The sequence below is a fragment of the Amblyraja radiata genome, chromosome 27, assembly GCF_010909765.2.
Source record: "Amblyraja radiata isolate CabotCenter1 chromosome 27, sAmbRad1.1.pri, whole genome shotgun sequence".
NCBI lineage: Eukaryota > Metazoa > Chordata > Chondrichthyes > Rajiformes > Rajidae > Amblyraja > Amblyraja radiata.
Window position 1 is genome coordinate 3,566,874 of NC_045982.1, and position 71,515 is coordinate 3,638,388.

General features: G+C 42.0%; 2 protein-coding genes, 1 long non-coding RNA gene and 3 other non-coding genes across 10 annotated transcripts; 5 read left to right on the top strand and 1 right to left on the bottom strand.

Moving 5' to 3' along the window:
- Positions 1 to 10,625: 10,625 nt before the first annotated feature.
- trnaw-cca lies at positions 10,626 to 10,697 on the bottom strand. Its single transcript has one exon. It is a non-coding gene; the product is annotated as a tRNA-Trp (tRNA).
- Positions 10,698 to 10,878: 181 nt separating this feature from the next.
- rpl13a (ribosomal protein L13a) lies at positions 10,879 to 16,828 on the top strand. Its single transcript, XM_033044903.1, has 8 exons — positions 10,879 to 10,984; positions 12,994 to 13,066; positions 13,239 to 13,304; positions 13,627 to 13,728; positions 14,392 to 14,477; positions 14,660 to 14,719; positions 16,138 to 16,260; positions 16,698 to 16,828. The coding sequence occupies exons 1-8, from the start codon at positions 10,964 to 10,966 to the stop codon at positions 16,782 to 16,784; spliced, it is 618 nt and encodes a 205-aa protein (XP_032900794.1). The 5' UTR covers positions 10,879 to 10,963; the 3' UTR covers positions 16,785 to 16,828.
- Positions 13,392 to 13,466, top strand: LOC116988674. The gene has a single exon (XR_004416026.1). It is a non-coding gene; the product is annotated as a small nucleolar RNA Z195/SNORD33/SNORD32 family (small nucleolar RNA).
- LOC116988676 lies at positions 14,519 to 14,593 on the top strand. Its single transcript, XR_004416027.1, has one exon. It is a non-coding gene; the product is annotated as a small nucleolar RNA SNORD34 (small nucleolar RNA).
- Positions 16,829 to 21,861: 5,033 nt separating the features above from the next.
- hnrnpr (heterogeneous nuclear ribonucleoprotein R) lies at positions 21,862 to 44,044 on the top strand. Of its 2 annotated transcripts, none has more exons than XM_033044905.1 (11): positions 21,862 to 22,014; positions 25,816 to 25,987; positions 32,287 to 32,405; positions 33,466 to 33,573; positions 36,471 to 36,584; positions 36,944 to 37,120; positions 37,305 to 37,440; positions 39,423 to 39,628; positions 40,640 to 40,789; positions 42,563 to 42,684; positions 42,766 to 44,033. In XM_033044905.1, exons 2-11 carry the CDS (start codon positions 25,828 to 25,830, stop codon positions 43,373 to 43,375), a joined length of 1,902 nt encoding a protein of 633 aa, XP_032900796.1. In that variant the 5' UTR covers positions 21,862 to 22,014; positions 25,816 to 25,827; the 3' UTR covers positions 43,376 to 44,033. The 2 variants fall into 2 exon arrangements, with proteins under 2 accessions (XP_032900796.1, XP_032900795.1); XM_033044904.1 differs by having other exon boundaries at positions 21,870 to 22,014; positions 25,816 to 25,999; positions 42,766 to 44,044.
- Positions 44,045 to 50,162: 6,118 nt separating this feature from the next.
- Positions 50,163 to 59,773, top strand: LOC116988311. Of its 4 annotated transcripts, none has more exons than XR_004415911.1 (3): positions 50,163 to 55,527; positions 56,303 to 57,310; positions 59,302 to 59,773. It is a non-coding gene; the product is annotated as an uncharacterized LOC116988311 (long non-coding RNA). The 4 variants fall into 4 exon arrangements; XR_004415910.1 differs by having other exon boundaries at positions 50,167 to 52,808; positions 55,454 to 57,310; XR_004415912.1 differs by having other exon boundaries at positions 50,183 to 55,527; positions 57,240 to 57,310.
- The last annotated feature ends 11,742 nt before the right edge of the window (positions 59,774 to 71,515 follow it).

Consider the following 71,515-nt stretch of genomic DNA (forward strand, 5'->3'; position numbering starts at 1 on the left):
GAGGAGGTCACAGTGGGTGAAGCCCCTCTTGCAAAGAAGATTCAGGCTTGGACAGTTTGAGAACCTGATAAATGTGCTGCATGTCTGCTTTTAAAAACTTCACAAGAATACCCCCTGACCTGTTTAATGAGCTGAAGGCAAACGTGGGCCCTCTGATGAAAATAAAGGGCACCTATATGAGAAAGCCACTGGAACCAGGCTTGCGACTAGCCATCACCCTCCGCTACTTGGCATCAGCAGACTTGTACAAGAGCCTCTTCTACAACTTTCTTGTTGCCCACAACACCATCAGCAAGATAGTATGAGAGACCTGTGAGGCCATTATTAAGGTATATAAAGATAAGGTGATGGACTGTCCCAGTACACCAGATGACTGGACAAGAGAGTGACACGTGGCTTTGACAAAAGATGGAACTTTAAGCATGCATGTGGGGCAGTTGATGGCAAGCATGTCGCCATCCGGTGTCCACCCAAGGGAGGGTCAAAATACTTCAATTACAAGAAGTGTCATTCCATCGTACTGTTAGCTGTGGTGGATTCAAACTACAACTTCCTGCATGTGGAAGTGGGCACACCTGGCAGTGTCGCTGATGGTAGGATCTGGAGAGAGACCTCCCTTGGGCAGGCACTGGAAGATGGAACAGCAGGCATGCCTGATCCCGAGAAGACAACCCGGACATATTTTACACAATGGTTGGTGATGATGCCTTTGCACTCAGGCCCTGGATGATGAAGCCATACCCACACAGGCATTTGACAAGGGAGCAGAGGATCTTTAATCTCAGGCTGTCCAGGGCTAGGACGGTTGTTGAAAATGCATTTGGCATCCTCGCCAGCAGATTTCGATGCTTGCTGACTACTATGGAGCAGGAGCCCAAGAATGTGGAGACTATCGCAGCAGAGGTTTTCCCCAGTATAGGGCAGTCGGTTCTTGCCATTATCAACAGCAGCTTGTGTTCTGGGGTTGTCCCCGTAAGTTTTAAACATGCAGTAGTGCAACCACTACTTAAGAAACCTGGCCTGGATCAAACTGTTCTGGCCAATTTTAGACCGATCTCCAAGTTGCCTTTTATTTCCAAAATTCTGGAGAAAGTTGTTTATGCTCAGCTAAAACTCTTCTTGGACGAGCATAATATTCGGGAGGTTTTCCAGTCTGGGTTTAAAACTATGCATAGCACAGAGTCAGCATTGCTAAGGGTTTTTAATGACATCCTCCTAGCTAATGATTCTGGTGATTATGTGGTTCTTGTCCTGCTGGACCTATCTGCCGCCTTTGATACAGTGGACCATGGTATCTTAGTATCTCGGTTACAGCACCTAGTGGGCATTGGTGGCAGTGCCCTGGGATGGTTCAGGTCTTATCTGGCAGACAGAACTATGTGTGTAAGCCTTGCTGGTTTTGAATCCTCCTCTGCTCCTCTGTCATATGGGGTTCCACAGGGCTCAATTTTAGGGCCCCTGCTTTTCTCACTGTACTTACTTCCTCTGGGTTCCATTCTTAGAAAGCATGGCATCTCTTTTCATTGTTATGCTGATGATAGCCAACTATATATGCCGCTGAGGAAGGAAGATGCCTTTTCTGTCAAATCACTTCTGTCTTGTCTTGAGGACATTAAGTCCTGGATGGCCCTAAACTTTCTAGGATTTAATGAAAAGAAGACAGAGGTGATAGTGTTTGGTCCCAATGGCTGCCGTGAACCTCCCCCTGTTGACTTGGGTCCCCTGGCACGGTATGTGAAGCCAACAGTTTTGGACCTGGGTTTTAGGATGGACAGTGATTTTAAATTAGATCATCAAATAGGCGCGGTAGTTAAGTCCAGCTTCTTTCATTTAAGGCAGCTGGCAAAGGCGAAGCCCATTCTTGAGCGGCAGCATTTTGAAACAGTAATCCATGCCTTTATCACGTCTACGCTAGATTACTGTAACACACTCTATTTTGGAGTTGCTCGATCTTCCCTGGCTCGTCTCCAGTTGGTTCAAAATGCTGCTGCTCGCCTTTTGACTGGAACTCGAAAGAGGGAGCACATAACGCCAATTCTGGCCTCCCTCCACTGGCTCCCGGTGCACTTTCGAGTTCAGTTTAAAATTCTTTTATTTGTTTTTAAATCTTTAAATGGGCTCGCCCCGCCTTACCTCTCTGAGCTGCTTCATCCATACGCTCCTGCCCGGTGCCTCAGGTCAGCTGATCAGCTGCTCCTGGAGGTACCGAGGTCTAAGCGGAAGCTCAGAGGGGATAGAGCCTTCTCTGTTGCTGCTCCGGCACTCTGGAACACTCTGCCGTTGCACATCAGACAGGCCCCCTCACTGTCCATCTTCAAAACCAGTATTAAAACACATTTATATTTCTTGGCTTTTGACCCTGCTTGAGACTTTGCTCCTGTTTTAGTGCTTTTAATGTTTTTAATTTTATTGTTTTTTACTCTCTCTTTTAATGTTTTTATTGTCGTGTAATAATTTTTTGTCCATGATTACTCATGTACAGCACTTTGTTGCAACAGTGGTTGTTTTTAAAGTGCTCTATAAATAAAGTTATTATTATTATTATATGTCGTCCACAACCTTATCCGTATCAGAGGTGCAGCATCAGCATCAGCATCAGCAACAGCCAAGGAGGACCTGGTGGACAACCATACAGGAAACATAACACCAGGTGCAATGAGGACTGGAGTACAAGCTGCACCTATGCTGTCACTACAGCGATTGCCAGATAACACTGGGAGAAAGAGTGCCAAAGAGCAGAGAGACCATCTCTTACTAAAGGTTCAAAGGTTCAAAGGTTCATTTATTGTCACATACCCTAATTGGTGTAGTGAAGTTCGAGTTGCCATTGCACAAAATTAATAAGAATACACAACATTATAAAGGAATTTAGCATCAAACATAAAAACATCCCCCCACAATGGTTCCCACTGTGAGGGAAGGTACAAAGTCTAGTCCCCATCCCTTTGTTCACCCATAGTCGGGCCTATTGAGGCCTCCGCAGTCGCTGCTATGGTGGGCCCGATGTTTCAGGTCCTTCTCGCCGGGAGAACCCTCTCAGCGGCTTGGGATACCTGGAACGGCCACTTCCTTACCGGAGACCGCGGCTTCCGAAGCCAACAGGCCGCACTGGACGGAGCTCCACCACAGGCGATCTCGGCGAGAGATCCCAGGCTCCACGATGTCAAAGTCAGCGCCGCCGCCCGCAGCTGGCCGCTCCACAGACCCGCAGCTCCGCGATGTTCCATCGGCGGACTCAGCATTCTTGAGCTCCAACGCGGCGACCCGGGCAAGGCATCGCCCGCTCCAGCGCTGTGCCGCCGTCAAAGCCGTGGTTCTGGACAGTCCCCTCAGGAAAAGACGCTTCAGACCCGATGGTAGGCCGCGAGGACGGGTCGAAGATGTTGCTCGGAGGAAAGCCGCCTCTCTGACCAGGTAGGGACTAGGAAAAGCTGTCCCCCCCCCCCCCACATAAAAAGACTCAACCTCCAAAACAAAACACTATTTTAACACACTAAAAATTATAAAAAGATGTGAAAAGACGGACAGCTGCAGGCAGGGCAGCCATACACAACTGGACGGCTCCCCCTACAACTCAATACTGGGCAGTGTGCCATGGCAGAACTAAATTATTTGAGGAACAGCAGCGAATGTCACACAGCACAAAGTGAGGTCCACCACTCCAGGAGGAGAGCCCACTGCAGACAAGAACATGTATTTTTCAGGACAGTTGAAATCCTGCAGATTTTGTTTAATTCCAGGTGAAGTGAACTTATTGAATTTCTCTTTGCCTTTAAGTTAAAATGTCATTTTTGCAGATGTCTGTTCTAAAAGCAGTGCTTATCCTGCCTCTGTTTGGTTGATTAATGTAGATAAATCTAAAAAATATATCCTTTTGAAAGCATTGCATGGTTTGTTTTATTGTTTTAATCTTTGCTAGCGTTTTATTGCTCAGGTTAATCTGAAGCTTTACAGAAAAAAGTTCCTTGTGTTTTCTTTGTATTTTTAGATTAATTGAAATGTATGGGAAATCCCATTACAATTCATTGTTTTGCTTGCTGTGTGTGATGTTCCATTTATCAAGATGTGTAAAAATGTTCTTTTAAATTCAGAGTATTTCTTGTTTCAGTGACATTTATCGAGATGTATAAACACTGTTTTACATTCAGTGCGCTATTTATTTTCAGATTTATCGAGAGGTACAATAAATATTCCTTTAAAATGCAGAGCATTTGAAGCGCTTGTGTCTGTTTTCACTCATAAAAATAATTGTGAGAAGTTAAAATGGGAATACATTGCATTCCTTCCTTTATTTGGTGTGTGTTTCAATTATCTAAATATATGATAAATGAAATATGAGCTTTAAGTGATGTCATGTTGGACTAATATAAAAATAATGGTTTTCAGACATCAATTTGAGTTTGAAAAAATAAGAACTTCTTTTATTTAGGTTAGTTAGCAGTCTTGTTGTACGTGCCCCCTTGGGCAAGAGTGACCATAAACATAGAAACATAGAAATTAGGTGCAGGAGTAGGCCATTCGGCCCTTAGAGCCTGCACCGCCATTCAATATGATCATGGCTGATCATCCAACTCAGTATCCCGTACCTGCCTTCTCTCCATACCCTCTGATCCCCTTAGCCACAAGGGCCACATCTAACTCCCTCTTAAATATAGCCAATGAACTGGCCTTGACTACCCTCTGTGGATGAGAGTTCCAGAGATTCATCACTCTCTGTGCGAAAAAAGTTCTTCTCATCTCGGTTTTAAAGGATTTCCCCCATATCCTTAAGCTGTGACCCCTTGTCCTGGACTTCCCCAACATCGGGAGCAATCTTCCTGCATCTAACCTGTCCAACCCCTTAAGAATTTTATAAGTTTCTATAAGATCCCCTCTCAATCTCCTAAATTCTAGAGAGTATAAACCAAGTCTATCCAGTCTTTCTTCATAAGACAGTCCTGACATCCCAGGAATCAGTCTGGTGAACCTTCTCTGCACTCCCTCTATGGCAATAATGTCCTTCCTCAGATTTGGAGACCAAAACTGTACGCAATACTCCAGGTGTGGTCTCACCAAGACCCTGTATAACTACAGCAGAACCTCCCTGCTCCTATACTCAAATCCTTTTGCTATGAAAGCTAACATACCATTTGCTTTCTTCACTGCCTGCTGCACCTGCATGCCTACTTTCAATGACTGGTGTACCATGACACCCAGGTCTCGCTGCATCTCCCCTTTTCCTAGTCGGCCACCATTTAGATAATAGTCTGCTTTCCTGTTTTTGCCACCAAAATGGATAACCTCACATTTATCCACATTATACTGCATCTGCCAAACATTTGCCCACTCACCCAGCCTATCCAAGTCACCTTGCAGTCTCCTAGCATCCTCCTCACAGCTAACACTGCCCCCCAGCTTAGTGTCATCCGCAAACTTGGAGATATTGCCTTCAATTCCCTCATCCAGATCATTAATATATATTGTAAATAGCTGGGGTCCCAGCACTGAGCCTTGCGGTACCCCACTAGTCACTGCCTGCCATTGTGAAAAGTACCCGTTTACTCCTACTCTTTGCTTCCTGTCTGCCAGCCAGTTCTCTATCCACATCAATACTGAACCCCCAATGCCATGTGCTTTAAGTTTGTATACTAATCTCTTATGTGGGACCTTGTCGAAAGCCTTCTGGAAGTCCAGATACACCACATCCACTGGTTCTCCCCTATCCACGCTACTAGTTACATCCTCGAAAAATTCTATAAGATTCGTCAGATATGATTTACCTTTTGTAAATCCATGCTGACTTTGTCCAATGATTTCACCACTTTCCAAATGTGCTGCTATCCCATCTTTAATAACTGACTCTAGCAGTTTCCCCACTACCGATGTTAGACTAACTGGTCTGTAATTCCCCGTTTTCTCTCTCCCTCCCTTCTTAAAAAGTGGGGTTACTTTTGCTACCCGCCAATCCTCAGGAACTACTCCAGAATCTAAAGAGTTTTGAAAGATTATTACTAATGCATCCACTATTTCTGGAGCTACTTCCTTAAGTACTCTGGGATGCAGCCTATCTGGCCCTGGGGATTTATCGGCCTTTAATCCATTCAATTTACCCAACACCACTTCCCGGCTAACCTGGATTTCACTCAATTCCTCCAACTCCTTTGACCCGCGGTCCCCTGCTATTTCCGGCAGATTATTTATGTCTTCCTTAGTGAAGACGGAACCAAAGTAGTTGTTCAATTGGTCCACCATATCCTCGTTCCCCATGATCAACTCACCTGTTTCTGACTGCAAGGGACCTACATTTGTTTTAACTAATCTCTTTCTTTTCACATATCTATAAAAACTTTTGCAGTCAGTTTTTATGTTCCCTGCCAGCTTTCTTTCATAATCTATTTTTCCTTTCCTAATTAAGCCCTTTGTCCTCCTCTGCTGGTCTCTGAATTTCTCCCAGTCCTCCGGTATGCTGCTTTTTCTGGCTAATTTGTACGCATCATCCTTCGCTTTGATACTATCCCTCATTTCCCTTGTTATCCACAGATGCACTACCTTCCCTGATTTATTCTTTTGCCAAACTGGGATGAACAATTTTTGTATTTCATCCATGCAGTCTTTAAATGTCTTCCATTGCATATCCACCGTCAACCCTTTTAGAATTAATTGCCAGTCAATCTTGGCCAATTCACGTCTCATACCCTCAAAGTTACCTTTCTTTAAGTTCAGAACCATTGTTTCTGAATTAACAATGTCACTCTCCATCCTAATGAAGAACTCAACCATATTATGGCGGACCAATTGAATAACTACTTTGGTTCCGTCTTCACTAAGGAAGACATAAATAATCTGCCGGAAATAGCAGGGGACCGCGGGTCAAAGGAGTTGGAGGAATTGAGTGAAATCCAGGTTAGCCGGGAAGTGGTGTTGGGTAAATTGAATGGATTAAAGGCCGATAAATCCCCAGGGCCAGATAGGCTGCATCCCAGAGTACTTAAGGAAGTAGCTCCAGAAATAGTGGATGCATTAGTAATAATCTTTCAAAACTCTTTAGATTCTGGAGTAGTTCCTGAGGATTGGCGGGTAGCAAACGTAACCCCACTTTTTAAGAAGGGAGGGAGAGAGGGGGAAACGGGGAATTACAGACCAGTTAGTCTAACATCGGTAGTGGGGAAACTACTAGAGTCAGTTATTAAAGATGGGATAGCAGCACATTTGGAAAGTGGTGAAATCATTGGACAAAGTCAGCATGGATTTACAAAAGGTAAATCATGTCTGACGAATCTTATAGAATTTTTCGAGGATGTAACTAGTAGCGTGGATAGGGGAGAACCAGTGGTTGTGGTGTATCTGGACTTCCAGAAGGCTTTCGACAAGGTCCCACATAAGAGATTAGTTTACAAACTTAAAGCACACGGCATTGGGGGTTCAGTATTGATGTGGATAGAGAACTGGCTGGCAGACAGGAAGCAAAGAGTAGGAGTAAACGGGTCCTTTTCACAATGGCAGGCAGTGACTAGTGGGGTACCGCAAGGCTCAGTGCTGGGACCCCAGCTATTTACAATATATATTAATGATCTGGATGAGGGAATTGAAGGCAATATCTCCAAGTTTGCGGATGACTCTAAGCTGGGGGGCAGTGTTAGCTGTGAGGAGGATGCTAGGAGACTGCAAGGTGACTTGGATAGGCTGGGTGAGTGGGCAAATGTTTGGCAGATGCAGTATAATGTGGATAAATGTGAGGTTATCCATTTTGGTGGCAAAAACAGGAAAGCAGACTATTATCTAAATGGTGGCCGACTAGGAAAGGGGGAGATGCAGTGAGACCTGGGTGTCATGGTACACCAGTCATTGCAAGTGGGCATGCAGGTGCAGCAGGCAGTGAAGAAAGCGAATGGTATGTTGGCTTTCATAGCAAAAGGATTTGAGTATAGGAGCAGGGAGGTTCTGCTGTAGTTGTACAGGGTCTTGGTGAGACCACACCTGGAGTATTGCGTACAGTTTTGGTCTCCAAATCTGAGGAAGGACATTATTGCCATAGAGGGTGCAGAGAAGGTTCACCAGACTGATTCCTGGGATGTCAGGACTGTCTTATGAAGAAAGACTGGATAGACTTGGTTTACACTCTCTAGAATTTAGGAGATTGAGAGGGGATCTTATAGAAACTTATAAAATTCTTAAGGGGTTGGACAGGCTAGATGCAGGAAGATTGCTCCCGATGTTGGGGAAGTCCAGGACAAGGGGTCACAGCTTAAGGATAAGGGGGAAATCCTTTAAAACTGAGATGAGAAGAACTTTTTTCACACAGAGAGTGGTGAATCTCTGGAACTCTCTGCCACAGAGGGTAGTCGAGGCCAGTTCATTGGATATATTTAAGAGGGAGTTAGATGTGGCCCTTGTGGCTAAGGGGATCAGAGGGTATGGAGAGAAGGCAGGTACGGGATACTGAGTTGGATGATCAGCCATGATCATATTGAATGGCGGTGCAGGCTCGAAGGGCCGAATGGCCTACTCCTGCACCTAATTTCTATGTTTCTATGTTTCTATGTTTATGGTCACTGCAGTTGCAGTTGTACAGGGTCTTGGTGAGACCACACCTGGAGTATTGCGTACAGTTTTGGTCTCCAAATCTGAGGAAGGACATTATTGCCCTAGAGGGAGTGCAGAGAAGGTTCAACAGGCTGATTCCTGGGATGTCAGGACTGTCTTATGAAGAAAGACTGGATAGACTTGGTTTATACTCTCTAGAATTTAGGGGATTGAGAGGGGATCTTATAGAAACTTATAAAATTCTTAAGGGGTTGGACAGGCTAGATGCAGGAAGATTGCTCCCGATGTTGGGGAAGTCCAGGACAAGGGGTCACAGCTTAAGGATAAGGGGGAAATCCTTTAAAACCGAGATGAGAAGAATTTTTTTCACACAGAGAGTGGTGAATCTCTGGAACTCTCTGCCACAGAGGGTAGTCGAGGCCAGTTCATTGGCTATATTTAAGAGGGAGTTAGATGTGGCCCTTGTGGCTAAGGGGATCAGAGGGTATGGAGAGAAGGCAGGTACAGGATACTGAGTTGGATGATCAGCCACGATCATATTGAATGGCGGTGCAGGCTCGAAGGGCCGAATGGCCTACTCCTGCACCTAATTTCTATGTTTCTATGTTTCTTGTGCATTAAAGGTAACGAATTGCGATAAGCAAATACATTTTGAAAAGGTCTTTAACAAGAAATTTTAATTAACCTTAAAAAAATGTGAGAACTTCAAACAAAACCCAAAGTGCAAACTATTAACTTTTACAAATACTACACATGAACAGAAGCATCGACATCAGAGAGAACATCAGTTATGCCCCAGGTCCCTGCTGTAACCCCCTTTTGCTGCAGGTGCCGGTGTGACTCTTGGAGGAAGACTGTAAACAGCATAATCTGAAGCTAATAAACATAACACTGAACCAGCAGGATTGAGGCCTGTGTAAGTGATTGTTGATGTCATTGACTGTCTCTGAAAAAACCCCAAGATGGATTTAAATGCAAAAGCAATGCAGACCCTCAAAAGCTGCAATTGACTGACATATTTTCTGATTTAAAACTAAACTGGCTAAATGTTTTATGTCTTTGAGGTCAGATCATGGACTATTTTTGAAACACATAAATATTTCGAATGGAAGGAGGATGAATTTCATAATCTTATAAGGGTGTGAATGACAAATAATTAAAGTCAAATCTAAGCTCACAATTTTCTTTTTTAAATTGTACACCCGTCCAGCCTACAGATGTGGCTGTGCCCCCATTCGCATCTGCGGTGGATGTGGCCTCAATGACTGCTTTTGTCTGCAAGAGAATGGAAAAGGTGCTGCAGAATATCATTAACAACTTGATTGACTGCAACCCTGCTAGAAAGTTATACATCTGAAGGGTTATTGCAGGAAATACTTTGATTACCTATGATAGCATTACGACTTACGACGACCTACCTCGACTAAACCTACGAGTAAAAAACTATTGATTTTTTCCATGGCGACCTATTTTTACTCGCGGCGTATTTTTCAACATGTTCTAGCCGAGGCCTCAAGTACGCGCGGACCACTCTCGAGCATGAAGGAGAGTTACAAAGACCTCCTAGGACCTCGTGTCGAGTATGCCGCGACTACGAGTGGAGGGCAAACTCGCCAGAACTCGCGGATTAGGTCGCCCAAGTGGGACAGGCCCTTTAAGCAAAAAAGGATTCTTGAAGAAGAAGGGCTTCCTTAAATTTAGTTGGGTCTGGTTGAGTAACTATGGTAGGGCGAAGACTATTCCATGCTTTAATTGTGCGGGGAAGAATGAATTGCTGTACAAATAGAAAATAGATGCAGGAGGCCATTTGGCCCTTCGAGCCAGCACCGCCATTCATTGTGATCATGGCTGATCGTCCCCAATCAATAACCCGTGCCTGCCTTCTCCCCATATCCCTTGACTCCACTAGCCCCTATCTAACTCTCTCTTAAATCCATCCAGTGACTTGGCCTCCACAGTCCTCTGTGGCAGGGAATTCCATAAATTCACAACTGTCTTGGTCGCTGGTATCTCAAATGCAAAATACTCTCTGCTGCTAACAATGCAATTATTATATTTCTAATGTAGGAATGTATTTTAAAAACGTGTTTCAAAAAAAAGTTTGACCCCGACGTGATTTGAACACGCAGCCTTCTGATCTGGAGTCAGACGCGCTACCGTTGCGCCACGAGGTCCTGGCGGTGAGCGGCCCGGCCGCGCTAATCAGCCGTGTGGCGCAGTGTTGCAATGGTGGATGCGACTGCGGCTGCGCGGGGAATGGATGGGGAGCAGAGATGGTCTGCAAACGCGATGACGACTGACGCAGGGCCGTACGTCATCCGTCAGTCAGGGGCGGGTGGCCAATGGCGGGGTGGTGACGTCAACGAAGGGGGCGGGGGCACGATGTCCCTGTGTTTTAGGCGGGGAGACCCCGCGGCCTCTTCCTTTCGGCGCCGCGGCGATGGCGGACGGCTTCAATAAGGTGATGGCGCCGCGCCCCGTCCTCCCGGCCTCCCGGCCTCCCGGCCCCCCGTCCCCCCGTCCCCTCGTCCCCTCACACCCCGGCCCCGTCCCCTCACACCCCGGCCCAGCGCCTCTCCCCTTTCGGCGGCCATGGCTTCGTCAAGGTGTTGGCACGCCGGGCCGCTTCTCCATCGGCCTCCTCGCCCAGCCGCAGCCTCAGCGCCTCGCCTCAACCCCGGCCCACCCCGCGCCTCTTCCTTCTCGCGGCTTCACCGAGGTGCTGGCGCCGACAGCGGGTCCCCTCCCCCCCGGCCCCTTAAACCCGAACAGTCGGCCTGGCCGCGGCCTTGGTTTCTTGGCCCGCCAAAATATTCCAAGCCTGAGGCCTACTGATGGGCCTACCTCCCCGCTCGGGGCCCCACGGCCCGTCGAGCCACGTCATCGTGCAGGGGACCCATCGGCCGTGGGGCAGCAGCAGTGCAAGGGGCTGTGTGTGTGTGTGTGTAGGTAGACCAGGCCCCTCTCTCGGGCCCTGCTCCCTGGTGGGCCGGCCGGCCGGCAACCACGCGGGGTGCGGGCGGGCACACACACACGTGGCCCATAGGTGATACAGACTAGGGAGGAACTGCAGGTGCTGGATTACACCGAGGATAGGCACCAAATGCTGGAGTATCTCAGCGGGTCAGGCAGCATCTTTGTAGAAAATGGAATAGTCGATGCTTTGGATCTGAGCCCTTCTTCTGACTGAAAGGAGGGAGGGGGGTGGAGGCAAGAACAAATCGTGGCCCTCCATAAGGGTGGACCTTTTAATGTTCAAGAAGGAACTGCAGATGCTGGAAAATCGAAGGTAGACCAAAGTCTTCTTCCTGCCCCCACCCTGCATCAGCCTTAAGAAGGGTTTTGGCCCGAAACGTTGCCTCTTTCCTTCGCTCCACAGATGCTGCCGCAACAACCAGGTTCAGGAATAGCTACTTCCCCTCAACCATCAGGTTATTAAACCTGGCTCGGACAAAACGCTGATTATTAATAACCACTTTCTGTTATTTGCACTACCAGTTTATTTATTCATGTGTGTATATATTTATATCATGGTATATGGACACATTTATCTGTTTTGTAATAAATGCCTACTATTTTCTGTGTGCTTAAGCAAAGCAAGAATTTCATTGTCCTATACAGGGACACATGACAATAAACTCACTTGAACTTGAACCTGCTGAGTTTCTCCAGCACCTTTGTCTACCTTTTAATGGCCCATTGTTGGCTGTGGAAGGTGTGATAACAAGATGGATACGAGGATGTGAACAGTGGAACTAAGATGCCTTGGGAGAGGTGGGGGACACACATAGATATACAGTGAGATAGGAAAGATCGAATAGGTACCCGGGGGCAACAGGGTGGTGAATGAGTTGCCCGAGGAGGTAGTTGAGATACGATAACATTTAAGACATGGACTAGACGTTTAGTGAAAATGCAGGTAAGGATATGTAGTGCTGGGGTAACTTGGTGGGTCTGGGAAGGGAATGGATAGGTGGCATGTGGGGTCAGCGTGCTTCTTTAGACTATACCATGGATAGGCAATGTTATGTCTGAAGAAACAGACCAACCTAAAATGTCGCCTATCCACTATCCATGCTGTCAAGTTTTTCCAGCACCAGTTTATAATAGGGATCATGGAGAGTGGTTCACACACAGAGTGATGGGGATATGGGAGAAACTGCCAGTGGAGTAACCTTTTAAAAGATATTTGGACAGCTATATGGATGTGAAATGTTTAGAGGAATATGGGTCAAACGCAGGCAGATGGGACAAGTTGGGATGGGGATTATCTTGGTTGGCATTGATGTTGGGACAAAGGGCTTGTTCATTGCTCTGTCAACTTTATTTGTCACATGCACATACAAGATGTGCAGTGAAATGTCTGTCCCTCTGAGGCGTTTGTCCTCCAAGTTTCTGGCTTTGCCATGACTCTTGGTGTCACGTTGTTTGGTGTGTTTGTCTAACTGGTCGTCTTTCTGTCACTTGCAGGTCCTGCTCCTGGATGGCCGGGGCCATCTCCTTGGTCGCCTGGCTGCGATCGTGGCCAAACAGGTCTTACTAGGTACTCAAACGTGACCACTTTGCAAGGCATTTCATATTTGTCTGTGAGGAATGATTCTACTTTGAAGGTTTTATTGAGAATACTTTCATGCACTACCATCTGAGATGCTTTTTACATTGTAATCCTCGTTATTTAATCCAGGAAATGCTTACCTGTATTTTTCTCTCAAAAGGCCATAAAGTGGTAGTGGTGAGGTGCGAAGGGATCAACATTTCTGGGAATTTTTACCGGAACAAGCGTAAGTTTACTTGCCTTCCCAAAGGTTGTGGAGCTAATTTGATAAAAGCTTCTTTATTGTTATGGCTCGATTATTCTTAAAGCTGTTTCTGTCTGTGATGAACAAGTGGATCGAGTTTTCCAACAATGAGAATACTTCACATGCACTACCATCTGAGACATGCAGTCTAAGTTTGAGATGAACAAAGTCTGTGATTAAATTTAATGTGTAAAAAACAGTAACTATATCTACTGAAACACTTGGAACTGTTAAGCTATATAATTTTATGAATAGCATCGGATTTCTTCTGTGCAGTTAATCAGCTAATTCTCTTTTTATGTAGTGAAGTATCTTTCTTTTTTGCGGAAGAGAATGAATACTAATCCTTCTCGTGGCCCATTTCACTTCAGAGCACCAAGCCGGATCTTCTGGAGGACAGTAAGAGGTAATAGGCTGTAAAGGGTCATCATTCATTCACAATTCCTAACTGCTATTGATGTTACACCACCATCTTAAACTGCAGCAGTCTTCCGCAGGCCATTTTACACCGAATCATAATGCCCCTGTCTCACTTAGGAAACCTGAACGGAAACCTCTGGAGACTTTGCGCCCCACCCAAGGTTTCCATGCGGTTCCCGGAGGTTTTTGTCAGTCTCCCTACCTGCTTCCACTACCTGCAACCTCCGGGAACCGCACGGAAACCTTGGGTGGGGGCGCAGTCTCCAGAGGTTTCCATTCAGGTTTCCTAAGTGGGACAGGGGCATAAGCAATTGGAATGGGAGAGTTGTGTTCTGAGGACTTTTAATAATAATGTGCATCAGCTTGAGCTTGCATTAATGTAATTAAAGATCCAAATTCTCATTGATAAATGCAACATTCACTGCCAATCCCCACGCAAGAAATGATCAGGGCCAGTTCATAGGATCAAGTTAAAACTTAAGATGCATTGTTTTAATGAGCATCTTAATGAGTAAAGGGAGCTTTGGATTGGTGCAATGTTTTACTTGTATTGATAACCTAAACCCACTACCCTTCAAACCATTGTGTATCAGTTATAACCTGTGTTGGTATGGAACAATAAAGCAGCATTTTCTCACACTGATTTAAGGTATGTTGCCACACAAGACCAAGAGAGGTCAAGCTGCCTTGGACAGACTGAAGGTCTTTGATGGGATTCCTCCTCCCTATGACAAGGTAACTGGAAAACCAATATTGTACAATAATTTGTGCATATACTCTGTCACTGATGAATGATTATACCTACATTGTTTGATCTTCGAAATGAGAGGAAACACTAAACTGAGACTCAATGGGTGATCTTCAGATTTGGTTTTGTTTCCTTGCCTGGTGTTAATGTGTGGCGTTTGCATTTCCAGAGGAAACGCATGGTTGTACCAGCAGCCCTGAAGATTGTACGTTTGAAGCCAACTCGCAAGGTGAGAGGGAACATTTACTTTGTGGGGTGGGGGTTCATTTTAAGTGTTTGATGCAAGGCTGAGTCTCAGATTTTGCATTTATTCCCAGATCTCTGCTGAAAGTTGCTGTTGTACTCCAGCTGAAATCTTGCGGTTGGTTTCTGGGTTAAGGGGATGTCACAGCATGGGGCTTTGCTAGTTTGCTGCTATGAAACCATTGCCTCAACTTGCTGAAGTAGATAGCATAGGAACATGTCCCATTAGAGATCTATTTGGGGATTTTCCCAGCTTGAATGGGCTTTCTCTTCATCCTTGCCTTGCCTATGACACTGCCAAGGCTGATACCCAGTGTGTTTAATGGTGAAGTGCAGTCTTAACGGATTGACTGCTTGTGCAATGTATCGCTTTGATCCTGTGAAAACCAAATTTGCAGTGTTTTGAAATCTGTCATAAACTGAAATTGGGTATATGGGAATATTGGATTCATTGCTCTTGCCTTACTCACGGAGTAACGTTAATTTTGAAAGTTGATTACCATTAACCTACATAATGTACACTAAAGGTGCTGGCCTCTCAATATTGGTGGCCGACTAGGAAAAGGGGAGATGCAGCGAGACCTGGGTGCCATGGTACACCAGTCATTGAAAGTGGGCATGCAGGTGCAGCAGGCAGTGAAGCAAGCGAATGGTATGTTAGCTTTCATAGCAAAAGGATTTGAGTATAGGAGCAGGGAGGTTCTACTGCAGTTGTACAGGGTCTTGGTGAGACCACACCTGGAGTATTGCGTACAGTTTTGGTCTCCAAATCTGAGGAAGGACATTATTGCCATAGAGGGAGTGCAGAGAAGGTTCACCAGACTGATTCCTGGGATGTCAGGACTGTCTTATGAAGAAAGACTGGATAGACTTGGTTTATACTCTCTAGAATTTAGGAGATTGAGAGGGGATCTTATAGAAACTTACAAAATTCTTAAGGGGTTGGACAGGCTAGATGCAGGAAGATTGCTCCCGATGTTGGGGAAGTCCAGGACAAGGGGTCACAGCTTAAGGATAAGGGGGAAATCCTTTAAAACCGAGATGAGAAGAACTTTTTTCACACAGAGAGTGGTGAATCTCTGGAACTCCCTGCCACAGAGGGTAGTCGAGGCCAGTTCATTGGCTATATTTAAGAGGGAGTTAGATGTGGCCCTTGTGGCTAAGGGGATCAGAGGGTATGGAGAGAAGGCAGGTACGGGATACTGAGTTGGATGATCAGCCATGATCATGTTGAATGGCGGTGCAGGCTCGAAGGGCCGAATGGCCTACTCCTGCACCTAATTTCTATGTTTCTATTCTTCTGTGGATGGTTTTTGGGCAGTTGACCTGCAGAAGACATTTTAATCGTGTCTAAGATGTATTGTTAACAGTCTGTTTTGTTATTAACTGATTATCTTCTTGCAGTTTGCTCTTCTGGGTCGCCTTGCGCATGAAGTTGGTTGGAAATACCAGGCAATCACAGCCACTCTTGAAGAGAAACGCAAAGAAAAGGCCAAGATTTACTATTCAAAAAAGAAGAAAACTTTAGTAAGTGGTTATCTAATATTCCACATAATCCCATTTTGAAGTGGTTTGCCAACTTCTATCCATCCAGCTGGCCTTGATTTCCCCCTCCTGCCTGTGCACAAACAGGAAATCTGAATTGATACCTTGTGTATGGGTTTATACGTTTACGACTTTCAAAGGGAAACTCGGGTATAGCTGTTGGAGCTGCTTTCAAATTCTTCATACATTCATAAATGATGGGAGCTGAATAAGGCCATTTGACCCATCAGGTTACTCTGCCATTCAATCTAGGCTGATCTATCTTTCCCTCTCAACCCCATTCTCCTCTTGCCTTTGCCCTATATCCTCTGACCTGTTTACTAATCTGCTATCTTGTCCTACTAAATGTTAAATTGTTAATTGTGATGTTTGTGTACTAACTTGTTTTACTAATGGCTGCTTATCCATTTTGTTTGCAGAAACTGAAGCGATTGGCTGAGAAGAATGTTGAAAGCAAAATTGCCAAGTACACTGAAGTCCTAAAACTACATGGTGTCCTTGTTTGATGTTCACTAAGAGACTTTGGCAGTAAAAGCAATATTTAAAAAAAGCTGTGTCCTTGATTCATTGAGCATCTTGCAATCAAAGCAAGTTAATGGTAATGTGGAACAGTGCAGCAGAGGAATGGGCCATTCAGTCCAAGTCTGTCATTGCTGCATTCTGCCTGCACCATTCACCTGCTTGTTTAAAAGCCTCAGATGCCAATATCGTATCTGTTTCCACCACACCCCGGCAGTACATTCCAGGTTGCTACAAAAACATTTGTGCCTCAAATCTTCAAACTTTCCCCCTCTTTGACCATTGTAGCCATGCCCTGTTATTTGACATTTCCATTCTAGGGGGGGGGGGGGGGGGGAGGAGGTTCTGACTGTCTAAGGAGCCACTTGTAGCTAGTAACCTCTCAGGTGGCACTCTGGTAAACTGATACCCACTTCAAAATGCACAGCTTTGTTCCTATATTAGGGTGACCAGAACTGCAGATGCAGCCTAACTAGAGCTCTCAATGTGGGCACACAATACACCTCTATCCACTTGTGTTAATCCCTCTGCATCAATGCTGTTAACTATTTTCTATGCCTATGATCTCCCTCAGAGCAACATCTCCCATGTGCCTGGATTAAACGCCATCTTTCATTTCTGTCCATAATCTGTAAATGACCTACCGCACAAATTTAGACTGTTCTCAATTCTTGTGTAGCTTACACAATGTAGGATTTGTGCATCCTTGTGAACCTAACCAACCCATCCGCAATTTTGTCCTAGTTGTGTGTGTATGTATATGTATATATACACACATACCAGTTGTGAATCCAAGCTACCATGTCACTAGATCCCATGCATGTTCATCTGCATAAGGCTACCCTGAAGGATCTAGTTAAATGGCTTACTAAAGTCACTAGAAAACATCCACTGTCCTGCCCTCATCCACCATCTTTTTGTCCTGGTAGAGTACATAAATAAATCAATGGTGAAAAAGCTTCCAAGTTCCTTGGTGTAAATATTTGGCCTGTCTTCTATGACTTACTAATTACCAAAAATGCACCATGGAAAGCATACTATCAGGTTGCATCACAGGTGGTTATTATCAGCTCTGCACAAGATTGCAAGAAATTGCAGTGTTGTGGATGTAGCCTAGTCTGTCACACAGACCAGACTCCCCATCATTAACTGTCTACACAATACCTTGGAAACAGCCAACATAATCAATGACTTGTCCCACCCCGGTCATTCCTTCACTTGAAACATCTTCCCCTCTGTCGTCAGACTTCTGAACCCTTTTATGGGCCAGGGATTGTTTCTAAAACTGGTGAGCTACATTGCTGAGAAACGACATTCTGCATTTCCCCTTGCTTTGGTATTTATGAAGGGTATAATTGATTGGATAGCATACGAAACAAATGTTTTCACCGTACTTTGGTACATGCAAAGTAAACCTAAACCTACACTGTCTCCGCATCCAAATCATCCAGTTTGTGATCATTTAAAGACCCCAGTAGTTATCAGTGATACTTGCACGCAGCAAGCCCACACCTCCAGACTGTGCCACCAGTACACCAGTGGACTTAATTGCAACCAGTCTAGTATTTCCCCCGTGCTTTTTTAACAACAGGTGGTCCTTCAACTTGCAAAATTGCAATTATATGACCTCATTAAGGCTATCAAATCTAAACTGATCGAAACAATGGTTTCACACCTTTTGCATGCAAAACCCAATCCACAAGTACCATAAACACACAGATTGAACTTTATTCAATTATTTAATGGTTCTACAAATATAGTTTGCATTACCTGTAAGGAAGCAGGCAAATCATTGTGTGATTTATTTGTCTCTACATCTCATGAGATTAAAAACACCAGGGAGTTTATTTCATGAGCACAGCTGTTTTGTTTTTGCTTGAGAATAGCAGTAAGGTTCAACTCAAAAATATATTAAAAATAATAGGTTTGTGATGGCGAGATTGTCAGATTTACTAAATAATGTAATGTGCTGGTTGAACTTTGGCTTTTCTAAAGCAAACATTTTATGGCTGTGCTAGAAATATTTTAAGAGGCACGCCATTATTTTTTTATCTTTGATGGGTTTTCGTCCTTAACATTTTATTTCACCCAAAAGGATATGATTACACTTCTCAACAGCTGCAAAGCCGCTCAGTATAATACATTTGATATTCCTATTGTGCACAACTCGAGACACAAATTGGCAGCTTAAATCAAAAAGACCCGAAGTAAAGCTCGTGAGGGAAACAGTCTGGAGGATTGAATAGTGATTGTTCTGGTATCAAAGTATTGTCCCTCATAGAAACATAGACATAGAAATTAGGTGCAGGAGTAGGCCATTCGGCCCTTCGAGCCTGCACCGCCATTCAATATGATCATGGCTGATCATCCAACTCAGTATCCCGTACCTGCCTTCTCTCCATACCCTCTGATCCCCTTAGCCACAAGGGCCACATCTAACTCCCTCTTAAATATAGCCAATGAACTGGCCTCAACTACCCTCTGTGGCAGAGAGTTCCAGAGATTCACCACTCTCTGTGTGAAAAAAGTTCTTCTCATCTCGGTTTTAAAGAATTTCCCCCTTATCCTTAAGCTGTGACCGCTTGTCCCGGACTTCCCCAACATCGGGAGCAATCTTCCTGCATCTAGCCTGTCCAACCCCTTAAGAATTTTGTAAGTTTCTATAAGATCCCCTCTCAATCTCCTAAATTCTAGAGAGTATAAACCAAGTCTATCCAGTCTTTCTTCATGACAGTCCTGACATCCCAGGAATCAGTCTGGTGAACCTTCTCTGCACTCCCTCTATGGCAATAATGTCCTTCCTCAGATTTGGAGACCAAAACTGTACGCAATACTCCAGGTGTGGTCTCACCAAGACCCTGTACAACTGCAGTAGAACCTCCCTGCTCCTATACTCAAATCCTTTTGCTATGATGCTCATCTGGGAGCATCTGCTAGTGATTATATTGGGAAAAAATTGCACATACGTATATTTACCTGGATCCCAGTATGTCAGTTAGCTCAACTTGTTACGTTTTTAAATCATGAGCAATAATTTAAAATCACTTAAAAGATTTTAGTCTTCATCTGCACACTGAATAATTTTAATGCCATTTTATCTTCACTTTCCCAGAGGCACAGTTCAATAATGCTCCATGTTTTCTGCAGGTCTCCAGTTGCATGACAGTCCATCACGTGAACTTACACTTGTACTCAACCATGAAGGATATCACAAACTCAACCATAATTCACAATTACAGAACTAGATTAGAAAATAAATTACAGCAAAACTGAGTGAAAACAAGCAGGACATGTGTAATTGTCACGATAGCATTTTCTTTGAATTATCATATTTTCCCAACACATCGAGCTGCTGCTTCACAGCGCCAGAGACATGTTCGATCCTGACCTAGGGTGCTGTCTGTGTGGAGTTTGAATGTTCTCCCTGTGACCGCTGGGGTTTCCTCTGGGTGCTCTGATTTTCTTCCTCGTCCCAAAGACATGTGGGTTTATGGGTTAATTAGTGTGTGGGGAGTGGATGCGAAAGTGGGAAAACAGAACTTGAGTCATCTATGATCAGCAACGATTCTAGGGTTGTTTCCCTGCTGTAAAATTAAAACCTTAGGATTGTGTAGAATTTGAGAAATGCTTAAGAATCCTTGTGTCACACAATATTGTGATTTTACAAGGCAGTGTGAAGTCTAGATGAAATGGTGGGGAATCAGGACTGTTGGGAATAACTGAGCTTGAAAACATGCATATCCAGACTGAAGTAAAGCTTCTTCTCCTCTGGTATTAGGCTTCTGAATGTTCCTCCCAGAACCTAGGGTAATGTCTGATTCACCTCTACCCAATTGTGGACATTGTTCAGTTTAGTTTATTGTCACACTAGGCCAATTTGCCTATAATTAGTTTTGTTTATTTTTGTCATGTGTACCGAGGTACAATGAAAAGACAGCAGAAAGACAATATATGATTACAATAGAGCAATTTACTGTGATAACTACAGATGTAGTTATTTTTGTACCCCCAAAACTAAAACGTGCCAAAAATAAACCATACATTACCCAAACCCTAATAATAAACCTAAACCAATCAATCAAATCCTATTCACATTTCCATCAGCAAGTAGTGCTGAAGTAATGTATGTGGTTAGGAATACTGGTTTACATATTCTGGCATTCTGCAAGTAAGAATTTCATTGTTTTATCAGGGGCAAATGACAATAAAACACTTGATGGCGGGATATGAAATGTTTTACATTCTATACAATTGGAGATGCAGTCTGACCCGCCGAGTTACTCCAGTTTTTGTGTGTTTATCTTCGGAAATGGTACTGTATGAAGAGAATTACTTTGAATGAACAGTGGGCAATAAACGGTGGACCTGCCAACCCGTCTACAATCCCCCGAATAGACATGTGGAGTAAGGAACTGCAGACGCACCGAAGATAAGACACAAAATGCTGGAGTAACTCAGCGGGACAGGCAGCATCTCTGGAGAGGATGAGGAAGGGTCTCGGCCAGAAACGTCACCCATTCCTTCTCGATCCCGAATAGACATCTCCTGAGCTAATTTCTTGCCATCCTTCATGTGCTCTGGTGTAGTTTGCAACGAAGATGGACACAAAAAGCTGGAGTAACCCTGCGGGTCAGATAGCATCTCTGGAGAAAGGGAATAGGTGACGTTTCGGGTCGAGACCCTGCTTCGGACTCCACCAGTTTCGTTTGCACGGTGTAGTTTGCACCAGCCATTGCTTCTGAGGTAATTTCTTGCCATCCTTCGTGCTCTCTGGGGTAGTTTGCACCGTGCAGTTTGTACAGTGTGTAGTTCACGCCAGCTTAGTTTGCACCGTGTAGTGTGCAGTGTGGTTTGCACCGTGTAGTGTGCAGTGTGGTTTGCACCGTGCAGTCTGCAGAGTAGTTTGCACAGTGTAGTTTGCAGCAACCATTGCTTCCTTCCCTCTCTCACCTCCTCCTCCTCCGTCGTTGACCGCCGGCGCCATTGTTGTCCGTCGACGCCATCTTGGCTGTGCGGGTGGCGTTGCCGTGGCGACGGCGGCCCGTGCTGGGGGCTGGGGGCGGGCGGGAGACCCCGCGCACGCCGGCAGCGCTGACGGGATCCATGAGGCAGCGGCGGCGGCCACGGCGGCCATTTTACCACCAGCACTCTCCACTCCATCAACCGCGGGCTGAGCCCGCCCGCCGCTGCGCCCTGCTAACGCCGCTTGCGGACACGGTAAGAACGCCGGGCGGATCACGGCACGGCCAGTTACCGAGGCCGGAACGGGTTGGAGACGATCTGTAGAGCGTTAAGCTTTTCCCGCGCCGCCTGCAAGCACTGCGGCAGGGTAGGGCTGGCGCTCCACTAGGCCGCGGCGCCTCCTCACTTTGTCCTTCCTTCGCTCTCTCCTGGGGGGGCTGGAGAAACCGCCTCTAATGGGAGAAATTCCGTTTGCAAATTTTAATTTACCTACAATTGCAACCGCATAAGCGCGTGTCCGACGTTTTGCACTGCAGGGAGAGGCATAAAATAAGTAAACTATGCGGTCTCGGGCCACACGCCTGCCGACTGGCGGGAGAGAGACTGGCGCTCTCCCTGTATTCAAAGCACCCTTTATAAGCTAGATTTTACAATGAGCATCCAGCTATGAATTTAACGTGCGTTGGTGAACCTAGCTTTGTTCGTTTTTCACTCCAGGGTTTTGTATTTAACTCCCCCGGGGGGGTTGGGATTTTTTAACCCACCCCTAACCAGTATTTCCCATGCAAATTAAATTATAGCTCACACCATGGACCAGAAAACTGGCGCGCTTTTTAGGGTTCGTTGTTTTCTTGGAAATGCAGCATGCATTCGGTGCTGTTCGTTTTGTTGCAAATCCAGGAACGTTGCATTATCATTTCACTCGGTATCTATCAGTGGATATCTTTGTGAAATGCAAAAGCTAAAAACACATTTTCCCGCCCCCGCTCAAGAATAGGCAGCTGAATCCTTCTATGCATTCAATGTATATATTTTGAAAACAAGCGTGCACTGAAATTTGAACCATTATAGCCGTTTCTTATGTTTTATTGAAGATGAATAGAATATTTTTTAAATGTTCGACCATTGATACAACATGTGCCTTGTCCTCATTGTTGTGCACAGTTGACGCATGGGCATATCGGACATTTTAGTACACGTGTATTAAATAGCATAATGGTTAATTTGATTACTTTGAGGGGCTTTTTAGCCAGGCGTACTACAAATTCTACACAAGAGGTAGAATTGTATTTCTCGCCGCATTCCCTGCAACTTCTAGGTTTAAATTTTGATTATGATTGTGCTACAAAACTTTGGTGTTAAATCAACGGCTTTTATACTGGGCATAGTGGGCTGCAAAATATTTTTGTAATGACTTGGGTAGCATGTTAACCAGAAGTTTTGAAAGAGATGATAGTAAAATAGCTTACAAAGTTCATTTTTTATAAAACTGCAATTTTGATTTTAATTTTTGTTGCTGGGGCTTGTGTTTTGTGGACTCAATTGATTTATGCACAAGCCTAAAAATAATTGATTACATGACACTATTTATTTTAGTGTGAAACATAAATGCAGAAATATTGTTCATTGTTTTGTTGAAATATATCATTTGAAACTGACAGTCATTTTTGTTAAATGACAGCAATATGAGTATTGGAATGAATTGCTCTGTACAGAAGGTTTCTGTCATGAGTTCAAAGTAGAGGACCAAGTTCTGCTTGATCAATAGATAATTCAGAAACATACCAACCATGTAAATTCCAAGTTGTGTACTTGGAACTCACTGCCTTTGGATGTACTTTGCAAAAGTTTTTCAAACTGTCTCAAATGCCACCTGACTTACTGAGGGATTCGAGCATTTTCTGATTTTATTTCAACTTCCCAACCTCTGCAGTGTTTTGGTCATCTTCCTCCCCAATTTTCTTTCTCTTTATACCTCTTTCTGTATGACTACCAAAATAGGCAGATTTGTTCAACATTATTCTTTTTTATACTTAATATCATTTCTATACACACAACGGCGGTCCTATTCCTGTTATCATTCTTGTAAGGTGGAACTATCCAAGGCCGAACATTCTCCACGTATTATTACAGAAATAGCTGGAGATTAAGCATTAAGTTGTACATGTATAGAATGTTTTTTGCCTGTTCATCAAAATAAACTGCTACAATACTCAAGTTTGATGTGCTTGCTTACTTCAGGGATTTGTGTGTGAAGTTTCAAGTTTCTCTGCTGCTTTCCTTTCATTGTGTAAATTGGGAGTTAGTGGTTCGCAAAACAGCACCTGAATTAAATGTAGTCTTCCATGTGTTTCACCAATCTATCACCTACTGAAATAAACTTGGTTTATCCAAATTACCACCTTTAGAATTGTGCACCTATCTCCTGTTTGGCATGTTAATATATATTTCTAATAGCCAACATTTTAATACTTGCATTTTAAACTTCCCTCCAATCTGAAGAACAGCCTCTAACTGCTTATGTTTGGTCAAAGTCAATTTCTCATCTTTACTACCATTGGTCTTGCATTGCATTGGCAATTTTCTAAAATGTTATTTGAAGTATAAGATTGTGATTCTTGGAAGCTAATGTTTGCGAACAGCAACTATCACTTTCATTGATTCTCGGTTAAGGGGTTAGCCAGACTCTACAGCCTTTAACAATAAATTGGCTGTCATACGGTAAATCTTTTTCTAAATAAAAAAATGTTTATTCCAATGTAGTTCTCCAGTGATATCATATGACTTGGACTAACAGGTTTGCAGAATCTGAGCTTAATCTCTCCTTTTTGGATATAATTGTAATACCTGTAATTCTTTGGTCCTAATGGAACGTTAGTGTATAAAACAAGGATTGAGAGATTGCTGCTGCCATGACCGTTGATTCATCTTGGTTGAGGCAACGTGCTATTAAACACATCAAATACTTAATTTTAATTTTACTGAATGTCTAAACCTTTTTCTATGGTTTGCAATGGAACTTATTATTTAAATTATGTGAAGCACTTTGGGGTCAATGCAAATTGACTTAAAATGTGCTATATAAATAAAGTTTACTTACTTACTTACATTGGCCTAATCTGTTCAAGAGAAATTCATTCTACAGTTGAATTTAAATTTAGTGTATTGTCACATATACCAAGGTACAGTGTGAAGCTTTTGTTGCGTGCCAACAGGTGTAGAAGCACTGCTTACATAAAATGATTTTTCCTTTGCCCTTTCAATGGCCCTAGACATTCCTTCTTTGCCATTGAGAATTAATTGTCAGTAGATATTCTTCTTTGATACGTGCATATTCTTCTTTGATATGTGCACCGTGCAAAACATGTTGTACCTAGATGATTTTTTTCATTCATTCAGGAATATCAATCTGATCTGGAATTATACATCGATTAAAAGATCCAGAAATGTTATTTTTTCTCCTTTTCCAATGGTTTAGGTATTTAGTGAATTTGCTTGAATAATTGTATGCTGGTCAATGATGAAGGGTAACTGAACGGAGAGGGGGTTGTGTCTTATCAAACTTAAAATACTAGAAGGTAAAATTACTGTTCTAGATAAATCTTTGCTGAGATAATTCAATATCAGAAGATTTTCCTTTGTACCAAGTACCGGCATCAAGCACCATCAGATCAACTTATTTCACCTGGGTAACATCACGCCCACTCTTTGCAGATTTACTACGGTTACTGATCTTCAAGCGCAGAACATCCCCACAGAACCAGCGTGACATTTCTATTTTTGAGTGGTGAATAGTGGACAGTTTTTGTGTTGTGGTCTACAGTCAATTGAGAAATGCCCAGATTTATCTTTGGGATCTTTAAAATGCTCTTTGAACAGAAGGATCTTTTTCATCTCATCTAGGCTTCAGCTAAACTCTGTTTCCAGAGTGTAGGGCCAGACTTCTCGCCACTGGACAGCCTAAACCCTACTGTTTACGTAGCATTTGAAATAAAGCCTTGTGACCATTTGATGTACGGAAGGAAAAAAATGTCTAAATATCTTTTTTCATTCCAGCTATAATTAGAAATGGCTACTGAGGTGAATGGAAATGCAGCGCAGGTGAAGGAGGATGAAGAACCCATGGATACCTCATCTGCTGTCACCCATTCAGAACACTACCAGGTGCTACTAGATGCTGGCTTGCCACAGAAAGTAGCAGAAAGGCTAGATGATATCTTTCAAACAGGTACATATCAAGGTACCTGTGATTTTAATTGTCCACTCACGCTTTAACCTGAATGTAATGTGTAACTGGAAAATATTTGACTTTCTCCTGACAACAAATTTGAGAGACAAATTTGATACTTAAGTGTTTTTTAATTCAAAAGAGATTGCTGTGTATAATTTCTGCCAGCATTTGTAGTGGTAGTGCATTATTTTGTGGATCATTCATTTATGTAGGGCTCAAAATTAAATTAGTCCAGACAGCACCCAACAATGGCCATTGCTACTGAACTGAATCAAAAAAAAACTTCCTGGATTTTCATAATTAAAGTTCAAAAAGCAGTGAACTTTATTAAAATTCTTTGCAAAAACTGCAAAACATGAATACATTTTGTGCCTAATTATTTTGAGGCATTTCAATAAATTAGCCTAATTGCTAAATGCATTGATTTTAATTTATAACCATTCATAATTTTGAGCCCTACCTAGACTGCTAATGTTTATTAAACTGCATCGATAACCACAAATGGAGATGCAATATGTTTTTAACATATGCTGAAGATGAGCAATGATTTTGAAATGCTTCCAATAACGGAGTACTACTTTAACTTAAAATATTGTAGCATTTCATCAAATATCCAAAGGGGGTTCATTGATTACCCTAATTTGCACTGTGGCAATGGAGCTAAGGCATTTAATGGACTATGCATATTCAGTTAGTTTTGATTTAAAATACACAATGATGCATATGCCGAACAAATCATTCAGTTACGGAAAAGGAAATAATTTAAACCGCACGCAGAGTAAGAACATAGAGTGGCTGTCATCCCTGTAACATATAGAAACATAGATGCAGGAGTAGGCCATTCGGCCCTTCGAGCCTGCACCGTCATTCAATGTGATCATGGCTGATCATCCAACTCAGTATCCCATACCTGCCTTCTCTCCATACCCCCTGATCCCTTTAGCCACAAGGGCCACATCTAACTCCCTCGTAAATATAGCCAATGAACTGGCCTCAACTACCTTCTGTGGCAGAGAATTTCACAGATTCACCACTCTCTGTGTAAAAAATGATTTTCTCATCTCGGTCCTAAAAGACTTCCCTCTTATCCTTAAACTGTGACCACTTGTTCTGGACTTCCCCAACATCGGGAATAACCTTCCTGCTTCTAGCCTGTCTAACCCCTTAAGAATTTTGTACGTTTCTATAAGATCCCCTCTCAATCTCCTAAATTCTAGCGAGTACAAGCAGGTCTATCCAGTCTTTCTTCATATGAAAGTCCTGCCATCCCAGGAATCAGTCTGGTGAACCTTCTCTGTACTCCCTCTATGGCAAGAATGTCTTTCCTCAGATTAGGAGACCAAAACTGTACGCAATACTCCAGGTGTGGTCTCACCTAGACCCTGTACAACTGCAGTAGAACCTCCCTGCTCTTATAGGGTGATTTCACTAAAGGTCACTGGAGCGTAGATCCGCACCCACGTGACCGAAAATTTTAACTGGAGTACATGCGTCACTTCCGGTACATGTTAGTGAATGGGAAAACACGCACTTTCACACCCGTTAAAAACATCGAAAACTGCCTGTTTTTGAGCTGCAATTAACTGTACCAGTCGGGGTGACCGTGAGGCACAGCTACCTAAATTTACAGTCCAAAAAAAAGATAGAAACTAAGGTAAATTCAAGAGGGAGCTGAAGGTGTGTAAAAACAGCGGAAGTTGTTAGCGGACATTTGCCGTGGAGATTTAAAGATCTAAAATATCGGGAATTATCGCGTTTGCTCGCTGCATTTCATCAAAAGTAAGGCATTATTGACTTTATCTTTATTCATTTGTTATATGAAAAGTATTAAAAGTTAAAAATCCGTCAGTAAAATTGCAAAATCGCCCATGGTGAGCTTTAGTTTAGGTGGGTTTTAACATGCAAAATGAAAATGCTTCTGAAGCTCCATTTACCATTTAAATAATCGTAAACTATCAATGCGTTTTGAAATAAATTTTACTGAGATGCAAGCTAAGGAATGGGATAATTGTCAGCTGTTAGTTGGACAAAAGCAGGACATTTTATTATTTGCCAAAATATATTTCTCAATGTTTCTTGTTTAAAGCCTGCACAATCACCCAAACTACGTATTTATTTATTTATCATCTAATAACAGACAAGCCTGCAGCATGGAATGATGTCGACAATCCTGATTGGGCACCCACTGTGAGCAGGATAGACAATGTGCACAAGAACGCCATCAACTTGCAGAGCTATAGATGCTTGAGCTGCAACCAAATCTGCTTTAATACTCTCTTCTTGTTGCACGTGCATGGCGTTCTTGTGCACATTGTCTATCGACAATCCTGATTGGGCACCCACTGAGCAGGATAGACAATGTGCACAAGAACGCCATGCACGTGCAACAAGAAGAGAGTATTAAAGCAGATTTGGTTGCAGCTCAAGCATCTATAGCTCTGCAAGTTGATGGCGTTCTTGTGCACATTGTCTATCCTGCTCACAGTGGGTGCCCAATCAGGATTGTCGACATCATTCCATGCTGCAGGCTTGTCTGTTATTAGATGATAAATAAATAAATAAGTAGTTTGGGTGATTGTGCAGGCTTTAAACAAGAAACATTGAGAAATATATTTTGGCAAATAATAAAATGTCCTGCTTTTGTCCAACTAACAGTTGACAATTATCCCATTCCTTAGCTTGCATCTCAGTAAAATTTATTTCAAAACGCATTGATAGTTTACGATTATTTAAATGGTAAATGGAGCTTCAGAAGCATTTTCATTTTGCATGTTAAAACCCACCTGAGAACCATGGGCGATTTTGCAATTTTACTGACGGATTTTTAACTTTTAATACTTTTCATATAACAAATGAATAAAGATAAAAAGTCAATAATGCCTTACTTTTGATGAAATGCAGCGAGCAAACGCGATAATTCCCGATATTTTAGATCTTTAAATCTCCACGGCAAATGTCCGCTAACAATTTCCGCTTTTACACCTTCAGCTCGCTCTTGAATTTACCTTAGTTTCTATCTTTTTTTTGGACTGTAAATTTAGGTAGCTGTGCCTCACGGTCACCCCGACTGGTACAGTTAATTGCAGCTCAAAAACGGGCCGTTTTCGATGTTTTTAACGGGTGTGAAAGTGCGTGTTTTCCCATTCACTGACATGTACCGGAAGTGACGCATGTACTCCAGTTAAAATTTTCGGTCACGTGGGTGCGGATCTACGCTCCAGTGACCTTTAGTGAAATCACCCTATAGTCAAATCCTTTTGCTATGAATGCTAACATACCATTCGCTTTCTTCACTGCCTGCTGCACCTACATGCCTACTTTCAATGACTGGTGTACCATGACACCCAGGTCTCGTTGCATCTCCCCTTTTCCTAATTGGCCACCATTCAGATTTTACCAATTTTAACCCACAGTCTACTTTCCTGATTTTGCCACCAAAGTGGATAACCTCACATTTATCCACATTATACTGCATCTGCCATGCATTTACCCACTCACCCAACCTATCCAAGTCACCTTGCAGCCTCCTAGCATCCTCCTCACAGCTAACACTGCCCCCCAGCTTCGTGTCATCCGCAAACTTGGAGATGTTGCATTCACTTCCCTCACCCAGATCATTAATATATATTGTAAATAGCTGTGGTCCCAGCACTGAGCCTTGCGGTACCTCACTGGTCACTGCCTGCCATTCTGAAAAGGACTTGTTTACTCCTACTCTTTGCTTCCTATCTGCCAGCCAGTTCTCTATCCACATCAATAATGAACCCCCAATACCGTGTGCTTTAAGTTTGCATACTAATCCCTTATGTGGGACCTTGTCGAAAGCCTTCTGAAAGTCCATATATAACACATCCACTGGTTCTCCCTTATCCACTCTACCAGTTACATCCTCGAAAAATTCTATAAAATTCGTCAGACATGATTTACCTTTCATAAATCCATGCTGACTTTGTCCAATGAATTAATCACTTTCCAAATCTGCCGCTATCCCATCTTTAATAACTGACTCCAACATTTTTCCCACTACCCATGTTAGACTAACTGGTCTGTAATTCCCTGTTTTCTCTCCCTCCCTTTTTAAAAAGTGGGGTTACATTAGCTACCCTCCAATCCTCAGGAACTACTCCAGAATCTAAAGAGTTTTGAAAAATTATCACTAATGCATCCACTATTTCTGGGGCTACTTCCTTAAGTACTCTGGGATGCAACTTATCTGGCCCTGGGGATTTATCGGCCTTTAATCCATTCAATTTACCTAACACCACTTCCCGGCTAACCTGGATTTCACTCAGTTCCTCCATCTCATTTGACCCCCGGTCCCTTGCTGTTTCCGGCAGATTATTTATGTCTTCCTTAGTGAAGATAGAACCAAAGTAGTTATTCAATTGGTCTGCCATGTCCTTGTTCCCCATGATCAATTTGCCTGTTTCTGACTGCAAGGGACCTACATTTGATTTAACTAATCTTTTCCTCTTCACATATCTATTAAAAAAATTGCAGTCAGTCTTTATGTTCCATGCCAGTTTTCTTTCATAATCTATTTTCCCTTTCATAATTAAGCCCTTTGTCCTCCTCTGCTGGACTCTGAATTTCTCCCAGTTCCCTGGTAGGCTGCTTTTTCTGGCTAATTTGTATGCTTCATCTTTTGTTACTTCATCTGATGCACTACCTTCCCTGATTTATTCTTTTGCCAAACTGGGATGAACAATTGTTGTAGTTCATCCATGCAGTCTTTAAATGCCTTCCATTGCATATCCACCATCAACCCTTTAAGAATCAATTGCCAGTCTATCTTAGCCAATTCATGTCACATAACCTCAAAGTTACCTTTCTTTAAGTTCAGAACCCTTGTTTCTGAATTATGCCACTCTCCATCCTAATGAAGAACTCAACCATATTATGGTCACTCTTGCCCAAGGGGCCACACACAACAAGACTGCTAACTAACCCTTCCTCATTACTCAATACCCAGTCTAGAATAGTCTGCTCTCTCATTGGTTCCTCTACATGTTGGTTTAGAAAACTATCCCGCATACATTCCAAGAAATCCTCTTCCTTAGCACCCCTGCCAATTTGATTCACCCAATCTATATGTAGATTGAAGTCACCCATTATAACTGTTTTACCTTTGTTGCACGCATTTCTAATTTCCTGTTTGATGCCAACCCCAACTCCACTACTACTGTTAGGTGGCCTGTACACAACTCCCACTAGCGTTTTCTGCCCCTTAGTGTTTCGCAACTCTACCCATATCGATTCCACATCCTCCAAGCTAATGTCCTTCCTTTCTATTGCGTTAATCTCCTCTCTAACCAGCAACGCTACCCCACCTCCTTTTCCTTTCTGACTATCGCTCCTGAATACTGAATATCCCTGGATGTTCAGCTCCCAGCCTTGGTCACCCTGGAGCCATGTCTCCGTGATACCAACTATATCATATTTATTAATAACTATCTGCACATTCAACTCATCCACCTTATTACGAATGCTCCTTGCATTGAGACACAAAGCCTTCAGGCTTGTTTTTACAACACTTACCCCTTATACAATTATGTTGAAAAGTGGCCCTTTTTGATTTTTCCCCTGGATTTGTCTGCCTGCCACTTTTACTTTTCAACTTGCTACCTATTGCTCCTACCCTCATTTTACACCCCTCTGTCTCTGCTCTTGCAACCATCCCCCTGCCATATTTCTTATAAGTTGAGGTTGCTATTGCTAAAAATTAAAAAAACCCTATGCCATTTCCTGCATTTCTAGTATTTGGTGCTTACAATCTAAATTAATTGAAATGGTGAAAATTGATGCATTAGGCACTGTTTTTAACTGGATGATAGAGAGTATGTAGATAAGTTAAATGGAGTGGTTCAAATTCCAATTTAAAAAAAGTATGTACATTATCCCTTTATGGATCTGAATTTTTATTCATTGTACACGAGGTGCAATTTTTCCTGTGTTTTTCAAATATATTTGCATACTTTGATATAACATGCAAATACATAATGAAGACGTGATGGCTCTTAATACTTTCAACACTTTTAGCCAAGCAACTTATGAAAGCTTAATCAGAGCTATTAATATGGACAGTAAATTAAAGTAGTCCAAAGGATTTTAAGAAAAAATAGACACGCTAGAAACTCAATTAACGTTGCACGTTCCCTATCTCTTTTCCTTGACTCCTATCATTAAAAGTACAAATTTTAGAAGGCAGTGATGATATTGGTACACTGTGCATGAATACGCTAGAAAATGGAACCACCGTTGGTTATCTAATAGTTTTGTATTGAATATTGTTTCAGGGTTGGTATCTTATGCTGATCTTGATGAAAGAGCCATTGATGCTCTTAGAGAGTTCAATGAAGAAGGTGCAATGGCTGTCTTGCAACAGTTTAAAGAAAGTGACCTATCACACGTGCAGGTAAAATAAAATACATGTCTGCACTGCTGGTATGCGATGGTCATGAAACAATATACGGTTTGAAATTTGATAATGCAATATGATTGACTTTAGTTTACATTTAGTCTCATAGAAAAGATAATTTAAGTCAGATGTCAAAAAATTACATCAAACGATGATTATAGATTAGACAAAAATGCTGGAGAAACTCTGGGTGAGGCAGCATCTATGGAGCGAAGGAAATAGGCAAAGTTTCGGGGGGAAGAAGAAAGGAAGAGGTGGAGCCAGAGGGAGAGCTGAGAAGGGGAGGAGAAAGTAAGGACTACCTGAAATTAGAGAAGTCAATGTTCATACCGCTGGGGTGCAAACGGCCCAAGCGAAATATGAGGTGCTACTCCACCAAGATTGGATTCGGAATGGGAGGGGGAGTTGAAGTGCTGAGCCACCGGGAGATCAGGTTGGTTATTGCAAACTGAGCGGAGGTGTTCGGTGAAGCGATTGCCAAGCCTTCGCCGAACACCTCCGCTCGGTTCGCAATAACCAACCTGATCTCCCGGTGGCTCAGCACTTCAATCCCCCTCCCATTCCGAATCCGACCTTTCTGTCCTCGGCCTCCTCCATGGCCAGAGTGAGGACCACCGTAAATTGGAGGAGCAGCACCTCATATTTCGCTTGGGCAGTTTGCACTCCAGCGGTATGAACATTGACTTCTCTAATTTCAGGTAATCCTTACTTTCTCCTCCCCTTCTCAGCTCTCCCTCTGCCCACTAGATCCACCCCTTCCTTTCTTCTTCCCGCCCCCACCCTCACATCAGTCTGAAGAAGGGTTTCGGCCCGAGACGTTGCCTATTTCCTTCGCTCCATAGATGCTGCCTCACCCGCTGAGTTTCTCCAGCATTTTTGTCTACCTTCGATTTTCCAGCATCTGCAGTTCCTTCTTAAACATGATTGTAGATTAAATGGTTTAAAGGTTTCTAACATTAGACATTATAAAACAATTTCATATACTTGACTTAATTTCAAATATTTTTATCCATTATTATGGATTCAAGTTATTGGTACTAACTTCTTTAATTTCTAGAATAAAAGTGCCTTTCTGTGTGGAGTAATGAAGACCTACAGACAACGGGAGAAGCAAGGTAACAAAGTGCAGGATGCTACAAAGGGTCCTGATGAGTCAAAAATCAAGGTAAGATATATTGGAAGATAAGTTGGTTAAACTGGTGGACATGGAGTTAATATGTCAGAGTTGACCAGTCACCACACTGGGGCAATTTAGAGTAGAGGTTAACCTGCCAACCCACACATTCTATGGGATCATGAGAGGAAATTTGCACAGTAACTGCAACAATGTGAAATTGAATAGTGAAAGGCTTGGATAGAGTGAATGTGGAGAGGGTGTTTTCTAGTGGGAGAGTCCAGGACTAGAGGTCATAGCCTCAGAATTAAAGGATGTTCCTTTAGGAAGGAGATGAGGAGGATTTTTTTTAAACAGGGTGGTGAAACTGTGGAATTCTTTGTCACAGAAGCCTACGTCAGTGGATAACTTTAAGGCAGAGATAGATAGATTCATGATTAGTATGGGTGTCAGAGGTCATGGGGAGAAAGCATTGGGGTTATGAGGGAGAGATAGATCAGCCATGATTGAATGGTGGAGTAGATTTATGGGCTGAATAGCTTAATTCTATTCCTATCTCTTATGATGTGCAAACTCCATTCAGGCAACACAATAGAGCAGGATTGAATCCTGGACCCTGTGATTGAGGCAGTAGCTCCAAATATTGTCAACTAATACAGTTATTCTAAGGGCATTGGCTTGAGATGAGAGGAGAAAGATTTAAAAGGGACCTGAAGGGAATCTAATTCAGAGTGTGGTGAACGGTCTCATTAAAAAAACAAAAACATTTGGACAGGTACATGAATAAGCAAGTTCGGAATTCTGACTGCGCATGCACAGGTCATGGGGCGCTCGGAATAAACACTCTGCTCCCGGGCCGGATGGGAGCAGCGGAGCGCCGGTTCCAGCTCGGCTCTGACCTAGATGTTCATTTAAACTAGTCCTATTTGCCTACATCTCTAAACCTTTTTTATAAGCGAGTTTGGTATTCCGAAAAACGCTAGGAATCATGGGATTTTTCAAAGGTCATTCGAGAATAAAAAAAGAGTGGGAGAGCGGGGTGTAACAGCGAGAGAGGGAGCTGATACAAGTGGGAGACGGGGAGGGACTGGACCGGCAGAGAGACGGTGAGAGAGATGGGGAGAGGTGGGGGATGAAAGACTTGCGTGGGGAGACAGGAGAGAGAAGTGCCAGTTAGACAGACAACCACTGGTAAAGCCATGGTTCGTTGCTTCTAGGAGAGTCGGGAGAATGCAACTTCACAGCCCCCTCGTTTCTACCGCGCTGGCGGGGGCAAGGAACAAATGACCCAAAGTTTGCGTTGCGTGAACTGAGTGTTCTTACTGTCCTCGCCATACACGGGCGTTTTGTGAGAGTGTTTGGATCCCATCTTCAGCTCAGCCAAATGTTGTTGCATATCCTTTGCATGCAATGACTGTTTGAATTCTGCAATTCATGGACATCACCAGTTGCTGGGTATCTTCTCTGGTGATGCTTTGCCAGCCCTGTATTGCAGCCATCTTTAGCTCATGCTTGTTTTGGTGGCTAGTCCCCTTCAGTTTTCTCTTCAGCATATAAAAGGCATGCTCAATTGGGTTCAGATCGGGTGATTGACTTGGCCACTCAAGAATTGACCATTTTCTACCTTTGATAAACTTCTTTGTTGCTTTAGCAGTATGTTTGGGATCATTGTCTTGCTGTAGAATGAACCGCCGCCAATGAGTTTTGAGGCATTTGTTTGTACTTGAGCAGATAGGATGTGTCTATACACTTCAGAATTCATTATGCTACTACCATCAGCAGTTGTATCATCAATGAAGATAAGTGAGCCAGTGCCTTCAGCAGCCATACATGCCCAGGCCATAACGCCCCCACCACCGTGTTTCACAGACGAGGTGGTATGCTTTGGATCTTGGGCAGTTCCTTACTCTTCTCCATACTTTGCTCTTGCCATCACTCTGATATAAGTTAATCTTCATCTCATCTGTCCATCCACAAGACCTTTTTCCAGAACAGTGTGGGTGCTCTTTTAATTACTTCTTGGCAAACTGTAACCTGGCCATCCTATTTTTGCGGCTAACCAGTGGTTTGCATCTTGTAGTGTAGCCTCTGTACTTCTGTTCATGAAGTCTTCTGCGGACAGTGGTCATTGACAAATCCACACCTGAAGAGTGTTTCTGATCTGTCGGACAGGTGTTTGGGGATTTTTCTTTATTATAGTGAGAATTTTTCTGTCATCAGCTGTGGTGGTCTTCCTTGGCCTGCCAGTCCCTTTGCAATTAATTAGTAAGCTCACCAGTGCTCTCTTTCTTCTTAATGGTGTTCCAAACAGTTGATTTTGGTAAGCCTAAGGTTTGGCTGATGTCTCTAACAGTTTTATTCTTGTTTATCAGTCTCATAATGGCTTCTTTGACTTTCATTGGCATAACTTGGTCCTCATGTTGATAAACAGCAATAAAAGTTTCAAAAGGTGATGGAAAGACTGGTGGAAAGACTAGGTGCTGAGAGCACTCTTATACCTGCATTAAGGAGGCATTTAAACACACCTGAGCAATTACAAACACCTGTGAAGCCATGTGTCCCAAACATTATGGTGCCCTGGTATGGGGGAACTATGTATAAACACAACTGTAATTTATACATGGTGAAGCCAAAATGTATAAAAATACCCTTTAATAAAATCTGGCAATGTGCGCTTTAACCACATGTGATTTTGTTTCTATTACAAATCTCAAATTGTGGAGTACAGAGGCAAATAAATAAATGATGGGTCTTTGTCCTAAGCATTATGGAAGGCACTATATATTAAATTAAGTTAATTCGATTGCTCAACTGATTTATTTGTAACCAAAAGTTTGACCATGTTCTGTTTGCATTTCTACTTGTTATATGGTTCTTTAAGGTAATTGTTTCATAAAATACTGTATGATGGTAAGGATTTTGCACTAAATTCTTAATACATTGTTTAGGCACTGCTAGAAAGGACAGGGTACACTTTGGATGTAACCACAGGGCAAAGGAAGTATGGTGGCCCTCCTCCTGATGGCGTGCATGCAGGGCCACAACCTGGAATTGGAACAGAGGTTAGTGATTTATTACAATGTGATCTGTGGTCCACACTATTCAATCATAGATAGGATGTATTACAATTTACACCGTACTCATGTGGATTTTCCATCGGGTAGGTCAATCGACTTCCGTTGTGGAGCGGGAATAGAAATCAAAGGAATTCGGTTGAAAATGTTAATATAATGATTGCTTTTATCTTGAAAAAGAAGGAGTAATTTCCCGCTCCTCAAATTATCCAACTGTATATCCAATTACCTGTTATCTGTCTTTTAATCCATATTTTAAAATATCTTTTGATTGTAATTTGCATTGTGTTAATTACATGTAGTTGCAGCATGGCAAATTTTTCAGACTTAATTGCTTGGATACTTAGGTATTTGTTGGGAAGATACCCAGGGATTTGTATGAAGATGAACTTGTCCCATTGTTTGAAAAAGCGGGTGCCATTTGGGACTTAAGACTTATGATGGACCCCTTGTCAGGCCAAAACCGTGGCTATGCATTTGTGACATTCTGCAACAAAGATGCAGCCCAAGAGGCTGTCAAACTGGTAAGAATTAAAAAAAATATTCATCCATACTACAAAACTTCATGATTGAAGCGCTTTGAACGTTGGGCTCAACAGCAGATTCTTTTGAATTTTACTGGTATATTAAAGTCAGTTTCAGCTGAAAAGTCACTGGGACGCTGCAATAATATCGACATGCTAAATCTCTGCCTCTTTTATTTTGTAGTGTGATAATTGTGAAATCCGTCCTGGTAAACACATTGGAGTTTGCATTTCTGTGGCCAACAATAGGCTGTTTGTTGGTTCTATTCCAAAGAACAAGACCAAGGAAAACATAATGGAAGAATTCAGCAAAGTCACAGGTTAGGTCAGGGGATTCTTGGATGCCAAAAAGAACAACTATTTAAACAAAAAAGTTTAGGTTTAAAGATCTGATTTAAAGAAAAAATATATTTAATTGAATTGGGGGGGTGGGGGTGGGGGGGGGGGAAGAGACCCGTATTAATAAGCGAGCTCGGTATTCTGAAAAACGCAAGGAATCATGGGATCTGTCAAAGGTCACTCATAAAGAAAAAGTGAACGAAACGCTGGCTGCATGAACTGTAAATTCTTATCTTTTCATGATTGATGTGTAAAATTATTTAATCTGAGGAATGGGGGTGCCAGGTAGCGGGAGAGCGGGTGTAACAGCGAGAGGGAGCAGTTGCCAGTGGGAGACGGGAGAGCGCACACAGACCACCGCCTCATCTGCAGCCCATGTCCCCGGCGCTGGATCCCCCCCCCCGGAGCGGCTGCCCACGGGGGAAGGGTCTGCTCCGGCCCCGCTCCTACTCCTGAGGAACCCATTCCTTTTCTCCGTGGATGCTGCCCGTCCAGCCGAGCCGCCGCAGTAACCCGCGCGCACTCGCTGACGGCGAGGAAGTTGGCCGGCCGTCTGCAGGGGTACGCGCAAGGTGCTGTGGCGCCTGGTCTGGACGGGCAGCTTCCCCGGAGAAAAGGAATGGGTGATTCGGGTCGAGATCCTTCTCCGGAGATGTTGCCTTGCCCGCCGCGGCGGCCCGTGTGTCCCTGCCGGTGGCGGAGCCTGGCCCCCGCCGCCACCAAACCTCTCCGTCTGCGTCACGACACCCTCCACCAACAGGGCCTTTGATGCCGGAAGACAACAAGCAGCTCCAGTGGAACTGATTGCTTATCCCAGCTTCGACTGACTCACTGTTTGTAATGACATGCCCTCCACCAAGGGGGCAAACCAGCGGCCACTGGACAGGGAGACAGGCGCGGCCTGCAGTCCCTGGCCCGAGCCCCCCACGCTGGCTGCGAGCCTAGTCCGATATCTCCGGCGGCCTCTGGGTGGGGAGGGGGGGGGGGTAATGGCCCAGCGGCGCAGCTGGAGACCCCGACCCCGCGGAGCAGCACGAAGCATAAAGCACTCACTGAAACGAAGGTCAGATAACCAAAGATAACACACAGTAGTTCCGCACCCTCCAATGTTTATCTCCACTGACCTATGACCTGGGCATGCGCAGTCGGAATACCGAACTCGCTTATTCTAATGTGATTGACTCTTCTGTTTATTAATTTTAAGTAATTGGTTTGGTTGTTCACTCACGTGGGTATTTTGTAAATATGCTCATGGTTCTTCATTTGCAAAACTAATGTGCTAGACGAACATGGCGGGTCAGCTGCAGTGAAGTGATTTAAATAAAACAATAGTTATTTTGCATAGTATTTTTGTTTTCTGCCTTTTTATTTGGTAATTGAGCTAATGTATTGGGCCATGTAGATATTGGGAACAAATAAGCCTGACATTTTAGCTACGGTTTGTTTCATAATACAGTATAATCTACTTCAGTTGAGCATGTTTATGATGGCATTCTTGTGTCATAAGCCTCCCTTTGCCTCTCTACATCCTATCCCATTCCTGAAAAACGTTGCCCAACAAAAACATACTTTTGGTTTTGAAAGCTGCCATTGATACCCTGTGTCAGGAGCATTTTAGGTAAATTTCTTGTTTATATAAAACAATTATATTGAAATGTGGTTCCTGAATACGTGGAAGTGAACCTTTGTGTTCTGCTGTGTTCTGGATTCACCCACTGGGGAAAAAATAGGTTCTCTTAGCTGCCCTATTAATTTTTATCAACTTTCAAGCAAGAAAATACTCTTCTTGTAAGTCAACTCTTTTTGCCCTATATTTGATAAAATATCAATGACGGTGTTGACTACCATGTAATTTTTACAGATGTGTATATCTCAGACCAAGTAGAACCTATTTCAATGTCCAGCATTTTGGTTGGCTTAGAAAGATTATTTTAATACAATTAATTTTCCTTCTCTTCTGCAGAGGGTCTCACTGATGTTATTCTATATCATCAGCCTGATGATAAGAAGAAAAACAGAGGCTTCTGTTTTCTAGAATTTGAGGATCACAAGTCTGCTGCACAGGCAAGGCGAAGATTAATGAGTGGAAAAGTCAAGGTTTGGGGAAATGTCGTTACCGTGGAATGGGCAGACCCAGTAGAGGAACCAGATCCGGAGGTGATGGCAAAGGTAACACGACTAAAGAAAAAGAAACCATTCAGTCCATTGGCTCCCAGCAGGACATTATCTTCCCTCACTTCGTCCAGTAGCTCATTGTTTTTCATACTCTAAAGTTATCTCCCCCCCACGAGCCCCCCTCCTCCAGATCTCAAACTACCAAGCTATTCCAGTCAATTCACTTGATAACCAGTATGTCTAGCATGTGGCAAGAAACCCGTGCGGTCAAGGGGAGAAAGTGAAATCTTCACGCAAACAGCACTGGACGTCAGGATCGAACTGGGCTTTGGAGCTGTGAAGCAGCAGCCTATTGGAACAAAGGGATTTTTATGTGCAACAAACATTCTTGTATATAAATGGGCAATACGATGCCAATCTCCATCAGATTTAGGGTAGACAAAAGTGCTGGAAAAACTCAGCGGGTGAGACAGCATCTATGGAGCGAAGGAAATAGGCAACGTTTCGGCCCGAAACGTTGCCTATTTCCTTCGCTCCATGGATGCTGCTGCACCCGCTGAGTTTCTCCAGCACTTTTGTCTACCTTCGATTTTCCAGCATCTGCAGTTCCTTCTTAAACACGTCCATCAGATTTAGGTTTATTATAAACTAAATTTTGAACTAAAGCAGCTTATGGTAGCTTGAAATGCAAAACAATATAATTGAAGTCTCATTCCCCTTTGTAAGCATTATTTGTAAAACCACTTGTGTGAACAATTTAGTGTTTTTAAAGTTCTGTATTTCTGCTTTTGTGCAAATGTCAGTTTTGTTTTTTTAAGGAATTGGTAGGTCCATGTTGTAGTTTTATTGATTCTATGAATTTCATTCTGCGTCAGTTAAAGTTCCTCCTAAATCCCTATGATTAATGTCACAATTATTTGAATGTTTGCCAGTGATCTGTTGACCCAGATATGTGGCATTTTGTTCTAGTACTGTATGATATAAATGTCTGGGTTAGAAAGTGTAATGCTGTTAACTGAATTTGTTATTTTTTGATTCTTTATTGTTTGTTGTTATCTTGTACAGGTCAAAGTTCTGTTTGTAAGAAACCTGGCCAGCTCTGTTACAGAAGACATCCTTGAAAAGACTTTTAGTCAGTTTGGGAAATTGGAACGTGTGAAAAAATTGAAAGACTATGCATTTGTTCATTTTGAGGACCGAGATTCAGCAGTAAAGGTTATTATTATTGCACTATATTTGTTATTTATTGAGTATGTGTGCATGTGTATACACTCACTGAACTTTTTTTCTTCTCCCGTTATGTACTATGTTTACATATTCTGTTGTGCTGCAGCAAGTAAGAATTTCATTGTCCTATCTGGGACGTGACAATAAAACTCTTGACTCTACATATTGAAGTGGATAACCTATTTCAGTTATATCAGTACATCAAGATTTGACATTGGCAGAGTGCCAGTTTTGTAAGACCATTGATTAAGTTTCTTGATGGTTTATTTGATGATTTATGGGGTTCACAGAGCTGCCAAGTAGTACGGATTTTCCGTATTTTGTACGGAAATGCGATTAGAATACGGATGTACGGTTTTGTGTTAAATACGGAATTCAGTTCAGTCTGAAGAAGGGTCTCGACCAGAAACGTCACCCATTCCTTCTCTCCAGGCTGCCTGTCCTGCTCCAGGTTTAAACAGAGCGCTGTCAGTTTAACGCGTGGGAATTTAAACAAAGAGCTGTTGGCCACAGGGCTATGGGTCACAGACTGTTCAGGAAAATTCTCATATAACAATGAGTCTTTGGAATTCTCTTTCTCAGTTGTAGTTGAGCCTTTGATTATTTTTCAGGCAGTGGTAGAATTCTGGATAAGCTTAGTGGTGAAAGGTTACCATTGGGATTGCAGTTACATTGGGATTGGCTCTGATTTTACAGAACGGTGGGTGGGCTTAAGGGGGAGAGAGGGAAAGGATGGGGAGGGAGAAGGAGAGAGGAAGGGAATAAGGAGGGAGAAAAAAAGGAAGGAGAGGGAGGAAGGGAGGGCGGGTGGGGGGGAGGGAGGGAGAGGGAGGGCGGGTGGGGGAGGGAGAGAGGGGAGGGCGGGAGAGAGGCTTCCAAAATGGCTTCTACATCATCTGGTGCTAAAAGCAGGCAGCAGCCGTTCAAACAGAAGTATACAAAGAGATGGCAATGAATGAACTGTCAAGTAAGGTGCGTAGAAGACATGTCAATTGGTAGCAACGTTATGCATTCTTGTACTCTTAGCAAAATGGCACCGTGTAAAAATACTGATTTCCTCAGCAAAATACTGATTTTTAGGTACTAGAATACTGAAATGCTCTGACAAAACTTGGCAGCTCTGGGTTCATCTTATTCAACCTAGTGGTTATTTATGATACTTTGACACATGGTTCAAAATTGACCATGGCCATTTCTTGGCCTTTCGGCATATGTCTGAAATCTCTAACTAATGCTGTAACATGTTTCATTTAATTTCACTCATTCCATACCAAAGTGATTTAAAGCATGACTTACTTGAACAGATGATGGGCACGAGCAATTCCATGTATGATTCAGATATTGTATCCCTGTTGACTAAAGTATATTTGTGAATTAAGCTTAGTTATATCCCATGATGAAATTCAATTATAATATCCTGTGATGAAATTCAATTATAAGGTGAAATGTTTCAGATTTTCATGGGTTAATCAGATTTAATTTTGTATGTGTCGAATGTATCGCTTTAGTGCCAACAGATTATCATTGTATACTAAGTTTAATCTTTACCATTGGTTTTCCATGCAGTTAGTGCATGTTATGATCCATGTATTGGGACGGGGGAAGGAGCTGAATCATGCGCCCAAAGATTCAAAATACAGCTATTTACAGTAGATTCTCCAGACTCTTGTCCAATAAAAGGATGTGTTGATGACAGAGTGAAGTTGAGGGTCTCATGAATGGCATGTCCTCTTTATCTAACTCGTGTTCTTTCCTTCACAGGCGATGAGTCAAATGAATGGAAGAGAAGTTGAAGGCGAAGATATTGAAATAGTTCTTGCAAAGCCCCCAGACAAGAAGAAGAAAGAACGACAAGCTCAAAGACAGGCCACAAGGACTCAAGTGTAAGTTTTTGTTGGAGAAAAGGTAATCCGATGTGTTCTTGTATTTTCTTTTTATCTGTCTAACAAAACTTTCTTTTATAGGTATGAAGACTACTACTACTACCCCCCACCTCGTATGCCACCTCCGATTAGGGGCAGAGTCCGTGGAAGTAGAGGAGGTAGTTATGGCTATCCCCCAGATTATTATGGCTATGAAGATTACTATGATGATTACTATGGCTATGATTATCATGATTACCGTGGTGGATATGAAGATCCATATTATGGTTACGATGATGCATATCCAGTCCAGAGAGGAAGAGGTGGAAGGGGTGGTAGAAGTGCAATCCCACCTCCCAGAGGTCGCGGTGTACCCCCACCCAGAGGAAGGGCAGGATACCCTCAACGTGGAACGCCAATGGGACCTCCAAGAGGTGCCAGGAGTGGCAGAGGGGGGCCACAGCCACCACAAAGAGGACGTGGTGCCCGTGGTGGTAGAGGCAACCGTGGTGGCAACGTAGGAGGAAAGCGAAAAGCCGATGGGTATAACCAGCCAGATTCCAAACGACGCCAGACCAACCAACAGAATTGGGGCTCGCAACCCATCGCTCAGCAGCCTCTTCAGCAAGGTGGTGATTATTCTGGTAACTATGGTTACAATAATGACAACCAGGAGTTTTATCAGGATACTTATGGGCAGCAATGGAAGTAAAGAAATGGGGGTTTCGGTGAAATTGGCTATAACTCTGCAACCTTCAAATCTGATTGGCATAACTCTACATCCTTCAGTACAGATTGGCTGCCACTTGCATTTTGCTGACATCAAGAATCACTATTGTATATACCAGATTTTTTGTTTTCCATAAATGCACTTGGACATTTCTGGCTTATTTTCCCTTAACCAATTTAGGGGAAAGATGCTTTTTATTTTGTTTTTAAGCTACTTTTTAGCAGTTTGAAAGGAACCTTTGGACTTTGCTTTCAGATGTTGGGCACAATTTTCAATCATGGTTTTGGAGAATTGACTGATATTGAACAGTTTCACTAGTTTGTAGTTTTGGGATTAGACTGCCATTGGAGTATGCTGTATATACAGTAAATGCTAGTGTTTTGTCTTAGTAGTTTTAAGATGAGCTTGCAGTTTAACCATTTTTAAGTTTTCTTGTACTGAAAGTAACATTTAACTGTGTTTTGCATTTGTAGAGTAGGTAAATTGTGTTTTTTAAAAATTGTTGGCTTCACACCTTTAAGAATCTGCCCTACAAAATTTGGTTTGGCTTAATCGTACAACCCGTGGCGTTTTGTTCATTGATGTGATTGTATTTACAATTTATTGTTCATGTCAAATTTCAATAAAACTTAAAACTATATTATCCAAAAATTCATGATTCAAATTCAATTGTGTCCTGAAAATTTGATTGATTAGAAATGTGATTACCTTCAAACCAACAGCTTCCCCCAAAAAACTGCTTATGTGAGTGATCAAATTTAAGTTTGCCTTTGGTCTAGCCTTGTTTTTCCACAAGACAAAGAATTTAAAGTAGATTTTGTAACAGATGAAGTCTTTTCAGTAGTTGTGCAGTTTTGAATGTCCGTTCAATCGTTTTCATCACTATTTAACGCGTGATACTTTCGAATACCTAATTGCAGTGACGCCTTTGTATTCTTTCCAGTTTACAGGATTTAAAATGTAATCAAAATACTTGACGTTAGATGGTTATCTTGCCATCCTCGTAACCATTTTACAAAAAAGTTAATACATTTTTTCTTGTTAAGAGCTGCTACCAGCAGGGATTATTGTTTGAGTTATTGTGCTCTGTTAAATTGGAAGAGCTTAATTTGTGTGAAATTGAAACAATCACTGCCTTGTTTTCAACTTCAAGTCATAGATTTCACCACTTTTCACTGTTGGCTGAGAGTAGCCAGGAAACAATAGAGGACTAACAATGGGCCTTGACCCCCGTGGGTTGGAGTGAGGGGTCAGGGAGCCCACTGTTGGCTATAACGCAAGGACCTTAAGCATGTCTACATGCATAATTGAGGACTGGATCAGAACTTATTGTCGTGTTTCTATTAAATGACTTGCCAGCTAGCCACTCATAGGACCATCCATTGTTTGATCCCTTCAGGAAAAATCTTGTCTTGGGTGTGGTAGATGAGGTGTAGTTAGAAACTGTCAGTAGAAATCAGTGATTTGAAAGTGACTACATAATTACTTCAACGGAATTATACAATTTACTAGGTGTGTGAATTTCTGTGTCTCACAGCTTGTAAATTAAAATAAATTTAATAAATCTTTGAAACTTCAGCTCTTTCAAATATAACGCTACAATTCGACAAATAACCCACATTTATTTGGGTTGTTCTCCTCAAGATTCCAATGTACAATGTCGCAGCCTTTGTCAGTGTTAAGTTTAAGTGAGAAATGGAAAATTATCTCATACAAAATGGGAAAGAGAATTTGTGTTGCGTACGTACATCCAGTGACAGTAAGGCACTTTGCCTGTCAGGTTTTTTGGAACAAGTCTCAATTGTGTTTGCTCTGAAAACGGATTGTTTTATGTTGGAAAGTAGAATGCGAAGGATGAGATACTTTGAATTGTTGTAATTAAAACTCTTGGAAAATGTATCCAGGTAGATGTTTTGGCATGTGCATTGTGGTCCGAAGGGTCTGTTCCTGGTGCTATTCTATGTTGAGCTGCTGTCGAATTGTTGTGAAAATGTTTTTTAAGAAATTTGCCCCATGTGAGTAGTTGAGAACATTTCCTTAAATGCACTGTTTATAAACAAATTGAGTTTATTGCGCATAATCCTGCCTGTGGATCAAAATTTAATGAAATGGGTCAAATAAGGTAAAAGGGCATCTTTTACAGAAGGGAAGCGTTGTGGTATTAACCATTGCCATTTAATGGTAAATGTCTTGGGGCTTCCTGTTTGATAAAGATCTCTGTTTAATTAAATGAACCCAGTGAATTATTTTTGATTGGAGAAATAATGTTAATTGTGAAGTCTATCTGAATATGAGGTTAAGAAACAAAGAGTGCCTGTGGTATCTGAGCACACCTATGCCAGGTATTTGACACGAGTCGCCACACCTATTGTTGATTTGAGTGTTTTGAGTATTTCATGATGGTGGGTGTGCAAAGATAATTTTAGAATTGCTTGAGTAATAATTTTGGAGAGTGCATTTGAGTGTATTGGGGAATGTATTGAGGCTTCAATAGATTAGTTTAAAACTGCCACGGTTTTTTTTTTTTAGACGAACATAAATGTTTTTGTTGGATGCCAATTTGACAGATAAAAGATTAGTATCCAATCGCAAGTAATTAGGAAAGCAGATTTTAGAAACAAGGAACTGCAGGTGCTGGAAAAATAGATTGTTGAGATTGGGACGGCTAGTTGGGACTTTACAGAGCTTTGGCAACATTTAACAAATGTAGTATATCCCTCAACATTGGACATGCTGATCTCTGTATGTGACAAGAGTTTAGTTTATTATTGCCACGTGTACCGAGGTTCAGTGCAAAGCTTTTTGTTGCGTGCTCTCCAGTCAGCAAAAAAAACAACATGATTACAATATATTAGTGTTAATAAACTTTTTTAATTTAAAAAAAAAACTATAATATTTGCAATGGCATTGAATCAGTAGAATTATAGCTACTCTTGGTAACAGTGAATGTTGAAGAAGAATGCATTAGATTGAGGTTTATCAGGTATGTTTTTGGATGATTATGTCCCTGTTGCTGGACTCCTTCCAGCTTTGCTACTGTTGGAGTTCCATGTAGAAAGCACCATGTTATTTAACACTTACTTCAGATCTATCTTTGGATTGTATTGACTTGACTGGATGTTTTTGGTTTATAGTTAGATTGTAACTTGAAAGTTGGGGTCAGACTATTTTAAACATCGTGTGGAGTTTCTTGTTACCAACCTATGCTAATGATCACTTCAATATGTTATTTGTGGTTCAGAAAAGTAGATTACATATTCCTGATAGCTTTTCAGCTTTGCCATGCTTGAATTGAAAAAAGGTTATTCCTATCTGAATTTCGGTACAAATCAGAAATTCTATTTGCTTGTGCTTTGTGCTAAATTAATCTAGCTTTGTACAGTCACACCTTCTTAAGAATATTGGAGGCATAGTTGCCATTGTAATATTATATTTGGCATCTACAATTGAGTTTCAAGATATTGGGTAAGTCTGCAGAGATGCAAATACAACTCGCTTTAGCCTCTAAAGCACGGAAATTAATTTATTTACTTTTGAATATCAAGTGTGAGAAGATCGCAGTGGAAATTAAAATAGAATGTTGAATGGAACGTTAACTAAAGATGGAATAAGGAAGCAGGGGAAGAGTGCTTAATGTTGTGATATAGGGCAAAGCTGAAGTTGATTCAATTTAAGAACAAATGTGAATTTAATTTGCTAAAACTATTTTTAGAATAAACAAAATGCTACTTGTCCTGAAGTTTGGAGCCTGCATTTTCTCTACTGTGTCTTCAAAGTAGCTTTAGGAGAGCTTTTAATATTGATTCTCCCTAAGAATTTTTACGTTAGTCTTCTGTGTTTCATCATGATTTAATGTAAAACTAAAATACTGCTTTGTAAATATCCGAAAGGTGACTGAGCTGAGTTCAACAAACTCCCACTTAGTTAAGCACTTAGTGCAAGATATTTTTGTAAAATACATTGACATTTGTTCCGTTTCTGGAATAATTTCTGCTTAGTTGGTTTGAATACACACAATATTGAAGGACAAGTACTTTTTGTTGTTTTTCCGCAAAAGCAAACTACTAAAGTTGGTATTTTTGTCTACAGCATTGTTTTTTTTATAAATTTTCCACTCAAATTTGTGGTGAATGTGATGTAATATGCTTTGGCACAGCCATAATCTCTGGATTTGAATAAAAAGAACAATACTATTACACATCTATTTGGAGAATAATTCTCCTGCTTGCTGCCATGCAGTACAGAATGAGTTCACTGATGGTGTCATCAATTCACTTCATTGTTATGTGACCTGAACCCAGTGACATCACAGATGTTTTGCACAGTAATTCATGCATACAAAATTCCTGTGAATTGAAGATTGAAGATAACTACTTCCAAACTAATTTGTTGCCAGTATACATTTACAGTTATCAAATGACAAAGCAGCAAGCAAAAAATGTCAGAATACTTAAGTTATCAATCGAATTAATAGGTGGAAAAGTAATTATTAAATGCGTCTTACTGAATTTGTTTAACAATTTTGTAGAATTATTGATCAATTAATTCATATCCAGTTTTCATTGACCATTCTTCAATACCCTAGTAAATATTTTGGCTTTTATGTTGACATTTATTACTGAGCATTAAACATTTGAACGTATTAAGTGCTTCCAAAATTATTTCTGACAGGACTGTTTACTAGATAGTAAATAAAGTGCAAGTTTGTCTGAGAGTCAGAAAGTCGCATGAAAGCAGGTCCTTCAACCCACTAGTCCTTCAATCCACTGTGACCATTAATAAGTCGTTTACAACTATGAATCCCAATTTTATAATTATCTCCATATTCTTAAGTCCCCCAAATTCTATCACTTGCCTCTACATACACCAGAGACCCTAGCGGCCAATTAACCTTTAACCTGTCTTTGGTATGTTGGAGGAAACTGGAGTGTCTGTTCAGTTATTTAGTTACATGGATAATGGAAGACAGTTTGCTTTCTAATATTCTTTGCAATGATTCCAGTTGAACAATGGTATTTCAGGAATCATTTATCTTTGATAGCTAGCTGGCTCGTTAAAAGTTAACTTAAGGGTGGAACGGTGGAGCAGCGGTAGAGTTGCTGCCTTGCAGCGCCAGAGACCCGGGTTTGATCCTGACTATGGGTGGTGTCTGAAGGGAATTTGTACGTTCTGCCCGTGACCAAATGGGGTTTTTGTGGGTGCTCCGGTTTCCTCCCACGCTTCAAAGATGTACAGGTTTGTAGGTTAATTGCCTTCGGTAAAGATTGTAAATTGTCCCTAATATGTAGGATAGTGCTAGTGTACAGGATGATCACTGATTGGCATGGACTATGGGCTGAAGGGCCTGTTTGGAGCTGTATCTCTATAAACTAAACTAAACAAAACAACTTTCATGATTTTGGTAAGGATATGAGTAAGGTTGCCATTTTTTGTTTAAACTGCTGGTGGTTATGGTGTTGCAGCCTGGTGACATTCGCAAAGCAATTGAACAAAATATAGATAGGAAAGTTGTGAATGGCACACATGGAGGTTGGAAAGGGACATGGGTTGACTGGCTGAATATGGGGAATGTGAAATTGGTGGTTGGGGGAAATAAACAAAGCTTGTAAATGATGAGAGATTGCCGAGCTCTGAAATTCAGAAGGATCTGAGTGTCATGTGGTGCATGATTCTCAAACGGTTAGTTTGCAGGCACAACAAGTAATTGAGAAATTTAACAATTGGCAAGGGCAGGAGGACTTATTTGGGAAAAGGATGCCTATGTATTGGGAACATTTTAGGGCAGCATGGTGGCGCAGCAGATACTCTGGTTCGATCCTGACTACAGGTGCTGTCTGTATGGAGTTTTGTCGGGCAGCTTCTTCCTACATTCCAAAGACATACCATTGGATTCTGTAAAAATTGGAAATTGTTCATAGTGTGTAGGACAGTGCTGGTGTATGGGGATCGCTGGTTGGTGTCGACTCGGTCTGAAGGGCCTGTATCCACACTGTATCTCTAAACAAACTAATTCAGAGAAGATTTACTAAGTAATACCTAGGAAGAATAGGCTATCTTGTGAGAGAAGATTGGTCAAACTGGGCTTGTGTGTATGAATTGAATTGAATAAATTTTATTAGCCAAGTATGTATACATATCAGGAATTTGCCTTGGTGCTTTGCTCGCAAGTAACAATACGATGTACAGTGAACAATTAAGAATAAAACATAATTTAAACATGTGAAAAATTAAATAAAATACCAGAGCAAAAGGAGGCTACAGACTTTTGGTTGTTGAGTAGAGCTACTGCTCTTGAAAAAATGCTGTTTTTATGTCTGACTGTGGTGGCTTTGACAGTCCTTGCAGAGGGAAGTGCTTCAAAGAGTTTGTGGCCAGGTGAGAGGGGTCAGAGATGGTCTTACCCGCTCGCTTCCTGGCTCTTGCAGTGTAGAGTTTATAGATGGGGAGGGGGTTGCAGCCAACAACCTTTTCGGCTGATCGAAAGGTGCGCAGCAGCCTTCGGATATCATGCTTGGTGGCTGAGCCAAACCAGACCATGATGGAGAAGGTGAGGCCAGATTCTCTGATGGCAGTATATAACTGGACCATCATTGCCTGTGGCAGATTGTGTTTTCTCAGCTGCCGCAGGATGTAGATCCAGGCCTTTTTGAGTATGGAGTCGATGGTGGCCTTCCATTTAAGGTCCCTGGAGATGATGGTTCCAAGGAACTTAAATTACTCCACAGATGTGACTGGTGTTGTTAATGGTGAGTTGGGAGAGGAGAGGGGGAGCTCTTTTAATGGCTACAATGAATTCCACTGTCTTAAGAGCATTGAGCTCCAGGTTGTTGCAATGGCACCAGGATGCCAGCTGCGTCATTTCCTGTCTGGAAGCAGATTCCTCTGATTGTACAAATTGTACAAACTGATGCCCTGCGATTAATAAGAAAGGTTTCTGAACTAATGAAACCTTGCCTGAAAGTTTACTGCTACATTCTTTTTAATTAAAAGGGAAACGTTTTTCCAAAAACTAAAGAAATAAACAAAGTACAAAAGAAATTGGACGAGATGGAACAGAAATTATGCAAAACCACAGAATGAGCAAGAGTGGCTCTTAAACATTTTAAACATTTATTGTAAATTATTTTGGCATCAGAAGTAAGAGTGCAATAAATGCCCATTTATGTGGACACTGATATTAAGTAGTGTAAAAAATTCAAAATAATTCAATTATTTTTCCAATTTGGAAATTCGGACATTTGAAGATATAAATGATGCAGTAAACTTTTTGGAAATAACTTTGGAAATGTATTTGGATAGCAACGCTTCATACTCCAGTGGTCTGAAATTGCACAAATGAGCATTCTCCTGAGATTTTCTCTGTATTAGTCTCTGGTAGACTTGACATTGCATTAGTGTTGTGTAGATCCAGCATTGCTAGATATTCTGTTCAATTTATTGCTCTGACTTTTATAGTGTCTTGGATGTTAATGACTGCTCTGGATGACGTTGTTTGAATGCTGTGGCAAGTTTTCTATTCCATTATTGGTTGTATTTGGCCTTTTGAAGCCAAGATTGGAAGATGTATCAAGAAGCCAGTGTCATTGTTGTTTTACACCAGTTGGAAAAACAGTAACAATTGCAAGTTAAAACAGGGAGTTTTTGTAAAATGTTTTCTCATGTAACGAATGTAAAGTGAATGTTTTTTACAAATGGCTGAAATATATTCAATAGTGAACCGGGTTTGAGGTGTGATGGCCTATTCCTTTTCCTGTCTATTTGTTGAAGTGTGTGTATCCTTCCACAGATGTCTCTTAGTGATTGAAGAAAGCTACTTAAATATTGGGTTGCGCTCCACGTGTAACTACCAACCTTCATTGGTTCAGCTGCTTTGAAAATTGGTGTGGACCTCTATGTCCTCCATTGGTGGAATAACATTTGATCTATCAGGGTGAAGAATTAGTTGACTTCCAATAAAACTGAATAACATTCATTGCGCAGTGGACTTACCTTTTAGTACAGAGTGAAAACTAATTATTCAAAAATGTTTGTGCATAAGGAAGAATGGGTAAAAAACATTGAACTCAAATGGTATTTAAACTATTGCTGCGTTATATCTACAGCAGCAGATTTAGAACACTTAGTTATCTTTTTTGATCACTCACTTTCAGCAGTTTTGCATATTTATTTAGCTTGTTGGTAATAGGGATGAAGGCTATCCTTGAATTAATTTTTAAGAATATATGCAATTGGAAGAAACCTCCCATCGGTTTCATTAGGCGTGCTAATGTTTGGTACAAAAACAATATTGTTTAAATTAAACATGTCAAGGCTTCTAAAATTCGATACCTTCAATCCTCTTTGTTTTCAGATCTGAAACATCATGAGCTAAGTTTATCAAATGCTACTTGATTTTGATCAACTGAAGTATGTACTTTTGAGAATAACAGCATGCAAAGAGAATTTAAATCTTAACTGCAAAAGCTTGGTGATTTTTTTTATCTCTAGTTAGTGCCATTTCTGAATCTGTCAGTCTCAAACACTGTATTACTGAAAATATACTGGCAATATTAAAATGGCCAAATAGGGATGGCATACCTTTTGTAAACTGGCTAATTCAAATAAAAAATCTCTTGCCAAGCGCATGATGTTATAATGGTCCAGGTCGCATTCACAAGCAGATATGGTAGAACAAACAAAAGTCGTTTGTGATGGTAACAGTAGATTGATATTTTACTGTCATTCGCTTAAAATTTACTTATCTGGGGTAAGCGTTGAATGCTGATTTACTGAAAACAATTCCTCATTGTATAACCTGGTGTGCAGAATTAATTCCATTCATTTTATGTTAAATTGTGCTCGAAAACAAAGAAACTATGAGAGTCATGTTTGTGACATCCCTATTTCCAGGTTGGCTACTACAGTATAATTTCTGTACAACATTCATCGATTGGAACAAAATGGCATGACTGGCAGTTTTCTTCTTGATTTTTAAAAAAATACTTGAAAATTATCCAAAAAAAAATTTCTAGTGCCAATCTACTTCGGCTAATTTAGATGAAGGCAATATTCATACTGTGATCTGCCCAGTGTGACGCTAGCACTTTGTCATTGGCTACGGATCAGCTCTAACCATTTATTTTTCCTTTTAGCTTTAAAAAAAAAAAAACCTTGAAAAATATTTTAAGTTGGAGCGTTGTGGTTGCAAGGTAAACAAATGGGTGTAGGCAATAAGAAATTTCTTTGTATTGCTGTTACTAAATACTCTGGTAAATAGCCACAAATTGTATTTCCATTCTAGTCTCTTAAGTGTTAACAAATATCCTTTTGTCACCTGACTATCAGGGAAGCGTGGTTGAGACTGGCCCTGACCTGTTGTCATGACACCAACATCCTAGGTGGGGGCTGTACAGGAAGCTGCTCTTGGAGTTACGTGGTAAGACAATTTCTGTGCCAAGTTTTTCACAATCTACATAGTATATTTCGACAAAAAAAAGGTGCACCAAATGCTGGAGTAACTCAGCGGATCAGGTAGCTTCTTTGGGGAACATGGGTAAGTGACATTTCGGGTCAGAATCCTCCTTCAGTCCTGACCCGAAACATGATGTGCAGAGATGCTGTCTGACCCACTGAGTTACTCCAGCACTTTGTGTTTTTCTTTTTTGTTATCCCGCATCTGCAGTTCCTTGTGTCTAATATATTTTGGCATTTCATCTAAAAAGTAAACAGTTGTCAAAACTAAAGCATTATAACTGTAAAAACTTTGTTTTCTTTTTAGCACAGCACAAAGTTGACTTCATCAAATAACACAAAGTAAACCAAATAATTGAAATTGGATTTGAATGTTTTTTAAAATGGAATTTCCAAAAAAAAGTTTGGAATTCTTCATTTAATCTCTATTTTTGTATATGACGGAGTCGTGTATTTGCTCTCCGAATCTCCGTGGTACTGGATCAGGAATGACTAAATATAGGTCCTTCGTTCAAAAGACATAACATTCACAAAGAATTCACGATCATCAGAATGATTTAAAATACTGAAATAAAATTCAGTGGTTATGGCTATCATTCTGTCTAAGTAACAATAACATTTGAAGAAACTATCTGGAGCTCTAACATTAGGTTTGTACCTTGAAATTCTCGGCCTTTTCTTAAATCGTAAAGTGACAGATACTGTGGGGATGGATGCAGTATGATGTTTTAAGTAGAAACCAGCTGTAGACAATTTCTTTTATTCTGTCAAATTATTCAACTATTTTACTTTATTTCTTTAAATTTATAGATCATAATAGTATGAGACTTAAATGCCATGATTTGAATATTTTGATCAAAGGCCCTCGAGTTCAGCTTTTAACTGGTCTTTGCAGATTGCCTCTATTTTAAAATACTTCTAGTAACTTTTTTCTTTGCTTATCTTGCCCAAAATATATAGATATCATTTAATAATTAAATTTTGATTTTAATGGCTTTGATTAGTTAATGTGATCTAAATAAAGTAAAACAAACATATTATAAGCCTTGTTGCAGTTGGGGTTTAAACAGTGATCCGTCAGTGTCAGTGATCACCCTCTGAACACTGGATAACATTACCAGACACTTAGGAATATTTCATAATCTTTACGTATAACAACTAAATTCTTTATTTATTTATTTTTTTATAAAAAGACATGAATTAATGAGTATGTGCTGCTCATTTTGTACACTGTGATTTTGAAATGTTGATGTTCTATATAAAATAAGAATTGTTGATTGTGTTGAGCTTAATCAAAAATCTTGCACATTTGTGATTGTTTAATACAAGATGCCAAACTATAATTTACAGTAATCATTTGATGAAATTATTTTGAGTTGGACAGTATCTGTTCCTGAAATGAGAGATAAACTAGCCCAAATATATCCTTCGCTATGCAAGTGATCATGAGAGTGAAATTTCTAACTTTCACGTTTTACAATTTCATTTTGTCCACACTGAAAATGGGTGTAGGAATTGCAAACCATGCATTAAACTGCCAAATATACAGTGAACTTCCTACATTTGACTTTTATTTTGAAAGTTTGTAATAGCATGACACATCAGCTAAATCTATTTTACTGTCATTTGCGTAAAATTTACGTATCTGTCAGAGCAGCAAAGTGGAGAACGTGAATGTTTTTCTGAACTTCTGACTTGCCAAAAACTAAGCTGAACAAATTATTTGTGTATGAATAGTGGGTTCTGTGATTTACAGTGGTACGCGTTGGCTGTAGTGTCTAATTGTAAGTTTAACTGGTATTTTGATAAGTGCAAATGCGGAAGCTAGAGGCCCACTCAGGTGAGGCTCATTCATGTAATGTTTACTTACTGCATGTGGAAGTTATATTCAAGCTGCAATGGCAATAGTATTTTACAAACAGACCAAGCACATGCAGCAGACCATGCATATCACCTGCAGCTGAGGTAGACACAAAATGCTGGAGTACGTCAGTGGGTCAGGCATCTCTGGAGTGAAGGAATAGGTGACGTGTCAGGTTGAGATCCTTCTTCAGACTGGATTCCTTTTCTCCGGAGATGCTGCCTGACCTGCTGAGTTACTCCAGCATTTTGTGTCTACCTTCATTGTAAACCAGTTCCTTCCTACACATCACACACAGCTTTGGTCTCTGATTTCTGAAATTCATTTCGCCAAGATGTGGAATAAGGAAATTCTACTTTAACTTAGCCATAAAACTGCTTTCAAATTCTATAACCTCATTAGTTATATCAGCAAATGGTCGCATTGCCATTAAACAAAACATTTAATGCTTAGAGGATTTTCTAACGGCCAAAAACCAGTGAGAATTAACCGCATGCTGAAATTGCTTTTGTTTGCTTTATCGTGCTACCATCAAGGTCAGGCTGCTCTTTGGACACTCACTGTTTTGGTATCATTGTGCTTGGCAGCATGGCCAAGATTTAACAAACAATTTAGCTCTCTCCAATGCAGAATCATGTCCTAAAGTGAAGAAGAGAAAGTTTGATCGCTGAGATATTTTGACGTGAAATAAAGAAGCATTAACGCAAATTGTTTTGAATTGTCAATATATATTTTGTGCTGTTTTGTAGCTTTTAGTGAGAGGACATGCAACAAACAAAATATGCCAAATGTCGAAGGAAATGGATTAACGGTCATTTGCCAGGTACACTTTGAGCTTGACTTTACCCATGCAGGTTTTTGTTTAGATTGTAACAAATTAGGCATTCAGGAAATGTTGATAATCAGCTTCAGTTTATTGAATATCCCTTTGAATGCATTTGAGGTGTAACAATTTGGTACAGAACCACATGAAGAATTACTTGTTTCAAAGCCAATTCAAAATAAAATCTTTTTGATTATAAATTAGCTTTTCCACTGGTGAATGTGCATTAACGTTTACAACACTGTCTGAAGATCTTGGGAGGGATCGTGGTGTTTATTGTGTGGTAGTAAAAAAGAGACCAAAATATTGGAAAAACTCCATAGAAGTAACTAAATGCAATTAACAGCAAAACATCTTGGCCAATATTGCAACCAAATTCATAAGATAATACTATCACTGTTCAACCTGGAGTAAGTGATCTTTTCTAGTTCTGTATTTGTGGCATATTTAAGCAGATTTTGTGTTTCCTGCGGTACCCATACTGCATACTAAGTTATTTGAAGCTTAATAAGTAAGTTGCTGTTTACCAGTTGAATATGTCACTTGCCAAACGTTGAATAAATTCGGAACATTTCGAGCACATTTGCATTTGAGCTCTAAAAGCAAAGTTTCATGTTCCTTAACCATCAAGTTTCTCTTTGAAGCTGGTGATTTCTTCTGGGGCAAGTTGGTCAATGTAGGACAGAAATGTCCATTTACTCAATTCTTCCAACGAGCACCTGGATCCATTTAATCTCATTATTTTCTTCTTTCCACATTGCCTCAATTTCCCCAGGATTCTACCTCTCACCTACACACTGGGGATAATTTACATAGCCAATTAACCAGCCAACCCACACTTTCTTTGAGATCATGAAAGGAAACTTGCGAAGTGACAGGAATAATGTGCAAACTCCATGCACACACCACGAGAGGGCCGGATTTAATCCAGGATTTTACGACGATGAGGCTGTAACTCTAAAAATGTGCAGCAGTACACCATTGTGCTGACCCATATACAGTTAATGGACAATTATTGTTTGTTTTTTATGTGTACATATGCGCGTAACGTTTTTTCTCATTTATTATATTCAAATTCACATTCACATTTATTGTCGTGCACCAATTAAAATACAATGGTACCATGCAGCCATACAATTAAAACAATACAATTCAAAGAACGATAAAACTTAACATAAACATCCACCACAGTGATCGCTGTGATGGAAGGCAATAAAGGTCAGTCGGTCTTCCTCTTATATTGTTTACAGTGTACTATGTTTACATATTCTGTTGTGCTGCCGCAAGTAAGAATCTCATTGTTCTAACTGGGACACATGACATTAAAACACTCTTGGTTCCTGAATCAATGACATTCATCAGAACGTCGATTGTATTTCTCTCCACAGATGCTGCCTGAAGTGCGGTGTAATCCCAGCATTTACAGCATTACAGATTGTTGTTACCTTTTTAAATGTTAAAGCATGTGATGGCATCCCACAGTTAATCTGGCATCAGCAAACCCGTCACAGATTAGGAATTATTTTTCTGCTTTTCTCTTGCATACCATGTGTTGGCATCTATATATTTTGTCTGTCAGAGATCTTGCAGCTACTGTAGATGCAACATACTGTGGATAGACTATTGAAATTAACTTTGCAGTTTAAAAAAAATTGTACAAAGACAGAATCTTCCATCTTTTATAACAAAAATGTACCATTTCTCTTTCACAGCGCCACTCTCTTTGAATTTGAAAGTGACTAGATACATAAATGAGGATTGTTTGCCACTGCAGTAGATATGTGTAAGTACATTGTACTTGTTGCTGGCTTCAAATTCTCAGTCACCTTTGATCTGTAGGGTTTTAAATTATTTTCTTCTAGGCCCTCTTACCCAGTTTGGAATTGGCATTTAAAGTTTGGATTGCACTCTAGGTCTCAAAAACAAGATGTTAACATATAGCACTGAGGAAGATGATTCCAACTTTCCTCTCCATGGATTCCGAGCATTATGGATTGATCTATTCCCTGGCTCTTCCTCATATTTCTATAATTGGTCTCTCCTTTAAGAATGTGTTCAATTCCTTAAAGCTACAATTAACTCTATATCTACCACTCCTGACCATTATGTAAAATCTATCGAAGATGAGACACAAAAAGCTGGAGTAACTCAGCGGGTCAGACAGCATCTCTGGAGAAAAGGAATAGGTGACGTTTCGCGTTGAGATCCTTCAGACCCGGAAGTCGCCTATTCCTTTTCTCCAGAGATGCTGTCTGACCCAATGAGGTACTCCAGCTTTTTGTCTATCTTCAGTTTAAACCAGTATCTGCAGTTCCTTCCTACGCATGTAAAATCTCTCTACTTGTTGCATCACCAATAAAAACATAGTTGCTTTTGCCAAATGTATTGTTCTTTTAAGCATTTGAAATTATAATCTGTGCAAAGTATTCATTATTTTAAACATCTCTGAGATTTCTCCTTTGCTTTCTTTCCTAAAGAAAACAACTTGCTGCATTGCCATCATCGCATGCAAAGATGGCAGCTTCCTGTTCTCACACATTATTTGAATAACCAATCTGACTTGGCCACCATCAATCATGGCCACTATAAATGATTAGGATCTTTTAGCGTTTATTACTGTCAACAATTTAGTTGCATTTAAAAAATCGATTTGCATTATCCAATTTGTCCTGGTGATGTATTCAAGTCTTTAATTCAATTACCATTGCATTAGCCATTGCTCTACTGTATTTCTAGAGAAGGTAGGTATGTAGGCAACATAGATAGTCTTAGTCCATCAATGACCTCACAGAGAGGTACAGCCAACCCCAAGGATGGCAAGATAAATTCTCTTCCCGATCATTTCGTCTGAATTCTACAGTCTAGGTAAAATTTGGGAATTGAACCCAAGACCATTCTGGGCTTTACTGTTGCACCATCTGGACATGTCGATCTTCTAGACTAATCACATCACCTTGTGTCAAGTTTTATATGGAGCCTTCAATTAATCCCAAAGCCACGCATTTCCCCATTGCTTTGAAAATCAGCCTCTTCAACATTTTCATTCGGTAAAAACGTTTATCCTTGTTCCCCCTTGTATTTTTTGCTCTTAGGCTTGCAGTGAATTGAAAATAAATTGATGGGTTATAGTTTCACTTGGCATCCTTGTTTTGATAATCTATTCCTCATCTTTTAATTATCAAGCTGCATATTATAATAAAATGCAGATGGTTTGATGCAAGACAAAATAACAATCAAAATGCTTATTGAAGTGTCACGTGTGTGGTTTGAGTGGCTTACGTATCGACTTAACTGGACTTCTAATGTTTATGAAGGAACTGAAGATGCTGGTTTAATAAAAGATAGACACAAAATGCTGGAGTAACTCAGTAGGACAGGCAGCATCTGTGGAGAGAAGGAATGGGTAAGGTTTCGGATCAGACGTCTAATGTCCTTGCAACTCGGTGTTCAAGACAATTATTTCTAATCGCTCAGCACGTTTTCTAGTTGGAATCCGAAACCTAGAATTACTTATTTGAAGGTCTAGGGCTTGCTGCTGCCACAGGGCTATATGTGCAGGAGCCTTTTATATTTATTGGGAGGGGGGGGGGGGGAGGTGGGGGGGAAATAGAGATCTATCCAAAGAAGAGTTCCATAGCGTTCAGCAAGGATGAAGATTGTGAGGATGAGATTGTCTTTAATTACTAAAAAGAATGGTGTTTCTACTTCATTAAACCTTTGGGAAAACATGACATTATGACATTTCTCATGTTTGATCTGTTGCATCTAAACTAGGCTCTGCTGTACTGCTCCCAGCTTACTGAATGGATTCATGAGCCAAGAAATAAATAATTTGCACCACAGGATGGCAGTCTGCGTTCTCCAGTTCTGTCATCTTAGAAGGAACGGACTATTATAAATGTGTATATAGGGCCGTACGCAAGTGCATCTCAAACTTCAAGAACTTGGTGGGTAACTCTGCAAAAGCAATCTACCAACAAAATATCAGTTTTTACTTTGTTTTTTGAGTTGTTTACACTGTTTTCCATTTAAGTTGACAATCTCATGATGTGGGCAAAGGAATAGCATCACGTTCAAGCTGAAAAGATCTGCTGTACATGATGCAGAAAATTGATTGGAAAATTTGCGGCATGAGATAAAGAATATGTTCCAGTACGTCTTTGCCCAGAGTTGCTCAGTGCCAGTATGTTTTGAGTACTTGTTATCCTTTGTATGCTTTTAATAAAATGTTAATATGTTGCCACAATGCTGTCATGTCTTTCATTTTATACATTGTGATCGGTAACATTTTCAATAATGATAAGGGATTAGTTTTTGTGATTGCATTTGTCTTTGAGTTTTGAGGGTGCCTGTTGACACAGTGGGACGACAGATGGCACAATGGGCTAAGTGTTCGGCTGGCAACCGGAAGGTAGCTGGTTCGAATCCCGCTTGGAGTGCATACTGTCGTTGTGTCCTTGGGCAAGACACTTCACCCACCTTTGCCTGTGTGTGTCCTTGGGCAAGACACTTCACCCACCTTTGCCTGTGTGTGTGTGGATGTAATTATGTGAAGCACTTTGGGGTCAATGAAAGTTGACTAAAAATGTGCTATATAAATAAAGACATTTAATTTAATTTAATAACATGAGCACAAGGACATTACAATTGGGAAGTAAGCATTCTTAATGGATAACGAAAAGAATAATTTGTATACACAGAGCTTCTTTCATGTTTTCTTGATATCACACAGTGTGTTTTGGCAAATGCAATCTTGGCACTTGAAATGATGAGCTTAGCTGTCTTGTGCTTTCAATTTAAGAAGCTAAAAACATTTTCAAGGCAGTGGAATCGTTTTCCCATCCCAAGGGATAATTTGTTTTGTAAAAGATGGCAGGTTTACATGAGAATACTGGAAGTTTTCACTCAATGGCATTTGACCGGCTGTGTTGATGGCAGAGAAACTTACTGCACCTGGAATTCCAGCGCGGCCTTGTAGGTGGAGAGTGACAATGGCAACTGGGATTGGAAATAATTGCATGGAGGATGGAAAGTGATGGAGGGAGGTAAACAGGGTGGAAAGATCTGTATGTAGAAAGGAACTGCAGATGTTGATTTATACCGAATATGGTCACAAAGTGTTGGAGTGACTTAGCGCGTTGGGCAGCATGTCTGGAGAGCTCTACCCCACCCGAGTCCGCTGCTAGTTCCACAGTTCGCATTCTTGTATCCCTTTGTTATCACGTCTTCCCCGACCAATTGTGGGCCCCACCCTTCCTTGGTCATCTGTTGCCGGTCATGCTTTGTTCTGGCCTTTTCTTAACTCTATTCCCTCCCGGGCTGAAGAAGGGTCCCGATCCAGAACGTCACCCATCCTTTTTCTCCAGAGGTGCTGCAGAGTTGTTCCAGCACTTTTGTGTCTCTCTTTGGAGAAAAGCTTTTTTCCAGAACTGTGGTTACTCTTTTAAGTACTTCTTGGCAAACCTAGCCATCCTATTTATCGGCTAACAAGTGGTTTGCATCTTGCAGTGTAGCCTCTGTATTTCTGTTCATGAAGTCTTCTGCGGACAGTGGTAATTGACAAATCCACATCTGACTCCTGAAGAGTGTTTCTGCTCTGTCAGACAAGTGTTTGGGGATTTTTCTTCATTATAGAGATAATTCTGTCATGAGCTGTGGAGGTCTCCCTTGGCCTCCAGTCCCTTTGTGATCAGTAAGCTTGCCAGTGCTCTCTTTCTTCTTAATGATGTTCCAAACAGTTGATTTTGGTAAACCTAAAGTTTGGCTGATGTTACAGTTTTATTCTTTTTCTCAGTCTCATAATGACTTATTTGACTTTCATTGGCACAACTTTGGTCCTCATGTTGAGAAACACCAATAAAAGTTTCCAAAGGTGATGGAAAGACTAGGTGCTGAGAGCTCTCTTATACCTGCATTACGGAGGCAATTAAACACACCTGAGCAATTACAAAGGCCTGTGAAGCCGTGTGTCCCAAACATTATGGTGCCCTGAAATGGGACTATGTATAAACACAGTTGTAATTTCTACATGGTGAAACCAAAATGTATAAAAATGGCCTTTAATAAGATCTGACGATGTGCACTTCAAGCACATGTGATTTTTTTTCTATTACAAATCTCAAATTGTGGAGTACAGAGGGAATTAAATAAATGATGGGTTTTTGTCCCAAACATTGTGAAGGACACTAGCTCGGAAATGCGTCCAACTCATCCATGTGTACAAAAATGCCCAATCTAAGCTGGTTCCATTTGTCGGCGTTTGGCCCAAATCCTTCTAAATCTCTCTTATCCATGTAGCTGTCCAAGTGTCTGTTCACTTGTTTTTTAGCTCCTGCCTCAACGGCATTCCCTGGCAGCTCGTACCATAAACCCACCACACTCTGAGTGAAAAATTTGCCGCTCGGGTTCCTATTAAATCCGGCCTGTTTCACTTTGAAACCAACATTCTCTGTTTCTTGATTGCCTTACCTTGGGTAAAAGACTGTGCATTCACCCTATTTATTCCCCTCATTACAATTATGCACTGCTATAAGATCACCCCACGACCACCTGCTCTCTAAGGAATAAGTTCCAGCCAGCCTATTTTTCACTGTAGCTCAGATTTTCAAGTCCGGGCAACATCCAACAATGATATCCTTCCTTCTACCATAGTGTCCAAAACGGAACACTGTCTCAAATGCACATCTCAAGAGTTTCTTTCTGTACACCAATATTTATTGCATTGCAAGTTAAAGACGTGTCATTGGAAGACGTGACTGGGAATGTGCCATTAATGTGAACTTACTTGCTGTCTATTGCGCCTCCTGGCATGTGGGGCAGCAATGTAGGTCTTCCACTCTTGTCTGTTCTGGGCTAACTTTTGGACACTACCCCAGGTCAGGTCCAGGTGGTTTTGGGTCTCCCTCTTTTCCTTTTCCCTTCCGGTGTCCAGTGCAGGGCTATTCTTGGGATGCCGCCTGGTTCTCTTCCTTTCGGCTTTCACCATTGACATTCATCCTAGCATCAATCGATAGCCCTGGAAGTCCATCACGCCCAGTAGTGTTGATTCCTTCAGTCGCTGTTTCCGTAAAATATTTGTTTTACGAGACAGGGTTGTTAGCCCTGTGCTCAACCTCCAACCTGGAGGACCAGTGGATCGCTCTTCGTCTCACCTCTACCAATAGACAATAGGTGCAGGAGTAGGTCATTTGGCCCTTCGAGCCAGCACCGCCATTCAATGTGATCATAGCTGATCATCCCCAATCAGTACTCTGTTCCTGCCTTCTCCCCATATCCCCTGACTGCTTTTTTTATGAACCCTATCTAGCTCTCTCTTGAAAGCATCCAGAGAACCTGCCTCCACTGCCTTTCGACCTGTCCAGCATGGGAGACCCTAACAGGAGACGAATCTCCCGCTGGCATAGCTCTAGGGGTCACTGAGACACACAAGCTCCCCAAACACGACAAGGTTGCAACCCATTGCAAGGGAGCATTAATGTGAAGGAGAGAAGTTAATGGCTACCGTCAAAATTGTTTTTGTTTCCCCCTTATGTCATAATTTCCAAAACCTGACTAAAAATATTTGCATCCTTATCAGTCAACCCCTCCTAAAGATATACACAGATCACCTTTTTTGTAAATTCATGCTAGGTTGTACAACTAAACATACTAGGATCAAGAGGGACACAAGGGATTGCAGTTGCTGGAATCTTGATCTGGCAACACATCTGGAGGACATGGATAGGTGACATTTCAGTTCACTAGTTATAGTAGAATTAGGCCATTTAGCCCATCGAGTCTACTCTGCCATTCAATCATTGCTGACCTCTGCCTCCTAACCCCATTTTTCTGCCTTCTCCCCATAACCCTTGACACCTGTTCAAATCAAGAATATGTCTATCTCTGCCTAAAAAATATCCACTGACTTGGCCTCCACAGCCCTCTTAGCAATGAGTCCCACAGATTAACTACCCTCCTCTCCTCCTTTCTAAAAGGAGTTCCTCCTCTCCTCCTTTCTAAAAGAGCGCCCTTTAATTCTGAGGCTATGACCTCTGGTCCTAGACACTCCCACCAGCGGAAACATCCTCTCCACATCCACTCTATCCAAACCTTTCATTATTCTGTTTCAATGAGGTCCCCCCTTAACCAAAACTCCAGCGAGTACAGGGCCAGTGCTGTCGAGCCTTCATCATATGCCAACCGACTCATCCCTGGAATCATTCTTGTAAACCTCTGGATCCTCTCCAGAGCCAGCACATCCTTCCTCAGATACGGGGCTCAGTTCAGGACCCTTCAAATAGGATTGGTTTGTTTATAGTCTTGAACAAAATTTTGAGGCGATTAGTGCCAGATATTGATGCTGCTTTTAGTGAGGTTCTAGAGAAAGGAAACATTTTGGGATTATGTCATTGGCACACCTGGCTCAATAGGTAGCAAACTTGCTTATTCATATGTCTGACATTTCTAGTTTCAAATGCCACTCCTTTAGAGCTAAGGTATCCTGCTGCAATGTCTTTAAACCACTCCTTTGAATTTGCCCACCTCCCTTTCAGAAACTTTGGGGTGGAGGGAGACAGTTGATGAGAATATGTTGATGAGAAATGAATATATGGGATTAGTGCATTTAGTTCCCCATGGGTGGTGCAGAGTGGCTGAGACGCAGCTTGTTTCCACGACATGACTCTTAAAACACTTTTAGCCTGTGTTTGTCTACCTTTCATCTCTATGTCAACCACTTCCAATGTTCTAGTTACTTATAATTTGTAAATCATTGCAGGGAAATGATAGTACTAGGAAGGCTGATCGGTTCATGCATCAATCGCCACCATGCTTATGATGTTGGAGCAACACTAGTTTTTTTCTTGCCAGCAGATGCAGCACTCAACTACACTCCATGAGTCTACAACCATTTTACTGAAGAGCTAGGAAGACACAGAGTTGTAGCTCAATGGGTCTGGCAGCATCTCGGGAGAACATGGATAAGGTTCATTTATTGTCACATACACCAATTTGTGTAGTGAAATTTCACTGGCCAGGTCAGTCATACAATTTAAAAAAGCAATAGACTCAAAAAACACATTTTAACATGAACATCCATCACGGTGACCCCTACTAATTCCTCACTGTGATGGAAGGCGAAATATAGTTCAAGTCCTTCCCTTTTGTTCTTCCTTGGCCGGGTACCTCGAGCCCCCCGTTGACGGGACGGTCTTGAGTCCCGTAGCCGGCGGCGTTCGGGCCCTCTGCGTCGAGGCGTTCAGCTCCCGCATCGGGGGGATGTCAGCTCCTCCGTGCCGGGCGATCAAACCTCGCGTCGGGGCTGGACGAACCTTCTGCAGCGATGGAGCTCCCAACTAGCCTCTCTCGAGACTGCGAGACCTTGATGGTAAGCCCGCAGGCCGCGGTGGGAGCGATCCCAGGCAAGGGATCCGCTCCAATGGTAAGTCCGTGCCCCGCGGTGGGGCTCACGACAGCCCGAGGCGGCTTTTCAACTCCATCGATGGTAGGCCGCAGAGCCCGGAGAATGTGATCTGAAACTTAATCACCTCTCCAGGAAGGTAAGAACCTGGAAAAAAAGTTTCCCCCGACCCCCCCCCCCCCCCCCCCGTGCATAAAACAAACAGCAGAACATTAAAACAAACTTTAAACAAGCGGTAAAAATATCAAAAAGGATGAAAAAAACGACTGCCATCTCCCTACTCCGGCAACATTTTTATAGGCAACATGTTTCAGGTTGGTATCGCTTAGAATTATAGTGAACACCTGAAAAAATACTTATCTCTGTGGGTAGTTGCTCTACTTCTCTCGTGTGGCGCGCACAGCCTAAAGTTGTAGGACAACTTGTTCTATTTGATCTTCCGTTTGTGCACGTTGAGTTGATTGCATTAGTCGAAACAGGGCGGACCACGTGAAGGTTGCAATCTTCCACCCCGTTGCTCTGTACCATGTTGCCTTAGGAATTAGGTGTGGCCCAATTTTTCTTATTCCTGTCACCCCCCCAGTCCTCTGTGCATTTTTTAAAAATGCCCCACACATCTCCTTTGAACTTTGCTCCTTTCACTTTACACAAAAGGTGGTGAGTGTATGGAACAAGTTGCTGGAGGATAAGTTGAGGCAGGTACTATCGAAACATTTAAACGGGTATATGGATAGGACAGGTAGAGGGATATGGGCCAAACACAGGCAGGTGGGACTAAGATAGATGGGACATGTTGGTCGGTGTGGGCAAGTAGGGCCGAAGGGCCCGTTTCCACGCTCTATGACTATGACTCTATGACTGACCAAATAAGTTCTTACGAGATAGGAACAGAATTAGGCCACTCGGCCCATCAAGTCTACTCCGCCATTCCTTCATGGCTGATCTATCTCTCCCTCCTAACCCCATTCTCCTGCCTTCTCCCCATAACCCCTGACACCGGCACTAATCAAATCAAAGGGAAATTTTAGGTATTATTCAATTTTAAATAGAGCTTTTAACTTTAAAGAGAGCAGTAAATTCTAGTGGAGGTTTTTAATGGTTGTGTGGGAGGTAAGGCCAATTGTGATCTATTAATTTCCCTTTTCCATATCGAACCCGGACATTAAATATAATGTCATCTGCTTTCAGCAGCTCAGCAGTTCTTTAATAGACTTTTCTTGTCAGCTCACCAGCTCTCAAGTGCTTAAGCCAATTACTTCTTCACTTTTCAGTTGGATTTATGTAAGAGGCATCAAGAGCCAAAATTCATAAAAGGGAAAAGCGATCAAGGCAGGCACCAGGTGTTAAAGAAACGACGTTATAAGCTGTGGAAATCTCTTGATGTAATTGAGGGGGTATAGTGGAGTGTAGAGGAAGGTATAACTCTACAGTTTTCTAAAGCTTGGGGGTGGCCACTCGGCCCATCAAGTCTACTCCGCCATTCAATCATAAGATCGTAAGTGATAGTAGAATTAAGCCATTTGGCCCATCAAATCTGCTCAGTGGGTCAGGCAGCATCACAGGAGAACATTTTGGTTAAGGGCCTGTCCCACTTTCACGACCTAATTCACGACCTTTTTTTACTCGTGGACATTTTTCATCATGCTAGAAAAAAGCCCCAACCTACTTGATGCCACGAGTACCTACGACTAGCATCACGGCCTGCTACGACCTCGTGACGACCATGCTGCGAGTATGAGTCAAGGGCAAACTTGGCAGAGGTCGTGAATTAGGTCTGAAAGTTGGACAGGCCCTTTATGTTGTGGGTCGACCTTCACTGCCGTCTGTGGCAAAGAATTCCACAGATTCACCACCCTCTGGGTAAATAAATTCCTCCTCATCTCCTTCCTAAAAGAACGTCCTTTAATTCTGAGGCTGTGACCTCTTAGACTCTTAGACTCTCCCACTAGTGGAAACATCCTCCCCACATCCACTCTATCCAAGCCTTTCACTATTCTGTATGTTTCAATGAGGTCCCTCCTCATTCTTCTCAACTCCAGCGAGTACAGGCCCATTACCGACAAAAGCTTGTCATATGTTAACCTACTCATTCCTGGGATCATTCTTGAAAACCTCTGGTTTCCTCTCCAGAGCCAGCACATCTTTCCTCAGATATGGTGCCCAAAATTGCTCACAATATTCCAAATGCGGTCTGGCCCGCTCCTTATAGAGCCTCAGCATTACGTCCCTGTTTTTGTATATAAGCCCTCTTGAAATAAATGCTAGCATTGTGTTTGCTTTCTTTACTACTGATTCGACTTTCACACTATGGGTGGTGGGTGTATGGAACAAGCTGCCAGAGGAGATAGTTGAGGCTGGGACTATCCCAACGTTTAAGAAACAGTTAAACAGGTACATGGATAGGACAGGTTTGGAGGGATATGGGCCAAGCTCGTGGGACTAGTATAGCTGGGACATGTTGGCTGGTGTGGGCAATTTGGGCCGAAGGGCCTGTTTCCACGCTGTATCACTCTATGATTATTTCTGCATGAACACATGGTACTGAGTGCTAATGCCACACTGTGAAGCCCAATTCAAAGCATTCAGAGTCCAGCACCAAGGATCCAATTTACTCTTCTCAATGTGACAAGCAGTCAAAACAGCGACCTGCCCTGACATCGTAAACCTTTCACTGGCTCAGTCTCAACACCATTTCGTTAAAGTAGGCACAATATTCCCTGCCAGTTAATCATCTGTTATCCCGAGCTGTCAATTTGTTCCAGCAGTTCAGTCTAGTTCAGAGCCACAGCATGTAAACAGGCCCTTCGGCCGACTGAGTCCACGCCGACCCTCCATCACCTCTTCACACAAGTTCTATGTTATCCCACTTTCTAATCAACTCACCACACACTAGGGGGGCAATTTACAGAGGGCCAATTAAGCTACAAACCCGCACGCCTTTGGGATGTGTGAGGAAACCGGAACACCCGGAGTAAACCCACGTGCAAACTCATGCATCCCAAACACTGCCCAGTCCATCATCGGCTCTGACCTCCCTTCCATCGAGGGGATCTATCGCAGTCGCTGCCTCAAAAAGGCTGGCAGCATCATCCTGGCCACACACTCATCTCCCTGCTACCTTCAGGTAGAAGGTACAGGAGCCTGAAGACTGCAACGACCAGGTTCAGGAATAGCTACTTCCCCACAGCCATCAGGCTATTAAACTTGGCTCGGACAAAACTCTGAACATTAATAACCCATTATCTGTTATTTGCACTTTATCAGTTTATTTATTCATGTGTATATATATTTATATAATGGTATATGGACACACTGATCTGTTCTGTATTCATGCCGACTATGTTCTGTTGTGCTGAAGCAAATCAAGAATTTCATTGTCCTATCAGGGACACATGACAATAAACTCTTGAACCTTCAACTCCACACAGACAGCGCCCGTGGTCAGGATCGAACCCTTGTCTCTAGCGCCGCACGAACAAAGTGTCGCTCCTACTTTGTTAGTACTCTGAATTTCACTGCAGTCAGAGAGAATCTTTGGACTGATGCTGGTCGACCCTCTAGACATCACACCAGCAGATTGTTTTGTTTCTCCAGATAGAAACATAGAAACATAGAAATTAGGTGCATGAGTAGGCCATTCGGCCCTTCGAGCCTGCACCGCCATTCAATATGATCATGGCTGATCATCCAACTCAGTATCCTGTACCTGCCTCTCTCCATACCCTCTGATCCCCTTAGCCACAAGGGCCACATCTAACTCCCTCTTAAATATAGCCAATGAACTGGCCTCGACTACCCTCTGTGGCAGAGAGTTCCAGAGATTCACCACTCTCTGTGTGAAAAAAGTTCTTCTCTTGCGTCTCCCATCGTCCGAGTCGAACACGTCTAGAACGTAAAACGGAATCCAACCTGTAGATAGAGAAACAAAAAGCCGGAGTAACTCAGCGGGACAGGCAGCATCTCTGGAGAGAAGGAATGGGTGACGTTTCGGGTCGAGACCCTTCTTCAGACCTGTACTGTGTCAGTTGAACCACTTGGGGGAGCTGCGATACAGAGGATGGAGTGTAGTCTTTACACTGTGATCTTTGCATGGAATACAAATATACAAATTGTAGTTCAAGTTCAAGTTCAAGTGAGTTTATTGTCATGTGTCCCTGTATAGGACAATGAAATTCTTGCTTTGCTTAAGCACACAGAAAATAGTAGGCATTTACTACAAAACAAATTAAATGTGTCCATATAAAATGTAAAAAAACATTAAAAATGTACAAAAAAACACCAAGATTACACTGATCTAAAGCTCTGTTTGCATTTACACTAAATATTCATCCATTTTCTCATGTACATCTTGATTTACTTACATTATTATCAAAATATTCTGGAAATGGCCCATGTTAAAGTAACATCAGAATATAAATGTTATCCCCACCACGGGAACAAAATTTTTCTGGAACTAGACTGTTCAACAAAATAGGACAGCACGGTGGAGCAGCAGTAGAGTTGCTGCCTCACAGCGCCAGAGACCCGGGTTCGATCTTGACTACGGGTGCTGTCTGAACGGAGTTTATACGTTCTCCCCGTGACCTGAGTGGGTTTTCTCCGGGTGCTCCGGTTTCCTCCCACACTCCAAAGACGTGCAGGTTTGTGCATTAATTGGCTTCGGTAAAATTGTAAATTGGCCCTAGTGTGCGTAGGATAGTGTTAGTGTGCGGGGATCGCTGGTCGGAGCAGACATGGCGGGCCGAAGGGCCTGTTTTTGCACTGTATCTCTAAAGTCTAAAGTAAAGGATGAGTATCGTTTGTCCCCCGATCTGTTTGGACTTCTGAAGCATCACCAGTCACATCTTCCCATCCCCACCACTTTCCGCCTTCCGCAGAGACCACTCCCTCCGCAACTACTTGGTTCATTCATCCCTTCCCACTCAAACCACCCCCTCCCCCAGTTACTGCAGGAGGTGGAACATCTGTCCCTACATCTCCTCTGCTGCAGAATAGACAATAGACAATAGGTGCAGGAGTAGGCCATTTGGCCCTTCGAGCCAGCATCGCCATTCAATGTGATCATGGCTGATCATCCCCAATCAGTACCCTGTTCCTGCCTTCTCCCCATATCCCCTGACTCCACTATCTTTAAGAGCCCTATCTAGCTCTCTCTTGAAAGCATCCAGGGAACCTGCCTCCACCGCCCTCTGAGGCAGAGAATTCCACAGACTCACCACTCTCTGTGAGAAAAAGTGTTTCCCTTCCTCTCTCTGGCTTTACATTACTCTCACCCCCACCCCCCGCTCTCCTATCTAACATTTCAAATCAACCAGTCCTGCGTTCCCCAAGTTGACCATTGGGTGGAGCCGTGAGACAGCGCTAGAGGCCCGAGTTCCATCCTGACCCTGGGTGCTGCCCGTATGGAGTTTGCACGTTCTCCCTGTGACCGCGTGGGTTTCCTCCGGCTGCTCCGGTTTCCTCCCACATCCCAAAAACGTGCAGGTTTGTAGATTAATCGGCTTCTGGAAATTGACCCTGGTGTGGAGGGATAGAACTAGTTCACGGATGATCACGGGTCAGCGTGGACCCGGTGGGCTGAAGGGCCTGTTTCCACGCTGCATCTCTAAACTAAACCAAGCTAAAACTGGTCAAGAGTCAAGCGTGTTTTATTGTCATGTGTCCCAGATAGAACAATGAAATTCTTACTTGCTGCAGCACAACAGAATATGTACACATATTAAATAATATAACAAAAACTCAGAAAAAAAAGAACAAACAATAACAGTGCAATAATAATAATAATAATAATAATAAGTTTGTTGTAGTTCAGAGCTTATGAGGTTGTCATATTTAATGACCTGATGGCTGTGGGGAAGCAGCTGTTCCTGAAACTGGATGTTGCAGATTTCAGGCTCCTGTACCTTCTACCTGATGGCAGCGGAGAGGTGAGTGTGTGGCCAGGATGGTGTGGGTCCTTGATGATGTTGGCAGCCTTTTTGAGGCAGTGCCTTTGATAGATCCCTTCGACAGTGGGGAGGTCAGAGCCGATGATGGACCGGGCAGTGGTCACAACTTTCTGTAGTCTTCTGGACGTTCAAGTTGCCGAACCAAGCCACGATGCAACCGGTCAGCATGCTCTCTGCTGTGCACCTGTAGAAGTTCAAGAGAATCCTCCTTGACAAACCGACTCTCCGTAATCTTCTCAGGAAGTAGAGGCGCTGATGTGCTTTCTTTATAATTGCATCGTGTGTGCTGGGTCCAGGAAAGATCTTCGGAAATATGCACGCCCAGGAATTGAAGTTTATGACCCTTTCCACCAGAAACAGGGTTGTGGGTCCTCATCCTTCCCCTTCCAAAGTCCACAATCAGTTCCTTGGTTTTATTTCCTTCGCTCCATAGACGCTGCTGCACCCGCTGAGTTTCTCTAGCAGTTTTGTGTACCCTTGGTTTTACTGATATTGAGAGCCAGGTTATTGTGTTGGCACCATTTGGTCAATCAGTTGATCTCACTTATATACTCTGACTCATCACCATCTGTAATTCGTCCCAACAACAGTGGTGTTGCCGGCGAACTTGATGATGCAGTTCGCAGTTCGCACTATGTCTGGC

What these genes read in the sequence shown, in the direction of transcription:
- rpl13a (XM_033044903.1), top strand. Translation starts at nt 10,964, where the DNA reads ATGGCGGACGGCTTCAATAAG. An exon ending in TTCCTCCTCCCTATGACAAG is followed by an intron (nt 14,478 to 14,659) that starts GTAACTGGAAAA and finishes TTGCATTTCCAG; the next exon opens with AGGAAACGCATGGTTGTACC. An exon ending in CAAAAAAGAAGAAAACTTTA is followed by an intron (nt 16,261 to 16,697) that starts GTAAGTGGTTAT and finishes TTTTGTTTGCAG; the next exon opens with AAACTGAAGCGATTGGCTGA.
- hnrnpr (XM_033044904.1), top strand. Translation starts at nt 25,828, where the DNA reads ATGGCTACTGAGGTGAATGGAAATGCAGCGCAGGTGAAGGAGGATGAA. An exon ending in AACCTGGAATTGGAACAGAG is followed by an intron (nt 36,585 to 36,943) that starts GTTAGTGATTTA and finishes TTGGATACTTAG; the next exon opens with GTATTTGTTGGGAAGATACC. An exon ending in ATCCGGAGGTGATGGCAAAG is followed by an intron (nt 39,629 to 40,639) that starts GTAACACGACTA and finishes TATCTTGTACAG; the next exon opens with GTCAAAGTTCTGTTTGTAAG.